The 72,089-nt window shown below is 37.1% G+C and overlaps 1 protein-coding gene across 1 annotated transcript; it reads left to right on the forward strand.

Annotated features, from left to right (window-relative positions):
• The first annotated feature begins 9,183 nt into the window (after positions 1–9,183).
• On the forward strand, positions 9,184–55,246 carry LOC126470251 (transmembrane emp24 domain-containing protein 1). The gene is made up of 6 exons (XM_050097965.1): positions 9,184–9,403; positions 15,838–15,941; positions 16,032–16,227; positions 38,318–38,485; positions 46,328–46,443; positions 54,502–55,246. The coding sequence occupies exons 1-5, from the start codon at positions 9,233–9,235 to the stop codon at positions 46,400–46,402; spliced, it is 714 nt and encodes a 237-aa protein (XP_049953922.1). The 5' UTR covers positions 9,184–9,232; the 3' UTR covers positions 46,403–46,443; positions 54,502–55,246.
• Positions 55,247–72,089: the final 16,843 nt, after the last annotated feature.

Raw genomic sequence — 72,089 nt, forward strand, 5'->3', positions numbered from 1 at the left:
CCTTGATGTTCTCGAAGACAGATATAAAGCAGCAGAAACAGTAGTTCATTGATACTTATGACTGGAATTGTTGTATACGAAACTGTCATAACGTTCATCAACTACACAAGCGACTCTCTTTTCTTCGCTCGAAATGATGAAGAGTGGTTTGTAAGCAGTTCTTGCACGAAACCTGACTGATTGGTACAGCATTTTAAGAGAAAACGAAAAGCTTCGTTTCAACTTCAGCTGCGAATTTCTCTGTCGTAGTAGGGGCCTATTACCTATTAATGACGTCTCCTCTATATGTTTACTTGTGATAAACTTACTAATTTTGCGACTTCCTTTTCGAATAATTTCCTGAATCTGTTTAACGATTTATAAGAAGCCGGGAAACCAATAATGTTCCTCTCACATGTAATTCAAAATTCTGTCAACCGTTAGACATACGTAATTATTAATACATGTCCACCTACATCAGTTATCATACTCGATATATGACGTAATATTTCTTCTTCTTCTTCTTGCTGCAGAAATTCCATCTCACTGGGAAACTATTCCATATCTCTGATATGCTTTTCACGTGTTGTTGAAAATTTCTTTCCTTTATGCTCCGAGTTTTAGCCATCTCTTAATTAATGGAATTATGTGAGGGTAACTAATTTCTTGGATAAGGATGTCTCCTGTAACTCTGTTGCAAATGTTTCGACAGTTATTATTAGTAGTTTATTATTATTGTTTTCAGATTTGATCTGTGGTCTGTTTTAGCGACTTCTTTCTACCCATAGCAGCTAAAAATGCCATTATTACACTACAGAGATCCACATCTGAGCTCACCACATAACTAACAAAAACTCTTGTTTAGATTCTGCACATTTTTCCAGGCAGACATTCATGGACTACCCCTGGAATGATGTTACAGAGACACAGCTGGCCTGACACCCAAGAATTGAGGTTAGCTTTCTTCATTACTTCTGTCTCATCCCACAGTGAGCTGAGAATAATCTGAGATCCTTTGTGACATGCATCTTTGGTGACCGCATGGGCCATGACCTGCGACTACCTACATCCTGTGTTCTTGATTGCCTCTGGGGTTGTCTCTTCCATCTGGCAGTTGATTCCTCTTCGAATAACATCGGATTCTTCTTCCTTTCACGAAGCAATTTTCCTAATAGAGCTCACCATGCCTCTTGGACTGCAGCTGCCTACAGATAGAAGCACTTCTATGCCCACCAAGACATCACTGAAAGAGAGACAGTGACTCCGGCTCCAGTTCAGTGTCAACAAAGCCAATGCTTCAAACCCATGTTGGTTTGTGAAGGTTTTTGTAGGGGGTACACTGGAAGATGCAACTGGCTAGCTGGAAAGGTCTAGAAACCAGTAACATAATAATGGCTATATTCTGTGTTCATGTAAGAAAAATCCATCCTCCTCTCCTCAAGAGCATAGAATGTGACACTGACGCTTTTATTGAAGTCTGTGGCAATGCTTGCATAGTCTTTCACTACAGAGAGCACTGTCAGTGCTGTTACCCACACCACACTTATAGTACCTCATTGAGCTGATATGGAGAAATATCACTGCATTTCAGCTGTTATCATATGTATAACAACAATCACTTTTAGAAGTTCCATAGCCCTGCTAAAAGGCATCTGCAAATTGTTTTCGAGGAGGAATTGCAGATGTGGGACACCACCTCTGAGAGTTCCAAACTCTTATCCTTGTATAGAGTGTCTAAAGTTCTGTTCTCAGCTTACTGAATTCAAAAGGGTCATTTATTATTCAAGGTCCATGCAGCAATGCTTGTGGGAATAATTGACTTGCAAGCATAACATATTTTTTAGACTTAAACACGTTCTCAGCTGCAGAACACCCTGTGATGTCACCACAAGCCATAATTTTGCCACATACTTCTTCTGCAGTAACACCAGTTTCTGGAATGTCATTTCTGCTTTTGTCTCTTCACAATATGCAGTAGCTCCTTGTACTTGGAAAGTATCGATGATGTTCCCCGAATTTTCTGCATGGCACTTTTGAAATGTCCTGCCCCATACCATACAATCAGTGAGCCAACTGCTCGTTTATGAAATAGACCAAACAATAAATCAACATTTGATGTGATAAGATGAAATAAAGACAGCAATAGTAATTTCAGAGTTCTCTTGCTTGAGTAATTATAGAAATCTGCTGAAACGTAACTTCAACTTTATCCAGCCATTCTACAGATTAATTCCATTTTCGTATGTAACTTGCACAGTTCATGGGTTAAAATTTATTTTCATCTTGTAAAATGTGAGGGATTTTTCTGTTCACTATATCCATTGACATAAGTGTTCGATGGGAAGAACTGCAAAAAATCTATTTGATATGGTAATTAGCATCACTGCTTACTAGGAAGTATCATAAAAAATATAGTAATCTTACTGAAGCCAGCAAAAAATATTCTGACGTCTGTATACTGGCTTATTCCTAGGGCCAAAATCAGATTAAACTTATGGATGTAACAATGAACAAAATAGACACATCTGAAATGATCTTTCAAAATATGAGAACCATTCACAACACCTTCATTACTGTGGCTCTGAAAAATAAATTTACTTGAATTATCCACAATATTCTGTACATTTTCTTAAAAATATTCTGATTTTGCAGCCTGTTTATGAGATGTCTCTGTAGGTATGTAGGTTAATTGTAAGAGAAACTAGAAGAGAGGAAAGGCTGTGAAGATCTGCGGGTTAATTGTAAGACAAACTATGTTTGATATCTATGATTGTGAGATTATTGAAATATCAGTTCAGCTTCTTCCACCGGAGGTACAAGTCCTCCCTCAGGCATGGGTGTGTGTCTCATTCTTAGCATATGTTAGTTTAAGTAGTACGTAAGTCTAAGGACCGATGACCTCAGCAGTTTGGTCCCTTAGGAATTCAAACACATCTGAACATTTTTGAAATATCAGTTGTCCCATCTTAAAAACTAATTTAAAGTAAGTAATTTTAATGTACTCAAAGTTGTCATTCCAGTTAGGCTGTACCAAAAATCTTTATTGCTTATATGTCACAGCTGCAATTTCGATATTTTGTTATTAGGTGGAGTCAAAGCAATCAGTCCCCCCCAAAATAGCACAAAGTATACAAATTAGACTATAAGGAAAAATAAGAATGTAGAATTACTTATATGGGGAAATGGTACCCACTTAATGACATAAAGTTCCCATGTATGGCAATGTGGTACCGCACATTGGTGGTACAAATCCATCCATTCTTCTGAACACCACACAAGAACACATGTTCCCACAGGTTGAAAAGTGACAAACACTTCACATAATGATAAAAACTACATGGACAATAAACACATAAGACAAGTCATAAGTGTGATGGGAGAAACACAAATGGCAGAAAAGTGACAAAGATTAAGCATAAACCTGAGAGCACAGAGATACTAGTCAATCAGAGTCAATATCATATATTTATGAACATTTACACAGAAAGGAACAGAAATGACGAAAATATTAAATAAAACAGACAACGCTGACACATGACAGACAACGCTGACACATGACTAAAATTAACTGAAACCTAAGCACCTAGGTATATATGTATCTACCATGACTGTTATGTCAAACAGTAATATTAAAGTTGTTTTTGCTAACTAAAAGAAACAACATTCAAAGATATAATGTAAAATAGTGTCAAAGTAAATCTATGCAAAGTGTGAAACATGGTGTAACATCAGAACACACACCAAATGTGAACATTCTCGTTAAAAGCAAGTGACAAGTACTATAAGTACAAGCCATCTGATAAGAGTGCGTAAACTGTAAGATAAAGATATTAAAGTCAGCACATAGTCACAACAAAATGGCACCCAAAAACATAGCCATAAACGAAGTAAAAATTCCATTAAAAATAAATAAAACCAGTTACTCATATACATATAAGGGCACAAAATAAAAGATTAAAATGTGATGAAATACCAGTAATGAACAAATATAAAATACTATAGAAAAAAGCAACACTGATTAGAAACAAGTGCAGCATGGCCCAGAATACTTACTAGAATCGACTCAGGTAGAGTAAACTTATCAAAGACCAATCGTAAGATGTTCCCAAAGCAGAAAAAAAAGAAAACTCTTAATTTTAAGGCCAGCCTGCTCATTTGAAATGCATTCCGGCTGTTCTCTAAACCTCCTAAAGATTTCAATCTCTCCTAAATAATTAAGTTTCCTAGCTTTGCCAACTCTATGTAGAATATCTAATGTGTTCTCAATGTCACCTAACTTTTGACTGGTTACTTGAAGATGGTTAGCAAAGGACGATTTACAGTTCTCCCTGGTGTTACAATGTTTCCTAAAACTAGTACTACAACTTTTATCGGTCTGACCTACATAAAAATTATTACACTCTCCACAGTTAATTCTATAAACACTATACTGTGTGTAAGGTTTATTATATTGATTGTTTCTACATATAGTCTGGCCTAATGTGTTGTCAGTACAAATGCCTATACTCATTTTAGTGTTTTGAAATTATTTGGTTACTCTTTCAGACACAAGTATGGTAGGCATTAACATTTAGTTTACACTCCTTCTTTCTACAACATGATCTCATCAACAACTTTATACCTATGTAATTTAGCAGGAAACATTCTGTCAACCATTTTCACTCTAAAGGCATTATTCAGTGCTACATGCCCAAGAATACTTAGTGCTTTGGCAATTTCGTTTTTCTCTGGGAAGAGACTTACTAGTCTATGAATCATAGTATGAAAAATGCCTTTTTATGGGCCTGTGGGTGACATGAATCATTGCGAGTAGTATGATCAATGCAAGTGTGCTTATAATACGTAACCAAACATGTATGATTTCAGGCAGTCGAGATCAACAACCACAGCAGTCTATTGATTCCTGCGTACTCTCCTAAAAGCTATAGATGAAAAGGAAATATCTACTGTTTTTTTTTGGATCCATCCAAGATAAGTTGGAAAGAACGGGAATTGGAGGTATTCCAAATGAATGGCTTAGATCTCATTTTACTAACTGACAACAGTAAGTTGTTCTTAAACATGACAAAATAGCTGGAGGTATTTTGAAAACAACATACTCATCAGAAAAAAGCTACAATGAAATATGGTGTGCCACAAGCGCCAATATTACGTTCAGTCCACTTTCTTTTGTATATATGTGACGTGGATGAATGAAAAAATTTCCACACCAAACAGAAAACTTTATTTGGTGATGACACCAGTATTTCTATTACAGGCTTAAACCAGAAAGATATCCAAGCATAAACAGCATAAGTTTAAAATTTGTTGATATGAAATTCCTAGAAATCTATCTACAGAGCGACCTAAAATGGAACACACATATTAAAATTCATACAGCTAAACTGTCATCGCCAGCCGGTGTGGCTGTGCGGTTCTAGGCGCTTCAGTCTGGAACCGCGTGACCGCTATGGTCACAGGTTGGAATCCTGACTAGGGCATGGATGTGTGTGATGTCCTTAGGTTAGTTAGGTTTAATTAGCTCTAAGTTCTAGGCGACTGATGACCTCAGAAGTTAAGTTGCATAGTGCTCAGAACCATTTAAACTGTCATCAATCTGTCATGTGTTGTAGATACTAAATACAAGCTGTAACAGAGAAACAATGATACAAGCATATCACACACATTTACAGTCACCAATAAGATATGGAATATTATTCTGGGAGAATGCACCTTGTAGTAGTTGATCCATATTGAAACTCATAAAACAACATATCAGAATCATATTCAACATAAAGAGACAATATTCATATCAACCTTTTTGCATTACATTAAATATACTGAACTTTGCATACCTATGTATATTTGAAACAACAGTCTTTACAAGGGAATATATAGGAATCTCCAATGCCTATCAGCAAAATAGCTCTGCACAGCCATAGAAGAAGAAACAGCAATAACGTCCATGTCTCCTATGCTTGGATATCAACCTATCAGAAAAGTGTTCTTCATAGAGACATGCAATTATATGATCATATCTCTAACAATGTGAAATTATTAAAGGAAGAAAGCTTGTTCAAAAAACAACCGAAGTCATTTCTATTGGACCACAGATTCTGCTCTGTATATGAATTCCTCATAGATTAAAATTAAATCTTATAATGTAAAACTAGAATTGTATGTGTGATAAATAACATTAATGGTATTGTATTAATGTGGTCATTTGCTTTTGCATCAGAATTGTCCAGAGGAGACAGTTGTGAAAAATTCTATTATTGTTATTGTATGTACGTAACACTCAAGCTTATACAAAGCAGTTACTTGTGATAAATTCTATTATTGTTATTATACATATGTAATCTTTATCTCCTCTGTATTTTTATTGACTTATCATACATCTGTACAAGATGCCACTGGACCAAAACTGAACAAATAAGTTGCCTGGTACTTGTAGATGATTTTGTAATACTTTCTGAAAATGTGGGACGAGTAGTCATTCAAATAAATCTTCCAGAAAGAATAGCCAATACAACTAGTCGCAGAATCTCAGCTGAAGAAACATTATACACTCCTGGAAATGGAAAAAAGAACACATTGACACCGGTGTGTCAGAACCACCATACTTGCTCCAGACACTGCGAGAGGGCTGTACAAGCAATGATCACACGCACAGCACAGCGGACACACCAGGAACCGCGGTGTTGGCCGTCGAATGGCGCTAGCTGCGCAGCATTTGTGCACCGCCGCCGTCAGTGTCAGCCAGTTTGCCGTGGCATATGGAGCTCCATCGCAGTCTTTAACACTGGTAGCATGCCGCGACAGCGTGGACGTGAACCGTATGTGCAGTTGACGGACTTTGAGCGAGGGCGTATAGTGGGCATGCGGGAGGCCGAGTGGACGTACCGCCGAATTGCTCAACACGTGGGGCGTGAGGTCTCCACAGTACATCGATGTTGTCGCCAGTGGTCGGCGGAAGGTGCACGTGCCCGTCGATCTGGGACCGGACCGCAGCGACGCACGGATGCACGCCAAGACCGTAGGATCCTACGCAGTGCCGTAGGGGACCGCACCGCCACTTCCCAGCAAATTAGGGACACTGTTGCTCCTGGGGTATCGGCGAGGACCATTCGCAATCGTCTCCATGAAGCTGGGCTACGGTCCCGCACACCGTTAGGCCGTCTTCCGCTCACGCCCCAACATCGTGCATCCCGCCTCCAGTGGTGTCGCGACAGGCGTGAATGGAGGGACGAATGGAGACGTGTCGTCTTCAGCAATGAGAGTCGCTTCTGCCTTGGTGCCAATGATGGTCGTATGCGTGTTTGACGCCGTGCAGGTGAGCGCCACAATCAGGACTGCATACGACCGAGGCACACAGGGCCAACACCCGGCATCATGGTGTGGGGAGCGATCTCCTACACTGGCCGTACACCACTGGTGATCGTCGAGGGGACACTGAATAGTGCACGGTACATCCAAATCGTCATCGAACCCATCGTTCTACCATTCCTAGACCGGCAAGGGAACTTGCTGTTCCAACAGGACAATGCACGTCCGCATGTATCCCGTGCCACCCAACGTGCTCTAGAAGGTGTAAGTCAACTACCCTGGCCAGCAAGATTTCCGGATCTGTCCCCCATTGAGCATGTTTGGGACTGGATGAAGCGTCGTCTCACGCAGTCTGCACGTCCAGCACGAACGCTGGTCCAACTGAGGCGCCAGGTGGAAATGGCATGGCAAGCCGTTCCACAGGACTACATCCAGCATCTCTACGATCGTCTCCATGGGAGAATAGCAGCCTGCATTGCTGCGAAAGGTGGATATACACTGTACTAGTGCCGACATTGTGCATGCTCTGTTGCCTGTGTCTATGTGCCTGTGGTTCTGTCAGTGTGATCATGTGATGTATCTGACCCCAGGAATGTGTCAATAAAGTTTCCCCTTCCTGGGACAATGAATTCACGGTGTTCTTATTTCAATTTCCAGGAGTGTACATGGAAAAATGCGCCAAAATACAAAGGAACACAGAACGTAAAATAGGATGAGTTAGTACATTTAAATGTATTGGAAAAACCATGCCTCGGAATAGACTAGAAAAATTTACGATATATGCAAGAGTTAATTAAAAGGAAAGAGCGTGTAGTTCGACTAAAAATTTTGCAGCACATACAAAACTAAAACACTACACTTCAGCCCAGAATGTTCATATGCTTCTGCATGCTTAATGATGAACTGTAAGCTATACAGATTAGAGATACCTGAAAGTCGAATTGTTAGAAAAATAGTTGGTTAAAGACAAACTACACATGGTTGAAACATTGGAAGTAATGAGAAATCTATGAAAATATACAGATAATGGCTGAAGCGGTGGAAAGGCTATGGTTAATCTTATTCGGAAATTCTATTGAATAAATGATAACAGACTATGGGAACAAATACTCATCTTGAGGTTCTTGTGTCCGTGTTTGCTTAGAGATAAACTTGTTTTTCGATGGAATCCAACTTTGGCAAACACAAATTTTTCTTACATTGATACGCTTCGCTGAAGCTGCAGCATCTTCAATGGGTTTTTTAATTTTTTTCGTTGTTACTACATGCTATGGTTCTCGTGGTTTTCTGTTTTGCATTACAGTTTTTTTTTCCTTCATAGACTACCGTTTTTTTCTGAGACGGAAAAGCAATTGTAACACAAAACATGGAAATACACAGCATGTGGTAACAAGAATGAAAATATAAAAATAAAAAACATTGACGAGGCTATAACTTCAGCGAAATACGTTTGGGTAAAAGAATAAAACATTGTGTTTGCTAAGACCGATCCCATTCAAAAACAAATCTAACGAAACAAATACTCCTGTATACTATTCTTTGTAAAAAAAAAAAAAAAAAAAAGGAAGACGTCACCAATAGTGTAGATTACAGAAGAGTGAAGGACCTAGAAGGAAACATCAAAGAATCGAAAATAAAAGAAAGAACTTTTTTATGAACAAAATACTATATTTAGAATGCGTTCAAGGCAGAAGAAATAATAAATCTAGAACATCAGGGACAAAAGAAAGAAAAGTATGTATGTTATGACACCAAAGAAGTCAGTATGCTAATGTATTAACTGGCGCCAAAATAATGTGTGCGTGGATACTCAGATCCACATCTCGTTAAGTCTCTTGGCGTATGAAGTGTATCCTTTGTCTTCAACTTTGATTTTTACATACGTCTTATCTCTGACATTTAGTTTACAAACGTGAGAACTAGAAACGGTCGCAAAATAGAGGCAACAATGTATGTTTTCAATTTTTTGGTTATTGTGTGTGTAATCTTGGTTACTAATTTACATACGTGCCTTGTAAAAGCTCTAGAAAAGGAAATGACAGTTAATATTGATGCTGGAAAGGAAGAATGCTTTTATGAGAATGTTAAAGACGGTCAACTGCTGGAGGTGGATTATCAGGTAAACAATCAGCAATATGCATTATAAGTATAGAATTAATTCGTTAATAGCTAACAGCCTTGTTTATTAATCAGAACATTTTTTGTGGTTCTAAGTGTCTTCCCACTTTTGTCACTGTGGTTAGCAACTAGATTCAAACTGGAAAACCGACTTCAAAGCGACTCCGTGAAATATTCAGTCACAGATCTGTTTTCTTTCGATTTTCATAACTCAGAATCTGTGTTCCTCACGTGGCACGAAGTTGAACTTACTTGTCGTGATTATAAATGTTCTACATTTGAATATTTGTCACACGCATGTTTTAGTGAAAGTTTCTACATACTGGAAAGTTTTTTTAATTATGTGTTAGTCAAGCTATGTGGTTACTTTTATCGACAAGTCCGTATTGTTTATAGTTACACTGAAAATCTGCATTGCAGTGACTGGTCATTGTTATGACCAAGGTACGTACTGTAATCAGCCTTATTGTGTAAATATATCATACATTATATGAATGAACTACCAGTGGTATATCACTCGTCATTGATATAACTGAACTACCTCGGTATGTCTGCTGAGAATGTTAAAAAAATGAAGTAACAGTGTAAGCTTTGCAGTGTCAATAGTGAAAACCAGAAAAATGTTTATTGGAAATATTTCATGGATCTTCCTTATGAAGGAGACAGATTGCAAGACATTTGTTAGACATATTATGTAGTGCTGCTTCTCTACCTGTATTGTTACGAAACCATTTTTTTAAAGAAGTTGAAAAATTTCAAAGAAGGGTTATCCAATTTGTGATGGGCTTATTTGCTCAGTAACTTCAGTGCAGTACTACAGTATTAGTCTAAAGCTCTGTGGTTTCCAGCTTTAAATTTGTTCAACTTACCAGGAAAGAAGAGATCATACAATCCTTAGGGATACTTCATGTAACAGATCAAACGTGAACATAAAATTTTTGAGGTGCTGCCGTCACATAAAATTCCATTATCATACAATTTTGTGTAATGTCTTAAATGTTATGACTTATTCATTTCCAAAAAAGAAACGGAATTCAGTAACCAGTCACAAATCCAATCCATATTTTATTTCAGATGCAGATTTCAGTTATTGGAGAGCTATCTGCAGTGCATGTAAACTGAGTCATTGATGATACTATGGCTATTGAGTATCTGAAATCTAAATTTGCAATAAAATACAGATTGTATTTGCAACTGATAGCCGTATTCCTTTCCATTTTTTTGAAATATGTACCTTCTGCAGTCGCTGTGAACAACTGTTCTAATGGAATCAAATTTGATATTCAGTTTCTATCCAATACTTTTACTCCATAGTAATCACCATTAAAGTGTTATGTCGAATCCTTAGTGTAGGCCATGCCACAGAGATTTAGCATTTAAGTGTGATAATCTTCAAATCTGTATAATGTAATTATGTTGTGATTTATGTAAGAAAGCCTGTTTCAAATGTTCGGGTATGTAGAATGAAATTTCGCTCTGCAGCGTAGCGTGTGTTGATTTGAAACTTTGTGGCAGATTAAAACTGCATGCCAAATGGGACTCGAACCTAGAATCTGTGCCAGGCACATGCTCTGTCAACTGAATTATCCAGGCACAACTCAGTACCTTTGTGTAAAACTTTACTTTCGCCAGTATCTCCATGTTTGAGTGCTGGTTTGGTGCCCATTTTTAATTTGCCAGGAATTTTCTCAGTTGGGTATATTTCACAGTATGTAAGAGCAATAACAGCATACTGCAGTATAGTTTGAATGACATTAAATAAATAAATGTAATGTTTGTCATCGTGACAGCTTCTAGTACACCGTTTCTTAATATTTCAGTGTCAGATTAACATACGGAAGATGGGTGCACTAATTGTTGATGCCTATGACATCCATATGGTGTAATGTGTACATACAGTGTGACAGATTCAGAACTGACTTCTGAGTTCATTTTGGAAACTGGATGTTAATTTTGAAAGTAAATTCCCAATATGCTTGAAACAAAGTCCAGCCAGAATATCTTTAACGTGCATATTACCAGTTATTTACATGGATAGTAAATGGCTAGTAAATCTTTTAAACAGACAACAGGGGCAGACCTCATGTGTCTTTCATGTTTTATTTATTTAGAAATGTGCTTCATCTGTAAACAGGAGAAATGTTCAGCTCCAATTAATATACTTCAAATGTGATGAATCTAGGTTTCATGTGATTGATGTTTGTCTGTTTGGATTGATCCAGCAGAAAACAAATGAAAAGATTGAAGTTTACATATTCTCAAAGGCACAGAATCAAAAACACAGCTACAGTCTTATTTTGTTCATATTTATATTTTATTAACTGCAAAGATTTTTGCTAATAACGGTGACTATTTCAAGATCTTTGTGTATTTTATGTTTCTGAATGTGTGTAGTTGTTCTTCGAATGAGTATGTTCATGATAAGTTGAAATTATTTCATGCAAAAAAATATAATAAAACATACCCATTACATCAGTAGCAATAAACATGGTGTACTTTAAAGTTTTTATCTTTCATATGTGACCCCTTGCCATTAGTGGAGTTACCATCTGAAAGTTTTAAGCGTTCATTATGAAACATGTTTCTGAAAGTTGCATTTGTTCTCATATTGTGAGGAAAATTTTTCCCTGTCAACAATTATTGATAACTTAGGATATCTGTCTGACTTGGGTATTATATATATCTGATTATTGTATAAGGATGCAAATTGATTATAACTTCACTTAAATTCCAGTGGATGCACAGTTTCATTGACAGTTAGTGTGATCTTTAAATCTGACAATATCTTGTTTACATAAAGAATTCTAAATGTCTCTGTGTTGAAGTGTGTGTCACACCAAATTCCTTTAAACTGTCTGGGCAAGATGTTGAAAGGAGACAAAAAATTAGCAATCTCCAGGAGCTTTGTGCTCTCTGAAGTATTGTGATGTGAAAACGAGTCATGAGTTTCAGGACAACTTTTGTTGGTTGGGTTAATTGAGTTATCTATGAGGGTCACTCCAAAAGAAATGCACACTATTTTTGTAAAAATACAGTTTTCATTCTGCATGTGTGAAAGTTTTACAGTGTGTGGATACATCCTTCCCGCTTGTTTTCAAACTTAGTTCAACCTATCCCCGTAAGTGGCGCCGTCACAGCATGTCTTCAAGATGGCTGCTACACTTGATGTTCGTCAGAAGCAACGTGCTGTCGTAGAATTCCTGTGCTGTGAAAATGAGACAGTGGGAAACATACAAAAGAGGTTGAAAAAGGTGTATGAAGATGCTGCTGTCGATTGCAGTACAGTTAGTCGGTGGGCAAGCAGGTTACGGGCGGGCATGGCAATATTGAGGATTGTCCTCGCAGTGGCAGGCCTCCTACTGCACACACTCCAGACAATGTGCAGAGAGTTAGCAAATTGGTGACTGTTGACAGACGCATCACAGTGAACGAATTGTCACACTACATTGGGATAGGGGACGCAAGTGTTTGCAGAATACTGAAGGTGTTGGTGTTAAAAAAGGTTTGTGCCATGTGGGTTCCCAGGATGTTGACAGTGGCTCACAAAGAAACAAGAAAAACAGTATGCAGCGAACTTTTTGACAATACGAGAATGGTGGAGATGAATTTCTTGGAAGAATTGTGACAGGTGATGAAACATGGCTCTATCATTTTTCACCAGAAACGAAGGGGCAATCAATGGAGTGGCATCATGCAAATTCACCCAGGGGGGGGGGGGGGGGGGGAATTCAAAACCACACCTTCTCTCTCTCTCTCTCTCTCTCTCTCTCTCTCTGTCTGTCTGTCTGTGTGTGTGTGTGTGTGTGTGTGTGTGTGTGTGAGAGAGAGAGAGAGAGAGAGAGAGAGAGAGAGAGAGAGGTAATGATCATCATTAGGTCTACATTTTACAATGAACCACAAGCAACCCAATCTCCTTAGTATCTGATTTGTTTCTTATTGCCTCAATGAATTTGGATTGCTTGATAAGGGATGTTCAGGTGAAAATGTATGAAATTTTGTAACAACCAAACCAGTCCAAATTTGTGTATATTTCTTCGAGATAATGTGAGACATCTAGGGACACAAATATGCTATCGCCACCACCTCTGAAGTTAAAAGTTGTGCCCTTAGAAGGCAAGGTGAACTGTCTTTCTTGATGTTTAGTGTCCAGTACTCATTGAATTCCTCGTGCATGGAAAAACCATTAACAGTGACATGTACTGTGAGACACTCTATAGCCTACATAAGTCCGTCAAGAGCAAATGGCCTGGGGTGCTCATGGAAGGGGTGATTCTGTTCCATGATAACGTGTGTCCACATGGTTCCAAGGTCACACAAAGTTCCAGTGGTAGCAGCTTCAGCTTCTGCTCTACAGTCCAGAAACTTCACCCAGGGACTTCATGTTTTTGGTTCACTAAAAAAAATATCTCAAAGGGAAGTGCTTCAACTTGGATGACGAACTGAAGGACACAGTGGAGGACTGGCACCTGTCACAGCTACAGGAATTCTGGGAACAATGACTCCTTCAGCTATTGAAACAGTGAGATAGGTGTGCTCAGGTTTGGTGATTACTTTTGAATAAAGACTTCAATTATACTCACAGTGTTGTGTTGTTGTGCAGCTTTTCTTTTGCATACCCCTCATATATACGTGTGCAGTATCTCCTTCCTAATGCGTTATCATAAATTCTGAAATGTGTGAATATCTCGTCTGCTATCAATGATGTGGCTGCCAGTCACCATGTCTTTTTACGTTGATCACTAACTCTTAAGCTTGTTTTGCCTTAACATAACAATGTAATGCCTTTTCATGGGCTGATTATTTCGTTTTCTCTCATAATGGTACACTCATGCTTCATCTCCTTCCATGAGACCAGAGAAAACTTCTTCACTAGCTTCAAAAATTTAAAGCAGACTTCCACCACAAACTAGAAGATGGTTGCTAATGCACTCATTCCATACTCTTTCTGGTACCCCAATATGTCCACTATCTTCTGTATGCTTTTGTGGACAAGATTAATAATTAATTAGTTATGATGTCTGTCTGTGTAAATCAACTTGTCCGTTCACAGACGATTCATCACTTTGGTCAAAGTTGGTCTCTCACTGAGCAGTTGTCTTTAATACTGACTTCTTCACTCTCCTCACCACATTGCTTGTGTCACTGGCACCGTATCCTTATACATTTTGTAGCCATTTGTGGATGCCAGGTGACTATTATTACCCCCTTCACCGATAACTCCATGACAGAATGTTGCTTCATTGTAGAGCAGATTTTACTCTTGTAAGAAAAGCAAAATACACTGATTAAGTGCATTTTTTTTAACACAATATCAATAATTTATTTCTCTAGGGAAAAGTGCTGTGTGTGTGTGTGTGTGTACTTAGTTCAGCTTCTTGATTATGTGACTATCTGTTGTTCAGTGTTTTCTCCATGCAGTGAATGATGTGCTATGTGCTGAGTAGAAGTGCACTTCAGGTGTAGGCAGCTTTTCTGGTGTGTGCAGTAGTTGATAATGGTTTGCGTGGTTAGTGGTGGGAAGTGAACATGATGAATCACTAGTGAGACAAGATGCCATCAGGATGTGGAGTATGTGAAATTAGGTGGCAGCATAATGGAATATATTATGCAGAATGTTGTCATATAAAACTGAATGTTCTGTAAATTTTAAACTTTTCTTAGGTTACTACCTAACCACCAATTTTTAAATGGAGACTTTCTTAGAATACTCCGCAAGTGTCTCAAAATGATCATCAGGCTATGCTACGTATCAGTTCATGACACAACCAGTGTTCTAACATTCACATTCATTACTTTTGCCAACTCACAGCTAAAGTGTGACATTTCAATCTCATTTCAACCTCAGGCTATGCTACAAATTAGTCTGTCACTACAGCCAATTTTCCAACAGTCACATATGATGGGGTTGCTAACTCACAACCAAATTGCGACATTGGAATATGAAACAATACCCAAGAACTACAATATTCTATAATACCCAGATCAATAATCGTCGATCTTGCGTTCTTCACGTTGAAAACAAAAGTAATTAGTTTGTATCATCCACCAAAACAGTTCATTAGAGGCAGTGATTCACAGTTACTACCGTATATTATCACCTGATTTGGCTACAATCAATGGAAACTAATAGTCAACAGCAGCACACAGTAGAACAACTGCTACACTGTAAGTGCACTTTAGCCGATGTGCTGTAGACACATCATTTATATTCTAACCCACAATTTCTAGTTATTGTATTATTTTATCATAACTTTTGACTCTGTGTGTATAACAATTTCCAAAATTGTACACCACGTTCCTGATCTATCCATCATGATTTAGGTTTATGTTGTAATTGTTAATGTAAGGTTCTTTTCTTAATTGTGGTAGACCTAATATAATTTTTTTGGCAAAATCACATTCTATGTTGGTATGAATTCCTTTCATATTTTCCAGGTTATAGACGGAGGTCAAGGAGATCTAGATATAAATTTTCGCTTATATGCCCCAACAGGACGTACTATAGTGGCTGATTATAAGAAGGCGGATAATACACATAGGTAAGTGAAATGAAGATACTGTATACGATTAAACTATGATTTGGAAATGAAGACACATTATTTTCACATGTTCAATATGACGGTTGACAGGATAGTCGCTGTAGAGGCTGGAGATTACAGAATGTGTTGGGATAACAAGTTCAGTACATTTAGTAGCAAAACAGTCTTCTTTGAAATTCTAGCTGATTATGAAGGCCAAGCTAGTGACCCTTGGAATGATGCATTAGAAAATTATGAAGGCTTGAGTCCGGAAGAAGTATATGATGTCGAAGCTCAATCTATAGAGGTAATATGTTCACTAATTTTATTAATTTGCTTTCATTCACATCCTTTTTCACAGAATGTGTTGGAGCAGTGACTCCCATTACTCCAGAAATTAGTTTCCTGACTTCTAATAGGTAGTTTTTCTAATGGAAGGTTTTGAATTATGGCACCTAATGTGATAATAAGTTGATAGTTGCCTCTCTCTTTCCTGTTGTTTAACCAATTGTACATAGTCCACTGTATTCATCATTGTCCTGTTGCCACAAACATCAGTTTACCTAAGGGAAACAAGTCTCATGTGTCTGTGAAATGTGTTAACTTTGTTGTGTTTGTTATATTTCAAATTTTTATGTATCATATTTTCTGTGATGAATTTGGGGACCATCCCAGCATTTGTCTAAGTCATCTTTTTCTTTTCCCTTTATCCTTTATCTATACAGGGTCAGCCTGGTAATTGTTATTTGTCATGTTAGTGCTCTAGAGATTGCCTAATGGCCTTCCTGTAACCACCATGTGTTAGCCATGTGTACGTGTGAGAATGTGTTTGATATGTTTGCAAATCATGTAATTAAGGCAGGACGTGAGTACCAGTTCAATATTCACCCAGTAGGACGTGGTGGACCATCTAAAAGCCACATCCGGGCTGGCAGGCATGCCGACACTCACTGTTAATGCTGTGGGCTGTGGGCAGTGTGCTAACCCATGCGGCTATTCAGACTGGTGAGCATGTGCCTAAGTGGTTGTGAAAAAATATCTGTCTGAAAGCATCACTTGAGCTGTTCAGTGTTCTAGACCAGTGATTGTTAATCTGCTCCAGAGATCCAGTTCAGATCTGGCTAATGTCCCTGTCTCTCAAGCTAGTGAGCAACTTGTTAAGCTATATGCACAAGTCAAGTTTGCACATACGTGGTCAAGTGCAGATTTAGAAATGGCTGCTAATAAAATTTTTGCTGACTTTAATAGATGTTTTAAACCTAATTCACTGTCATTAAACTTTGAAAAGACCCACTATATGCACTTTAGAATCTGTAAGAGATTTCCTTCCAGCATGTGTATAACATATGAAGACATGCAGATTGAAGAGATTAACAGTGTTAAATTTCTCGGATTACAACTCGACAATAAATTCAGTTTGGAAAGGCACACCGCAGAATTGCTGGAGTGCCTACATGAGTCTGTATTTGTAGTGGGAATGATGCCAAATGTATATATAAATATATAAAAAACTTGCATACTTTGCTTACTTCCGTTGAATTATGTTATATGAGATCATAATCTGGGGTAACTCATCAAACAGAGCAAATGTTTATAGCGTGCAATAAGACTCATATGTGGTGTAAATTCAAGAACATCATGCACAAACCTGTTCAAGGAACTCTGCATTCTAATCACTGCTTCTCATTATGTTCATTCCTTATTAAAATTTGTTGCAAGTAATATATCTCTATTTCCAACCAACAGCTCAATACATAGTTTCAATATTAGGAATAAGAAAAATCTACATAAAGACCTAAAATGCTAAAATTACTCACCTTTACCCAAAGCGGGGTCCAGTATTCAGGAACACACATTTTCAATAAATTGGAAGATGAATACCTTAACAGGGATTGTTAGATCAGCTTAAATAAAAATGTCTGTTATGTTTCAGTTTCAACAGCACTTGGCTACAACAGCCAAAATTAGGTATTTTTGTGCAATAAATTTATTAAACTGCATTACTATGTTTCATTCTGATAGTGTATTAATTCCGTAAATATTAGCAGTTCCATTTTACTGTAACGTATTCACCTGTTTTGACAATTTCCTGACAAATGATTATATTCAGATGTTTTATTTTTTTTATGTTACAATTTCTGACATGTTCCACACCCACAGGAATCATTCCATTTTTGGTCTTTGGAACGAAAACTGAATCTAATCTACAATGCTTTTTCCCCACAGTAGCAGAAATGAATTTTATTTTAAACAGAATTCCCTCTAATGCTAAATTTAAACAATCAGATAATTTATGGAATGGTTGATGAATGGCTTATGTTTCAAATTAATTTGTGTATTATTTTAATTTTTTTCTGGGACTCTCAGTTTGAATCCATCTGTGCTGTGTGCTCAGCCATTATGAGTGTCACAGAGACATTCATTCAACTCCAGTAATAGATGCTTAAAGAGACACTTTACAAACGTTCAGGAATGAAGAGTAGGATTTAAATTCATAGCAATAAGATCAGTTGAGAAAGTACAAACGCAGATTGGACAAGGATGGAGAAAGAAACTAGCAGTGTCATTTTCAGAGGAACCGCAACAGTATTCATTTTAAGCGATTCAGAGAAACCACAGAAATCTTAATGTGGATGGTCATGTGGGGTTTGAACCACACTCCTTTAGGAATGTAGTCCTTTGCCTTAACCATTGTGCCACATCTCACAGTGAGAGACATTGTGTATGGCAGAGAGGCTTATTGCTTAAGTTTTGGGAGTCCTTGTTTCAAAGAGAGTCAATTAACATATTTCCTTCCAGACACCTCATGGTCACCATAGCAATAAAACCAGGAAAATTCAATGAAGTACTGATGTTTCTAAAAAATTATTCTCCCAGTTTACCATTCACTAATAGTATAGGAGAATGGGAAAGTGATGATAGTACAAGTTGAATCCTCTTCACTGTGCTGAGTAAAAATGTAGATTTAGATGTTATAGGCACCAGATTACAAGACTCATCTGGTGTGTCTTGGGTGCTGCATTGCTGTGCTTCATTTTGTGTGCTGTTTGCTGAATTCTTCCGATGTGCTTGCAGTCTCTCTTATTATTATTATTATTATTTCCTGCAACTTTGGACAGGTGCTGGGAGAATTAAAAGTTTATTTGCATTGTGTACTGTAGTCTCTAACGTTAATACAGTAAATTGACAGAAATTACAGGCTGTACATTGATGGGTCATCTGTCAGGTTTACAGTGAATGTGTACTGTACATTGAAACACCATCTGTTGTGTTTACAGCAAGCTACACAGTTTGGTGTGACTGGTGACCTCACTTTTCAGTCTATTACCCCCTAACCAAACAACTAGCCACAAAGTTTGGTGCTGGTTTTCTGAAACTGTTGAAATTAAACTGACAACCACATGTGTACTGTGCTATCTGCTGGGTGTATAGAAAACAATAAAATATTATCATAGTTCACCAGAAATGGTGCAGTCAGATTTACTTTGTATTCCACCGCAGCTGCACAATAAACAACTGTATATTTTGAGACTTTTGCAGCAGTTAACCGCACTGTGGGCATGTCGGCAGTCGTTCTCTCTGTAATATAGTATAACAAACACAGTACTTTATGTATCTGGGGATCATTACAGAAATACATAACATAGGATTTATAAGCATAATACAATTAAAAAAAAACATATGTCATATGTAAAGAGATACATACAGGTATGTTTAATGGAGATAGTAGGTGGTTGGCATCAACCTTGTTGTAGGAACCCCCCTGACAGTATTTAGGAAATCCTAAATCATAACGGCAGGACAGAACGTGAACCTCTGTCCTTCTGAGTCTGAGTCTGGCATCTTGTGCTTTTAAAAATGCACTACTTCATTTGGTTGGCACCCAACGCACAGTACTCTTTGACTACTGTGCCAAAAGAAAAAGAAAAAAAAAAGAAGAGAGAGAGAGAGATTCTCTTCCAACAGCTGATTTTTAGTGACCAGTGACTGAATTGCGGTGGATAACATGTTTTGTTGCCCTGAAGCTAAACGCGTGTGCTAACCGATTGTTGATTTTATCAGTGATAGTTATTTACAATAAGATGCACTTGCATACTCAGAAATCTATCATGTTAACTGACTGGTAACAGAAAACTACACAATTATGTTTTGCGTCATCTTAATTAAATGATTTTTATTTGTCTTTTGAATTTTATTTTCCAAAAGTCATCAGTGTGGTATCAGCAGTCTCAGAGTTACAAGCAGAACTAAAATGGGAGTCTTGTAGAAAGGAAATTGCAGATTTCTCATCCTTACTGGCAATTTGAAATAATAATATGTTCAAGATAAAGACCCCAGAATTGCATAGTGTTATGTCTTTATCATTTGTAATTAATATTTCTTCATAATAAATAGTGTTGTGGGAATAGCGGGTTATTTACATCTGGTACATACTACAGCAGATTGCACTAGAAACACTTAATTGACAATTTAATCAAGCTAATTTTTGCCCTGTTGCATGTGGCTAAAATAAAAATTGATGTCTGAAAGAACAGATACCATCTTCATATAAAAATTGATAACTCTCTCAGAAGTAATGAAGATTTAATGGTTTCATTGGTGTGCCCAGGTGCTAAAGTGTGGAATGGCCAATAAATGAGAAATCGTATATATCTGTGGATATTTCACTTTTTATTGTTACAGTAACAGTTTAATTTTGTTTGATTACAGTTTCCATCCATTAATGCTTGTACAAAACTGGTATTTTGTAACATGTATCCCAGTTATCAAGCATAGAAACTAGAAGTATCTGTGTTTGATCAAAGCAGAGTTTTGGAATCAAAACTCACGTAACAGAATTCCTTGTTTACAAATAAATAAGTCAGAATGTTGTCATTATACATTATGGGTTAAAAATATTTTATTGATAATTGAGTCGGGGAAAATTTTATGCTCTAGCCCCCCTCTCTTATATCAACCATTTGATCTGCTACCACATCCATAAAGGGGTGCAAATTGTCTATGAAGTCTTGCTTATTGAGCATCTTTTGGCAAGCAGACTTCTGTTTGAACGATAACTGACGTAAGAGATAAAAGTCAAGCAACACCAAATACTTTTTGAAAAGACAGCAAAATGCTTTATTTATAGAATTATTAAGGAAATTGGTATGTTGGAGACATTATCTAGTATCACAGACATTTTACAATAAGATTATAAAGGAAAAAGTTCTGTTTGGTAGTATATTTATTATTTCTAAGGATGCCAAAGCACATGAATGTTGGTTTTCTCCAGGTCATGGCTGTGTGCCTCCTTACCTGTAACAAATGTGTAAATTAATTTTGATGCACTAGCTGTTAGTGTACTTGGTCACTGGGTGAAATACCACTCAGTGAGAGCTTAACCATATTTTCCAAATAAAATAAAGATTAAAAAAAAAAATCTTTGAGGTACATTCTTGATAGCAGAAACTTAAGAGCCAGTAATTATTCTTTTTTTTGTTTTGTTCTCAAAGTGTGTCTTTCTTTCTTTTTATCAAGTGAAGAATAAATCTTCATGTGAATGTCTGTTCGATTAGTGTACATGTAAGTTTGGATTGTCATGTGTAGAACTGTCATTTTCTGTACCATTATTTGTATTCCATCGACTGAAGAGTACAGGTAGCGTAAAGGCAGATCAGTTGGCTTTATTTACAGAGTGTATGCTGTTTTGTGGGTGGGAAGTACATAAAATAACTGATATTTTGTTAATTTTGGAACAGTTATTTCTTTTTCAAACACTAAAGAAAGAGGTGAAATGTGAAGGAATTGTGGTGGAAGGAATTATGGTGAAACATTGAGTGGAAGTGAGTGGAATTGGTTTGGATATTGGACCCATATTCAGGAGGAGCAGATTTCAAATCCATATCCATTATTCCAGATTTGGGTTTTTTGTAGCTTCTCTAATTCACTTGAAGTGAGTATCAGTGTTGTTCCTTTAGAAAGGACATAACCAGTTTCCTCACTTGTCCTTGTCCTATATGAGTTTGTGCTTATTCTCTAATGGCTGAATTATTGATAGGATGTTAAACCCTAATCTTTCCTCGTTTATTTGTGTTCTATACAAAATGCATTGTGTTCGATGTACTAAAATTACATGAGGCAAGCAGTAAGCCAAGGTATTCCCAAGGAACGTCACACTAACTGAAACCATTATTTCATTTTGACTTGTAGACTTACACAGTTGCTGTAAAAAATTGTGTTCTGGCATTTTTTCAGAGGGATTACTGCAGTGTTTGTGAAGCAGTTGTTTAATAAAAATTTTTACAGAGAAGTTCATACAATTTAATTCCACATCTTTCAGAAATATTCTCAAAAACTAATGTCAATCATGTTTATTTCAAATAGTACTGCTATCATTTAAAATGGGTCTTTCAGTAACCAGTAATGAATCTTAACTTTGAAACTACTATAAGGCAAGGACTTAACACATATTAAAAGTTTATTAAAAAGTTATAAGCATGTTACTTGATGTGTGCTTGCAGTCTTTGTCAGTCCAGTTTGCCTCTAATGTTGTGAAGATGTATATTCGCTTTGATGTCAAACTCATTTAAGTTGATTTTGACACAAGGCAATGCTGTATAGATGTATAAATTTACAAGTGTCGGTATCTAGGGCTTGATAAAGAGGGGTCGACAGTGTTACTTCGGTTTCACTTTGCTCTTTATTCTGATTGCTTTTCTTTTTAATTTTCAGACTTTCACTGACATAACAAGGATGCTTTGATATCTTTGTGCGGTACGAAATGTGTGACTGAAATAGGTCAAAATATACCATCTTCAGATACTCATTTGTAAAAGCATTTGTCAGTTTCCATGTGAGCTGGCACACACTTACTACTCTTATGCAAGATATACCTAATATGTTCCCCCTGGTGTATGAAAGTTAACAGTTTTACTGATTTGCTTTGTAAAACTTTAGTTTACCTCAGAATTAGTTCCTGTGTTTTATCAGGATTACAAATGAGTTCATTAGAAGAAAACCAATTCATTCTTAACTCATTTCAGCTATAGATGGGATGTTTATGTCATATAAGTCCGGTTTCATAAGTAGGGTGTTAAAGGACATGCAGTCAAAGGCTTCGCCATCACCATAAAGTACAACAGATTCCAGATCCTTAGTTTCAAATGCAGTTAACAGCTTTTTAACAACTTTACTGATAGCAATAGTAGTATTTTTAATGTGCTGAAATTCAAACTGTCTGTTGTAGAGAAGATTATGCTATCCGAAATAGTTATTTAGTTGGGTGTAATTTAGAGACTGACACATTGAAGAAAACTTGGACTTTTGAACTTGGTTGATAGTTGGGACAGATACGAGAGAGTTAGTTAGCTGGATGTATATTAGAGACCAGGAGTGCCTCGGGGTTTTCATACTGGGCAAAGCTGTAACATTTATTGATTGGAATTAACCTAGCCGTCAGGCTACGCTGCAGATCAATCTGTACCCACAACAAAGGTTTCAGACTCTAGCCAAATTTTTGCATAATACATCTACTTCCCATTGCATAATCAACTATTAAAAAACATCAAAAGCTAACTGCACAGTGAAGTCTATAGATAGTTCATTTATCCCACATCACATTTCCCAACAGTTCACCACAACAAATTGTACTGAAAGACACATTTTTGGAGAGAAGCTAAAGTAACAGAACATATTTTGCACCTTTTATCCTCTAATCATTGTGAAACTCACACTAGTTTCATGATACTTATGTTAATGTACTCTAGTGCACTCTGGCGAGACATTTGCAAATTTATTCAAATGGTGGATAGAATAGCCAATGACAGGAAGGAAAAAAAAGGTCTAAAACACCAAAAGCAATAATATTAAATGTAGATTAATGATGCAGTTAAGCATAATAGAGATATACAGACATGGATTCTGTAACAAAGTTTCAGCAACACTGCTTGTTCCCTTTTAATGGTAGTAGTGGAATGTGAAAATTGGGTGTAGGTTGGTAGGACATCCTTAGACTGAAAAACCAGAGCCTTAAGACACCCATAAGAGCTGTAATCCGTGGAAGCCACACCCCCAAAACTCTGCTAGGTAGGCATTTCGAGGTGCAGCCTTACGAATTGCTACTACTTGTTCAAAAAAGATCGCTTGATAACACATATCAACAGTTCCAAGAACATTGACCATCATTAATTAAATCCATGTGGGAAATGTGCAAAATATAATTTAAATTATGTAATACATTATTGAGAATTTTTTAAATACATATTTTGGGGTGACTCCACCTTAGAGCCTTTAATTATGAGCCACACCTCTTAGAGACATAAAAATGTTGGAGAAAACTGGGACCATAGATATTTTGTTGGTAATTGGAGCAGATGCTTAGAAATTGGTTGGTAATTGGAGTAGATGCTTATATCTCCCTTTTTAGAGATTGGTATCACTTTAGTGGTTTTAGAGTGCATCAAGGAAAACTCCAGATTTGTAATGTATTGCAAACAAAAGAAAGAAGTTCACGGATAAGGGTAATGTTGTTTCTTTTAATTGCAAACTTTGAGAAGCCATAACATTCCGTACTACTTCAGTTAGAGAATCTTGTCACAGCTTATCTAATATACCTGAGGATGACAACATTCCAGTGGGAGGAGTCCCTACAGTGTGGCTCAGCACAAGCAGGTCTAATGCACATGTACTATTTTTCTTGATTTTGTTTTTCAGCTCACATTCTGAGGTTAGGAAGTAATCATTTACTACTGCTTGATCCAGCAAAGTGTCTTTATGTGTAGGTTTTGGAATTTTTGTAATTATGTACCATATTGCTTTACATTTATCAGTAGCAAGTTCTGTGGAACGTTATCTAGCAAGCTTTCTGGCCAGGGTAGGTTGGTCTTTGTCATCCCGCTCAGTCCCTTGTTTTCAAGCATGCTTATATATTCTGCACATGTGAGTATCTCCTCTCTAATGAGGGCCAGCTCATCTGTGTACTGTTTTCACCTTTTATTCTTCTGTTTATGCGTAGGGGAACTTCTGATTAATGGTGAACGGGAGTAACACAGCTCAGTGAGCTTTTTCAAAAAATGGTTAAGAACTGTTTCAACCATGCCCTTCCCACATTCTGTGTTCAGAACAAAGTCCCAGTTAATCTGTCAATAAATAAAGTAATATATCTTTTTTATCCATGTAACACTAGAATTACTGTTGATTGATATGTCTGACTTAGACTATTGTTCACAGCTGAATGTTAAAATAAGTGGTTGATAATCTCTTAGAGCTCCACCAACAAGACATCATACACACATTTATCAGCTCAAAAGTATCCAGAAACCCCTACATCATGCTGAACTAAACCACTACATTTCATGAGAGGTGGACCTGCCATTATAAAAGGAGGTGGGGCATATGGTGGTGTTAGTAGAGAAGCAGGAACCAGCAGAATGGATCAGTCAGGAGAACTTAGTGACTTCAAATGTTGACCAGTCATTGGATATTACTTGAGTAACAGATCCGTAGGCAACATTTCAACCCTTCTAAAAACACCAACGTTGACTGTTGCTGCTGATGTCATTGTGAAGCAGAAACGTGAAGGAATAATGACAGCTAAACCAAGACCAGGCAGACCTCATGTACTGACGAACAGAGGCCATTGAGCATTAAAAAGAGTGGTTTGAAGAGAAAAAAAGAGGCATGGAATTGCTCAAGCTCCAAAGTGCTACCGGCAGTCCAGCTAGCACAATGACTGTGCGTATGGAGTAGAAAACAATGGGGTGTGATGTTCAAACAGATCCTGTAGCTAGTGCTAAGCGACAAGTGATATGAAGTCACTGGAAAGTAGATGACTGGAAATGAGTAATTTGGAATGGTATGTCACAGTATACCCTGTTGCAATCCAACAAAAGGATCTGAGTTAGGGTTTGGCAAATGCCTGGAGAACATTACCTGTCAATAGTGAAGTGTGGAGGTGGTAGCGTTACAGTATGGGAGTATTTTTCATGGTTAGAGTTTGCTCATATGAGGGTCATAGATCGAGCTGATCAAAATGTATCCCTATATAGATGCTCTATAAGAAGGAAAAAGTGGTATTTCCCCATCATTGCACATTTCGTAGACATTGCAGGGCAAAATGCCTGGTATCTGTACAAGCACAATGAAGAAACCATAGATCATCTGACATTTCGTTATCAAATTGTCACTGCAGTACTTGAAAGTAACAGCAGAGAGACTACAAACACAGGGTGTCCTAGTAAGAGGGCAAAACAAGACTCTCAATTCAATGGAAAGGAACATTATGTTGCTGAATTACCAATGGATGAGAAAAAAGAAAAGTAGTAGTAACTGAAACGTCGAAACTATCACAAAAAGACTATTACAATATGCTTAAAATATGGTGAATCCTTCATGTTTGTTGCTTTTTATCTTATTATACAATTTCATAAAATATTTTTTTAAGATTATTTTGTTTATTTAGTGTATTTATTAATTGTTTAACTTCAGAACTAAAATTTATTTACGTTTATTTGAAAATAATGATATCTAAACAAGTTAACTGTTCCAAATCATAAACTTCACAAAAAGTTCCCCTATTGTTCAGAAGTCTTTCTGGGAGGATGCCCATTTTTGTAAATACTAAAATCAATACGTACTTAAAATTGTTTTTTTCTTTCTTGCTCACAATCTTATTAAAGAATGGAGATAATTTATAACTCAGTTAAAAAAATATAAATATAAAAATATTCAGGGCTATCTGGGTTAATAATTTTGTTGACAAGATCACAAACTAACTTTTTCCCTTTATAGTTTAAGTGTATCCCAGGATTAGAGTGTAGCTCATGATGCTGCTTACTCATATCCACTACAGTGCAGTTTGTGTGTTCAGAATGTAGTTTCTTTATTTAATTTTTTTTAATGTCTTTATTTACACATGAACTGTAGATTAGGTCATGCCCATGAGACACTGCAGTAACTACTTAATTTGTTGATTTATTCTCTCCTTGAAAATTCTGCAGAGCTCTCACCCAAATGTCTGCTTCATTTTTTGCAGTGCCACTAAATCCCATTGTACCAGTTGTAGTCATTTTCTTGCATTATTTTTGTTTGACTGCAAAATGTACACATTTTGTTCCCAGTCCAAGGTTCACCACATTAGTCAGTGTTATGTCTTGATTTATCTCGCAGAACGTGCTAGATAGTTTCCTGCCTTAGTTGTCTATTAAAAAAAAAAAAAAAAAAAAAAAAAAAAAAAAAAAAAAAAAAAGAATAATCACCTTTGTTATTTTATTTACTTTTTTCCCAAAATGACCACTTTCAACTTATTGATTGCAGTTTCTCAGTCATTTGCACAGTCTTTATCACAGTCACTTGTTTGCAAAACACCATAGAGGGAAACCCCGCTTTTACACTTTTCAAGGGACTTCAAAAAATGGTGTAAAATGCGGGAAAATGTGGGAAATAATGTTTTAAGCTGTAAAAGTTACGTATAGGATACCCCCCTTGCACATTATGTATGTTATATGTACGTAACAGCCATCAAAAGACATGTCAGGGACTTGTTTATCATCTAATGAAGGTTTATTATCGAATAAAAACCGCTGATGTAACTGGAACTGGTAACTATCTGGGAAGTATGAACATTCGACTCAATTTCTGACTCAATTTCATACGTCATCATCAATGTTTTTGAAACCTTGCACCTGTCGTTCATTATTTAAATAATGAAATACTGCACTAGTTACGTATTTTTCATGTTTAGTACGACGCTTTTTGAGACTTTTTTCACATTGTCAAGTGCAAATATTAAAATAAATATTTTATATGGTGGTTGAATATGTGTTGTTCTTCATCTCTTGCACTGTAGTTGTCTTTTTCAGGTTATCAGGTACTGTGCCTCATCAGTTATGTAGAAAACAACACACACATGCAAACTATAACTCACATTGATTGTGTAACATCACAAAAAATACATACTTAAATACTGCACTTGACAAGAAGAATAAATTCTCGAAACACATTTTGCTCAGCATGAATAAAATTTGTATCCAGTGCTGTGTTCACACTAAAAGCATTTGAGCAACTCAAAGTGCATGACGGTGTCAACTAGTGCTCCAAGTGGCCATACGCCGAAACACGCCCTATATGGTTCGACAGAAGTGTCACGACGATCAGAACAGTCACAAAACTGCATTTGAACAGTAGAGATAGTTTACAAATGGTTGTGATTGGTCATGATATCTTCATTCGAATGAACCTAGTTACTCATATCAGCCACCACGCAATGTAGAGCTTGGCAGCGGCGGCCGATAAGGCACAAATTGTTCCAACTTTTACACATTTATCACTTCAAATCCGTTGAGTAGAGTGCCCTGGTGTCAAGAAACTTAACCCCGTAATATTTGTAAATGCTATTGGATGACCAACATCATGCCAGTGTCATTTTTTCTCCACAAACATTTTTTCATAATGCGTAAATCACAGGAAAATTGTAAATATTTTGACGCAAAATCAAGTGCAGATTAACATTTTGGGCATAGGAAATTAGACGGGACCAATAAAAAATGTCGTAAATGGCGGGAAAACGTTAATTCCGTCAATGTAAAGCCAGGGTTATACTGTATTTGTTTTTATCCATAAATGTACCTTGTTTTGTAAGTTTCTTGCCTGTTTTGCAGCTAAAGTCCTACCTATATGCGTCACTTCCTTCCATGTGCATGACTTATCACTTTCATACTGAGTAACTTTACTTCAGTTCTGCTTTGATTGCAGTTTCTCATTTTTATTCTTGAGTGTGTCACTGTCTGTTCTTAAGGCACTGGCTATGAATTATAAGCTTGAAAATCTTTCAGTTAATTTTGTTATTTCAACTTTACAATTATCTCAAACTCTCTAACTGCATAACTGTAACTTTTTCTCATATTAATACTCACCATATAGTGGAGACGCCGAGTTGCAGATAGGCACAACAAAAAGATTGTCAAACAAGTAAACTTTCGACCAAAAAGGCCTTCATTCAAACCAGAAAACACACACACACACACACACACACACACACACACACACACACACACACGCACACACACACACAGAGTCTCTGGCTGCTGAGACACCCAACCTGGATTTTCCATTGTTTGTTTGTTATTCCCCCCCCCCCCCCCCCCCCCCTCCCCGTATTAGAATTATGCACTTCTGCACTTGTGGCAACCTTGAATAATAGTTAATCTGTGGTCATTGCAGAAGCGTATGAAAATGAATGTTTAACAGGAAAAGTCATTCTTAATAGCTCATATTGGATCGTACTTAACCCCTATTTTGATGCAGTTCAGCAATTTTCTAGAATAGTCATTCATAGTTCACTAGTTGTTGCAGAATCGTACATAATTTGTCATTTAGTAAAATTGTTGTGTCAGTCAATACCAGTTTGATGGGACATACAAAGTGCTAAATTTAAACTATTATTAAGAGCAAGGACTTCATCTCCATTGACTTTACATGAAGAACTAGTACTTCTTTACTGCCATGCAAAGTGTGACACAGATTTGTTACCCATTATTTATGTAGTTCCACAAGTTTCAGTTGCTTTTGTGGATAGCAGGAAGGATTTCAACTGAAACTTTAAATAAGAAATAATCATCTCATATTTAACCTGTAACTGATTATGTAACATGGGTCGCAAATCAAGATAACTGTTTATGTATTGCTAGGATGCTGGATGTTTACAAGACTTCAAAATGTAGCAGTAAGCATAAATAATGCTTGTTATTTTTAATTTATGAGAAATACAGATACAAGCTTTGAACTATCTCTAAAATGCAAGAAAACTCCAACAGTAGTATTTCTTTTTGTATTTATATTAATCATGAGGCATGAGGCAAAATTGGCTGCACAACTCGTTTTGAACCCTCAAAATTGTTTGATGAAATATGGATCAGGAATTCGAACCTATTTTAACTCAGCTTCCTAAACTGATAGGTCACCGTGTAGACCCTTACAAGTGGTTCTCTTCTCAGTCTTGCTGCATCTGACATGGCTGATAACTTAGTCCATTGTCCAGCATCAAGCTGGCACTTAAAAACCCTCAAGTTGTATTTTCCATAACTGTCTGTCTCAGGTTCACAATGTCTGTCAGTACAAATGTACAATTTCTATGTCCTGAATGCTAGTGAGAGTCTAAATACACAAGATAATGCAGACAGTTTCATCTCAAATCATACAGGACCTGTCAATTCATGATGAATTTCTCTGGAAAAAATATATGGCAGACCTCTATATCACATGTGTTAAGAAATAAAGGTTGGCAGATGTGTTGCTTTAAAGCTCCTCTTTATATGTACAAATTTAGTTGTCTCTCTCTTACACACACACACACACACACACACACACACACACACACACACACTCCACCCCTCACCCATCCCCCCTCCCTCTTCCCCTCTTTCTCTTTTATGGGGTTTCTTGTAAGTTACAAATTTAAGAAAAAAATACAAAAGTTTAATTTTTCTACTGAAAAAAGTTTTTTTTTAAATGTCCTAGATGCGACTGATTTAATAGTAAACATCATCTTCTGTACTCCAGCTATCTATATTATGTAAATATTTATTACTAAAAATTTAAAAAATTACATTTTTTGAGTTTTTCCGGATTATTTACTCAAAGACCCCCATCACAAAACTTGTGAAAACTGCACAATAAATTGTTTGGTTAATGTGTTAGTAGTTACTGCAGTCAAAGTGGGCAGTATTTCTCTCTGTAAAGTGTTAGGAATTTTTCAATATTCTGTATATTTCACATCATTGAATTTCTAGTGTAAAATATGCATGTTGGCAACACTGTTTCCAGCTCTCTTCTGTTTATAACAAATGAGTGAGAACTTGCACATGACTCATTCTACATAGAGTTTTGTGTTTGATTTGAACTTTTTGTTAGATATAATGTCAGTGAGGAAATACAGTACTGAAAGGATGAGGTGTGTGGATTATCAAAAAAGACACACAGGGGTGGTATTTGAGAAAAGTGAAAAACTCTTCACAGTTGTTGGAAATCTGTCAGCCATATTGCAGAAATATCTTGGTCCTCAAGTAACTGTGTTACTATCACATCCATTGTGCAGGAAAAGCTGTACTTGTTACATAAAGATATTTAGTGATAATCAGCTTGAACGATCACTGTCACCGGAATGTGAAACTGAAGAAGACAGTGCAGATGTTTATATTCCTGGGTATGAAGTTGTTGATGCATTGAATGTTAGCATTTCTGTTGTAGCCCCTAATATATCCCCTCTTAAATTCCCAGGCAAGATAAGACAACAAGAAGAAAATAGTATGTACGAAGAAAAGTGGAAGAAGGTGAAACAAGTTTTACACAAGCAACATCCTGGAAACTTTGTAAAGTGTGTAACATAGATGCACCCACTGTGATACGTGGTTTCAAAACCTAAACACTTCTATCTTGGCAGGCACCTATACCAAAAGATACAATTACTGATACTGATACCAGATAGCTACTCCAAGAATCAGATACAGAAATACATTCCCACTTCCACACATTATTTAATTTTAAAAGGTAGTAAAATAAAGAATGAAAAATATATTTGGGCATGCCTAGATTCCTACTGCGGGCAGTCATTGCAAGATGATACACTTAATGGTGCTTTGGAAGGCTACCTAAGTGATGACAAAGATTGCAGCAGGCAAAGTCCTAATCAGCCTGATGTTATCTATTTCAGTGAAAATTGTGAAAAAGGTAAAAAGATATATGAAAAGATCAGTAAGAGAAGCATATCTCCTAATGAAAAGAAAAAGGAGAACCCAAATTTAAAAATTTCTCTCTCCCAGTTCTACTCCTTACAACCAAAATGGGTAAAATGCCAGCCAATGAAGGAAGTATGCACATTTATTTCCTGCACTAATTTGAAACTTACTTGTTTCACCATAAGTAGTGTCACAGGGAAGAAGCAGTCGGAGATGGACCTGATGCTTTTGTTATGTGTCAAGAGCCATAAGAAAAATGCTGGTTGCAGGAGTGTGCATTGTGTCCTTGTTGTTCTGAATGGGTGACCATTGAAGCATTACACCTTCAGGATGCTGACAGTGACATAACCTATGCATTGTGGGGGAGAGGAGAGTTGGTGAAGAAGATAGTGGACCTAGGGAACTTTTACAGAGGTTAGGCATTGGGTCATGAAAGGAGTAGCTCATCTTCACATCCACAGGATTTAGAGACAGGCCATAGCAGAAGTAAAATCAGCCACATCCCAGAGTACTGACACATTAGTTCTTGATTTTGACTTTGCTGAGAACTGGTTTGGTGCTTTTCAGAACGAAATTCAAAGTTATCACTGGCACAAATCACAAGTGTCAATATTCACATGTGTTGCACATTTCCTTGGAACATCACACTGTTTTGCTGTTGTCAGTGTTGATCTCATTCATGACAGTGCACGTGCATGCTATGATATACTGTCAGCATGATAATAGATGATATGGCATACATTTCCTAAACATGTGTATGTGACTGATGTTGCAGTACCCCATTTTAAAAATTGCTTTCAGATTTAGGAACTTGGAAAACACTGTACAGGAATTGAGTCATAAGATGGATATTTTCAGTAACAAGTCATGGAAAAAGTGCATGTGATGGGGTAGGAGGTGTGCAGAAACATCTTGCAACAAGATTTAATCTCCAATATGACACTGTTGATGCTATAAGAGATGCTGTTGGATTCTTACAGACCATATCAAAATTACTACAAAACATGACAGTCTTACAGAAGTGGAAGTACATTAAAGGAATTCCATTTAAAAAAAAGATAGAGTGCTCTGCTATTAAGCCAGTGATAGGAATTCAGTCAAGTCACTGCTGGGTTGCATTCCAGAGTGGCATATATATTGCAAGAACAGTTCTCCACAAAATTCACTGTTAGTGTGTGTGAAATGCAGAGACCTCGGTATAATTTAGAAGACTGAAAAATTTGCTGGGTGGGACAAATAATTAGCTTCTCTCATGAGCTGCAGAATGTAACCGTCTCCTTTATGACACCTCATCAACAGATCAGTGTACAGTTCCCATTTCCTGTGTACTGCTCTTGTTGGATCATCCTTGCCCATGTGCAAATTCATCTCGGCTATATTAAGTTCAGTGAGGAGCAGATAATAAAAAAAAACTCTTCAACGTGCAGTGTTGATTGTTACAGTGGAGGCAGTTTTTAATTAATGGAATGTCATAAAGAACTAAAATCATGATGGAAGACTTTAAAATTTGTAAATAATATCAGAAACAGAAAAGTGTGTATACAAAGCAATTTTCTATATCTAATGTTTTTATAAACAGTTGTTTTCCCGCACTCTTATAAGGCTGTAAAATAATTATTTTGATTAAGATATACCAGTTTCGCGTTACATTTACTGAACATCGGCAAGCAATTAAAATTTTGAAATGTCCAGGATTTTTTGACCTTGAAAGTAACTAGATTTAATGTACAAATTTCTCAAATTTTTGCACTGTAAAGTATTGCCCAATGTTGACTGTACCTTCCATAAGTACAATGACCAGCTGACGTACCATGCAATTTTTAGGATATTCCGGATGGGGATTTTAGAGAGAATAATTTATAACTACTCAAAAAATTTCAGATTCTCTCATCTTTATGTAGAAATATTTTGATAGTGTAAGAATTTGGGGCATTAAAGTCATAGCTGACAATTAACAGTCTTTCTCAAGACAGTTAACATCCTGTGACTATTCATATTTTCAAAACATAATTTTAAAGTTTGCTAAAAGTTACAAATTTTCGTAGTTTATTTTTCCAAATTAAAGATGAAAGAAGCTGAGAAGTGTGTATGTGTTAATCATGTCTGATGGTACAGTGGACAACGATTTTATTAAAAATAATTTCAGATCTCTATTGCTTGTAGTTTTTTATTACAATTATTTTTATTTTCTCTTTCATTACAATGTTTTCACAAATATTTTATTTTTCGAGAGGTGTCTTGTGGAACTTCAACTATATATATATTTTCAGAAAACTTTGAAATAATGATGTGACGCATTCACTCTTGATCTGTAAGATATGAGATGAAATTGCTCATGCATGCTGTCATGCTGATTAAATGAAGGGATAGCAGGAAGTTGAGTGGTAGATAGTTAATCTAAAATCAATAAAAAATATAGTTAGCATGAATGCATAATTTGACTAGCTTATAACAGTGCTAAAATTTAACACTGACTACCAAAGTGACGCGTCATTCTAATGAAAAATTACTTGCCCATTCTGCGAGTGCTGTCAGTTATTTGTCACTTTTTTAAATTTAAATTAAGGGCAATTAAAACCTTAATGGACTTAAAATAACCTAATAAATTATTTAAAACGTATATTTCACAAATAGTGTGTGGTGTGTATGATTGTATCCTAGCAGATGCTACATTGTTACTAGATGTAACTGTCTTCATTGATCAGAAATCAAACTTTTAATTAAATAAAAGCATATCTTATTAACACAATATTATGATGTCAGCAACAGTAGGTACCTCAAAAGATATGTTTCACAAGACTCTTTTGTATAACATTGATTGTTACTGTATCAACCTTAGTTAATCAACAATTTTCAAGGTTTTTGACATACAAATTTCTTCACCCTGATGAAACTCAATAAATTCGTATCATTCTGATACATATACGGCATCAAAATGTTCAGTACATCACATTCTTTGAAATGATTTTTCTTGCTTGTCTGTACGTTGTATAATTGCCATGACACAATGAGATACTTAACATGGTACAAATACTAGTGCCACATGTACTCAGATGACCAGTATGGCACAAGTTCCAGATGTACTAAAACTTTGCTGCCTCTTGCCTCTACATGGCCAGCACGTGATACTATGACTCTGCACTGACAGCTTCCATCAGCTGTACCATCCACCTCTATTGCCTGGCATGCTGTGCCCTTGGGAGTGCCTTTCAAGTCCCAAACTGCTGTGCTTAAAACTCAGGATTTGCATTCATTTGTGGGGTTGAAATCTTTATCTTGTCAGCCATCTTGATTTAGGTTTTCTGTGGGTTCCCTGAGTTGTTGGTGAGTGCCAAAATAATTCCTGTGAAAAGGATATGGCTTCCGTGCTTCCCCATTCTTGCTCTATCAGAGTTTGTGTTCTGTTTCTAACGACTGTGTCATTGATGGAATGTGAAGCACTCCCTTCCTCTGTTTCCTTCTTACCCTACATACACTATGTGATCAAAAGTATCCAGACACCCCCAAAAACAAATGTTTTTCATATTAGGTGCATTGTGCCACCACATACTGCCAGGTACTCCATATCAGCAACCTCATTAGTCATTAGCCATCGTGAGAGAGCAGGATGGGGCACTCCTCCGAACTCATGGACTTCGAACGTGGTTAGGTGATTGGGTGCCACTTGTTTCATGCATGTGTACGTGAGATTTTCACACTCCTAAACATCCCTAGGTCCACTGTTTCTGGTGTGATACTAAAGTGGAAACGTGAAGGAACATGTACAATACAAAAAAGCACAAGCCGACCTCGTCTGTTGACTGAGAGACAGCCGACAGTTGGATAGGATCGTAATGTGTTAAGCAGACATCTATCCAGACCATCACACAGGAATTGCAAACTGCGTCAGGATCCACTGCAAGTACTATGACAGTTCGGCGGTAGGAGAGAAAACTTGGATTTCATGGTCGAGCGGCTGCTCATAAGCCACAACTCACGCCGGTAAATGCCAAACGATGCCTCACTTGGTGTAAGGAGCGTAAACATTGGACGATTGGACAGCGGAGAAACGTTGTGTGGAGTGATGAATCACAGTACACAATGTGGTGATCCGATGGCAGGGTGTGGGTATGGCGAATGCCTGGTGAACGTCATGTGCCAGCGTGTGTAGTGCCAACAGTAAAATTCAGAGGTGGTCGTGATATGGTGTGATCATGTTTTAACATGATTGAGCACTGTTCATAATGCACGGTCTGTGGCAGAGTGGTTACACGACAATAACATCGCTGTAATGGACTGGCCTGCAGAGACTCCTGTCATGAATCCTACAGAGCACCTTTGGGATGTCTTGGAACTCCAACTTTGTACCAGGCCTTACCGACCGACATCAATACCTCTCCTCAGTGCAACAGTCCGTGAAGAATGGGCTGCCATTCCCCAAGAAACCTTCCAGCACCTGATTGAACGTATGCCTGTGAGAGTGGAAGATGTCATCAAGGCTAAGGGTGGGCCAACACCATATTGAATTCCAGCATTACCGATGGAGAGTGCCACGAACTTGTAAGTTATTTTCAGCTAGGTATCCAGATACTTTTGATCATATAGTGTATACAATGGGTGCAAAAGTCCACATATGCTTGTGAGGTATTATTTCTAACAGTTTCCACACGTTCGATGGGCTGTTTTTCCACATAAATGAAATAGGTACTCCACCCTACATTATCATTGTTTCACATCTGCATATTATCCATGCCAGTTGTATGTTAATGAAGCCTTGCCCTCCCATGTAATAGAACTCATCTGGACTATTGCTTAATAATGCAGCACTGCTATCTATCTTAATGGCCACTGCTTATGGTTCTTGAGTTTGTGAGAAATTGCTCATGTGATGCAGAGCCATGCTGTTTGTTCTTGTGTGATAGTGGCAAGTTTTGAAACATATTTGACACTATTTGAGACAAGAGACATCACTTAAAAAATTGTCATCATGCCAATAATTCTGCAATTCTGTATAGTAGGTGGCCTGAATTTGTGAGAGGTAAACCTGTTTTGTAAGTGTTAGACGAATATGTGACGATAGGAAGTGTCCCATGCAAAAATTTATTATTAAGGAAAAAGTAGAAAAGAATTTAAAAGAGATAGGAAAGGACAGATGCCTCCCAGGAGCTAGACAAAAATAATTTAGTTTGTTGTTTCTTCCATGGATCATGCACGTGACAATTCATTATAATATGAAACACATCAGTATATCAGCTCAAATTTTTATACAGCTACATTTTGCTTGTTTGCATACTTGACAGCTTCCTGTTGACTTTTGTCTCAAGTTCTTTCACCAACATTTGTTTAGCAAGTGTTAAACATCAGCTGAAGATCCCAATTGGCCACAAAAGCTTCAACAATTTTGTTTAAGTAGTTGTTCTTAAACTTGTACATTGTATGATTATTATAAATGGGCTGTATACTTACTCACTTCAAGACACATTGAGAACTAAGAAGAGGGTTCAGTAATGTGGAACTTAATTACAGAATAATTGAAAATTATTAAAGGTGGAGAAGAATTGAATGTAAAGTGCTGATTTTTTGTGGGGGAGGGGGGACTCAGTTACAAGAAATAATGCTAAAAAGTTGAAATAAAATTGACAGGTCACAGTAGTGCTGAAGTCTTCATTCCATAGTATACGTATTTCAGTAAATAACCATGACAGCTAAGTAATTGAAGAAAAACTATGTAATGGCTGCAGTAAAGTTTTTATCGAAGTAGAGAAAATACTTGACCAAGTGAGGGAAAGGCAGTGGCATTGTAGCTAAATAACCATCAGTGTTGTGACATTAATGAAATTGCTTTCACATTGGAGTTGAACATAAAATGTTACACACACACACACACACACACACACACACACACACACACACACACACACGACTGGAGTCTCAGGCAACTGAAACCACACTCAAAAATATACATCAATCAAAATCAGTAGTTTTATTAAGCACAACATGTAATAATGCAGAGTTTCAGATGCAGAAGAATGATGTAGTTGGAGAGGAACACAGTCTTATTATCAAGAGACAAAGATTACGGGGAGAAACATTATGGACATGTAAATTGAAAGCTGTATGTTGAAAGAGGACGTCAGAGTACTAAATGAACATCCGAGACCATCCATGAGCTGAATACCAGAGAGTGTTCTGTTTGTGCTAAACTTAATGATGGCACATGTTGCATCGGTCGCTAACTACCGATTAACTGAAAGTTAAACACCGAGATATGTCTTAACATTTCTTAATGCTTAGAACAGTTGTTAAAATGTTCAGACAAAGGTAATGCAGCCAGATGATGCCTTTGACAACAACCAAAATGATGATGTTGTGGTTAAGCTGTAACAAACAGTGGAACCTAACTGCAAGTGATGTGAAGAAAATTATTTTCAAAATTCTCATACTAATGATGTAGTTGTGGTAAAGATTGTTTACAGACCATTTCACTTTTCTGAGTCAGATTCTCTGGTGTTCAGGTAGGGGTTGGGAGGGGGGGGGGTGAGAGAGGGAGAAGGGCAGAGAGAGAGAGAGGGAGGGGGGGGGGGTAATTATGGAGAATTACATAGTACATTTATGTAAAACATAATTTTAAACATAGAGTAACAATGTTAAAGAAACAAAATTCCACTTCAGTTCTAAACCTTGACATATTATTTTGCGTGTTTATAGGAAATAATACTCAGAGTTCGCTCAAATCTAAAGAAGGTGCAGCATCTCCAAGAACAAACTCGTGCATTTGAAGCAAGGGATCGAAATGTAGCAGAGAGCAATTATGTTCGTGTAAATGTTTGGTCTGTTATACAGATTATTGTAATGCTTGTGGTTGGATTTATTCAGGTATGTATATGCAGTTATAAATGTTTCAGTAGTGTACATTTTCTATTGCACAAATAAATTTTCTGATCACCTTACAGTTGCATTTGTGTGTAAAGTGATAAAATACATTTAAAGCTGTATATCAATATGTTACTAATTATACAAATGTTCATTTAGAATTACTCTGGAATGGTTGTAATTATCACAACTGTATAGCCACTTTGATATATTTTCCATTGTTTTTATATGTTAGTACTGCCTTTGTCAATATTTCTATCTTAAGAGAGTTATTAATCACACAATTTTCACAAACAGAATTTTTAGAAATACACAAAAAAGAAAATTTAAACTTAGATGAGCAGGGGACAGTTTTGATTGGCCTAAATCAGTGTTTAGATGAATGAGAGATATGGTGACTGTTCATAATAAATGTGTTATGTATTGTTCACCTAATTGACAGTGCATAAAATTCAAATATCGAATCTAAGAGTGAAAAATAATGTTGATGATGTCTTATTTTATTTATTATTGGAGTACTCCCTCACTTAGTTGTATCAGAATGATTTGACTGTGGTCCAAATTTTCCTTCTAGGAGCAGTTCTGTGGAACTATCAGAAAAGAAGTACAAATCCCTCATATAACAATCAGTCTGTTAGTGATGAAGCTACACCACATGTTTTATTGTAATTGTAATGTATAGTTTGTGCCCTTTTCTATCTTGATGCTTTTTCTAAATAAAGGAAGGAAAACATTGTTTCCCATTCAGTGACAAGAAATTGATTTCAGTGAGAGTAAGCACAGAAAGGTCAACTTATGAGTTCCACTCTTTATAGATCCTGTGGCTTTTTTTTTTTCCCCTAGGAAAAAAACAAGCTGAGAATAGAAACACTTTAATACCCAATATTTGCTTCAAAGATATTCAACAAACAAAACAAGCTGATGTATTGATGCCAATCACATCTGATTTTGCTTATTATAAGAATATACTGGAATTGTTAGTGTACAAACCATGACAGTAGAAAAGGAAAGTTATAACAAACACATCAGTGGTTATATTCATTAAAAATTTAGTATGTTACAACTTTGAAGTATTATGCATAATGTTTACTGAATGTCCAGAGTTTTTATAACCACACAATTATTTTGGTGTAACACAAGAAGAGAATAAAGACAGTGAAATTTCTACAATGTTTCATAGTTAAAAGATGACTTTTAAGAACTATTCACAATGCGTTTGAATGATGACATACTTTGTGGCATTTCTCTTTCATAGAAATAGATATTCTGTTTGTGGACCTCCTTTCTTATGTCACATCTAAATGTGTTTTACCCAAAAACCTTAACTACAAACACCATTTCACCATGTTAAAATGGTTCTCTACTGGTTTTCAGACACAATTTTTTATATCGTAGGTATTACAGATACAGAAATATGTAGCAACCATATATTATTCGCATAGTCATGGAAATGAACCAAAACTTCATTGTGTGTTGGCTTCAGAGAGTACTCTACAGCATTGGTCCCTTGCTTAGCTTCCATTTATTTTGAATATGTAGCCCAGCAGAAAGTCCCAAGCAACTGAAAGAAAGTGTAGCTGAGTCCTGAGTGTAAGACGGGTAAAAGAATGTATCTGCAAAATTACAAGTCCATCTCCTTAATGTCAGTTTACTGCAGGAATTTGTGAACATGTTTTCAGTCTGAATATAATACATTTCCTTGAGACAGAAAAGCTTCTGTCTACAAATCAGCAGGGATCCTGTTGGAGGAACATCCACAACTGAGCATTATACCAGAGGTTGAACATACCGCTTCAGTTGTAAAAGTTCGTTTATTATCACACTGCTAGTGTCGGGCTCTTGTATGCCCATCTCTAGGTGTCGTACTGAAATAGCCAGAGACGAGATAATTTTTTACATGCAGCAATACACATAAAAACAAAAAAAAAAAAAAAAATCACAAAACTTTTTAAAAACATTTCAAAACTGCTGGTCGGGCTAGTTGCTTTGAGACCTATGTCAATCCGAAAGTGACACCAGGCAGTACTACGGACGACTGCCTGGGTAGAGAAATATACAAAGAATACCAGGACACTTACACTTGGTGCTGTGATCCATGAGCGCCTTGGTTGATGTGTACAAGGCGCGGTGCGCCACGTACGAGCACAGAGCATGGAGTAGTGGATGAGCGGATGCAAAAGAGGAAGTGAACCAGTAAACCAGAGTGGAAAAGTGATGCCATCTGTTGATGGGGAGAAGAACGCGGGACCCCTAGCCCAGCCGTTCACAGTTTTAATTAGTGGTTACATTTAAAATGAAGAAAACAAAAAAAAGTTATATATGAAATACACAGTTACAACGCACCACAGTCATCAGTTAAAAGAACATACACGCGTGTCACTCCTATTTACACGTATCTTGTTACTGACCAAAAGGGAGAGTAGTGAAGCCTTACAGTCCACACTGTCAGAAAGTAATATGCCAGTTAATAGCTAGCCGCAATAGCACTAAAAAGACACATTAAAAGTGGGGTCAGTTTAAAACCTGCTAACTAAAGTTGACAACTAATCGAGGCTTACATAAGAGAAGACCTGAGACACAGTTTATATCATGAAAGACAGGTAAGTTTTAAATTAGTGAGGACACAGCACAATAATGCGCCATAGTCATAGGATAGAAATGAAAAACATATAACTTCTATTAAGAGTGGACAATTTTACAGCTATGTAGAATGAATTGGATGGACCTTGCAGACCTCACCATAGGAAACAGGCATAAGCCATACATTCGTTAAGCCTAATTTAAAATTTGCCTGTCTTTCATGATGTAAAATGCGTCTCAGGTCTTATCTTATGTAAGCCTTGATTTGTTGTTGACTTTAGTTAGACACTGCGAAATGTCTCAAGGACTGTGCACATAACAACGAACTGCTTTCGACATGTATTTCTGGTGGGCTGTGTTTTGATGAGCATGAAATCACAACTATTTACATTTCTAAAGGGCTCCGCAGACAAGCAATGGATCCCAGCAATATGTCTCATGAGTGACCGATATCTTTGTAGCTTGCTGGTGTGTAGGCAGATTGCAGTAGTTGGTCGCTGATCACTGTTGATTTGTGCTTGCAGTATGACTGCCTGGCTGGTTAGCAGCAGTGTGTGGCAACATGGCTGTGACTCAATTTCTCTATTTATCAAGTGGGGTCGTGCTGTTTTATTTATGTTCGAATTTCTTGTTAACCATGGACCACAGACTACTCCGAGAAATGATGTGGAAGCGGAAGATTCCATTTGTATTAAGAAGTAAAACAAAATACGCCCTCCAATTTTGCAATGATGAGCATTTTGAAGCTTGCACTACAGAAGTAAAAGTGATGGGAAGTTCGTAGCAGTAGTCACGATACAGTGGGTACAATCTTATGATTTTTGTGTTATTTATGAAATAATTATACGCATTAGTAAAGTTCTTAACTTCTAAGCAGAATGACATACGTATCTACTGTAATGTTAAGAGGACATTTTAATTTTAAATGTTCAGCGCGAATCTATTATACAGTTATACTCAAGCCCTTGTCATTTCATATAATCTAATATTCTTCCATACAATGTATGATAAGAGGTGGTGTAATCAGTAGCGCTGCTATTCACAGCATCTCTATAGAAACATCAAGTAAATTGTGTAGGTCTAAAGATTGCAGTTAAACAATAAGACTAATGAATAAAAATAAAGATAATAAAAACAATAATAAATGTGAAACAAAATGTATTGATTTACACAACCCAACTGGCGGCAGAGGAAAATGTAATATATTCCGTAAAGTAACCTAAAGTTCCCAAGAAAAGCATTTCAAAACAAGTTTAATAACTTATAATTCTGGTCTATTTTAAATATGTTTTGCAAGTACTCTTAGAGATATGGAAATCAACTGGAACTGCCGCAAAACATAGCAGTTCATTTGCCATAACAGAACTCCCCGACACAGTGATGTTCGTAATACTGATTGCAGTGTTTGGCAAATTGCTCTTATGTGGTGTGTCGTGGCAGCAACCAGATGCAGAAATGTTTGGTGCACAGCAGTGAAATTTATAATTGTGCTCGTCAGAAATATTCAGCTGCGGCAATTTAAGCTGTGCTCTTAGGATCCTCCCTAACCACACCCTCATAAGAAACAGCAAAAACTTTTTGACAACCATTATTGTATGTGAAAGCTTAGCTTTTCTTGTAGCTGTACTGTATGCATGTTTATTTAAACCATTAACTTTTCTTACTTGAGTGTTTGTGGTACATGACAATGATGTTGTTGTTGGCTGACTACATCATACATCATGTGCTCTGAATATCTGCTGTCATTGGCTGGCAAGTCATGTGACATGAGCTTTAATTGGTTGACAAAAGCACATTGCCATCTTGATTTCAGTGCTTTGGGAGCTGTTGTGCTGTATTTGGTGAAATTTGTGTTTATACTTTGCTAATATGAAAATATGCTGTGTAAATATTGCCCACCCCGAAGATCAATAGACTTTCTGAGGAAAAGTATATTGTCACTTAACATGGAAAAAAATATACTTTCACCAGGGAAAAACTGTATTTTCACTCGAGAAAAAGTGTATTTCTAACCGGGAATCCGGGAGCTCTTTTTTGTCTGCATATACACGCTGAATTAACATGTGAGTGTTGTGGGGGGTGCTTCTTGAACTCCGATGATGGGAATCTCTGGAGGGAAGACGACATTATTTCTGCAAAACATCACTGAGAAAGTTTAGAGAACAGGAATTTGCAGCTCACTCCAGAATGATTCTATAGCTGCTAACATTAATTTTGAATAAGTAAAACTGTGAAGATAAGTTCTGGATCGTATGGAGACACACAGTCATTTTTGCACTGCTCCATTTGCGAGTGGAATAGATAAGGAACTGACTAGTGTCCTCCACCATACACCATACGGCTTGCAGAGTATGTATGTAGATAAATAAAGAAATGAATGTTTCACTGTGGAGCAGAATGTGTACTGTAATCAAAACCGTGTAGGCGTTACTTTTAATGTGCCGAAAGTTTCAAATAAATCAAATGTTAAAATTTTCTAAGTCCTTGACTTTTCTGAGTTCAACAAACAAAACAAATCAATCATTTTCTTTTTAATAGGGTATTGCATCTCCTAGAACAGTTATGTTGTTGCTGTACCCCCTCAGGGGCCTCACATCTCTTTTGTGAATAAATGCTTGTCAACCTCAGGGCACCAGCCCCTGGAGCACTACTTCCATTCTGTGCTGCAAGTCTATCTTTCTGCTATACTCCCCCTCCCCCCCCCCCACCCCCGCCCCCCCCCCACCCTCCTACCTTTGCATTGGATGGTCAGTTGGTACTAATTGTGCTTGGATTTGGTTAGTGATTTTGGACACTTGTTTTCTTCCCCTTCCAGCATTCCACAACTTTTTGTTTGTAGCTATGTGATCCCCTTTTTGGGTTTGACTTACTACTCCTTTTCCCAATTTGCAAAAGTGCGGAAGGTTACTCAGTGCGGAGTATGTTCCACCTGTTGTGCCTTTCTCTCTTTACATCTCACTATTCTTGCAAAGGCGCTATGCGCAAAACCTAGCATGGTAGCCATTCCTTTTGAAAGGGGGGGGGGGGGGGAGGGGTACGAGTGTCAAGTACCTCCACAGTGGTAGCCCCCTGACCATGTAGGGATCATACCATAGTGGAAGATTTGCACATGAAGCCAATTAAACTTTCATCCACTGGTGGCTGCTAGGCCCCATCTCTTCAGATGGAAAAGATAATTATAATACAGAGAGATATGATCCCATGTTGTTTCCTCCTTGCCTACGCCATGAGAAGAGGGAAGAGGGACAAACCAGACGCCTGGATGCGAAACACTTCACCCAATGAAAACTGCTATGTTTTGCAGCAGTTCCAGTTGATTTCCATATCTCTAAGAGTACTTGCAAAACATATTTAAAATAGACCAGAATTATAAGTTATTAAACTTGTTTTGAAATGCTTTTCTTGGGAACTTTAGGTTACTTTACGGAATATATTACATTTTCCTCTGCCGCCAGTTGGGTTGTGTAAATCAATACATTTTGTTTCACATTTATTATTGTTTTTATTATCTTTATTTTTATTCATTAGTCTTATTGTTTAACTGCAATCTTTAGACCTACACAATTTACTTGATGTTTCTATAGAGATGCTGTTGAATAGCAGCGCTACTGATTACACCACATCTTATCATACATTGTATGGAAGAATATTAGATTATATGAAATGACAAGGGCTTGAGTATAACTGTATAATAGATTCGCGCTGAACATTTAAAATTAAAATGTCCTCTTAACATTACAGTAGATACGTATGTCATTCTGCTTAGAAGTTAAGAACTTTACTAATGCGTATAATTATTTCATAAATAACACAAAAATCATAAGATTGTACCCACTGTATCGTGACTACTGCTACGAACTTCCCATCACTTTTACTTCTGTAGTGCAAGCTTCAAAATGCTCATCATTGCAAAATTGGAGGGCGTATTTTGTTTTACTTCTTAATACAAATGGAATCTTCCGCTTCCACATCATTTCTCGGAGTAGTCTGTGGTCCATGGTTAACAAGAAATTCGGACATAAATAAAACAGCACGACCCCACTTGATAAATAGAGAAATTGAGTCACAGCCATGTTGCCACACACTGCTGCTAACCAGCCAGGCAGTCGTACTGCAAGCACAAATCAACAGTGATCAGCGACCAACTACTGCAATCTGCCTACACACCAGCAAGCTACAAAGATATCGGTCACTCATGAGACATATTGCTGGGATCCATTGCTTGTCTGCGGAGCCCTTTAGAAATGTAAATAGTTGTGATTTCATGCTCATCAAAACACAGCCCACCAGAAATACATGTCGAAAGCAGTTCGTTGTTATGTGCATATTCCTTGAGACATTTCGCAGTGTCTAACTAAAGTCAACAACAAATCAAGGCTTACATAAGATAAGACCTGAGATGCATTTTACATCATGAAAGACAGGCAAATTTTAAATTAGGCTTAATGAATGTGTGGCATATACCTGTTTCCTATGGTGAGGTCTGCAAACATTCTAGCAGTACTCAAGGATAGGTCACACAAAGCATTCTGTATGTCCTTTATAGCAGTGACACTTTCCTAGAAATCTGTGACTAAATCCAGGTTGACCAAGTCATCCTGTATCCTCCTACAGTTATTCATCTAGGACGCTTTCCTGTACATAGCAGTGTCATTAGCAAACAGTCACGATTAAGAGGGTACTTAAGATCTCTACATGTTTCAAATATGAGAGTACATGCAGAAAAACAGGAGCTCAAGACTATTGATTAGCAACAATCGTGTGTGTTAGCTACTTAAAACTCATATTGGTGCTGTTTCTGTGCATTTCTTACCCATGTAATCTTTAAAAATATGGCAGATTTTGCTATAAACAACTTTCTATGGAGGCTGAGTGAATTGGCACAATAGTTAAGCTGCTGAAGTCAAATAGGTTAGGTTAGATTATTCAGAAGTAGAGCTAAAAGTTCTATTTCAGCTGCCGTGCTTTAAGCTTTTTTCTGTACTTCCTTAGCAACTTCTCTTAAATTTTGAGCCATGGCCACTATCCAGCTCTGACAATCCTGTTATTGAAATGGCATGAAGCTTTAGCCTTCTAGATGGCTAAACAGCTTTTTTGACTTTGTTATCCGTAAATTTGATCTGTTATTGCATCATACAACTGTAATTGAAGTGTACTGTGTAGGGTGAAATGGTTACTACTTTAATTGTTAGGTACAAATATTGTGTCTTCCAGTTTTGTAAAAATTTAATGTAATTGTGTTAAATTTTGTTATTATTTTTTCAGGTTGTTATGGTGAAGAGCCTCTTTGATGACAAATCCTGCCTACATCAAATATGGAAAAAGGTTTATTCTTCTTGAATTCCATGCTTTCCATGTGTGCTGCTCCAACATTTCTTTTGGTGAGTAATACTGCTTCTCTTGAAATAATTGTATGTTAGTAGATTACAGACACTCCTTCACTCCCACAGTAAAATTTTCTGGATTCACTCATGAGCAACTAAGCTAGCTCATGAGTAGTTTTACTACACCCCATTTTTGCCCTGTTTATAGTACCGATACACAGGGTGTACAACCCAGGACAACCTGGAGATCCGGGAAAAACCCGGTAATTTTTCCATGCGGGAGAAAACCAGGAAAAACCTGGGAATTTTTTTAGAATTCTGGGAATTTGCCATTGTTTTAGTTTTCAGTTACATTTTTGTAATTTTGACTGGTAAGAACCGATACTCTAACAAAGGATATTACTGTATCCCACTACTGCAGAAATCCTGTAAAACATAAACGAGAGAAAAAAATGAAAATAACTTAAATTGGAAAGGCAATGCGCCATATACAATGATGACACACAGTGCTCATACAAGCATCTGCCAACAGCATAATGTGTCAAAGGCTTAGGAAGACTACGCAATGCTTCATAACAACAAATTGCCTCTGATGAGCATGAAGTCACAACTGTTTACATTAGATTCGTTTTAGCAGTTACGAGTGGGCTCATGCGCATATGCAGTTGGATACAGAAATGTGGCTGTTGGCTGTACAAGCAATCGCAACAAGCAGCTAGATGCTACCGGGAAAAGGGGGCTCCAAATTCATATTCTTGAGGAGAAAAAAAGCTTGTTTCACAAAGCGCCTAGCATCCAGCGCATGTTGGTCTATCGATTGTTCATATGATTTTGAAATGCATCACTGTTGGTTTTTGAACATTTTTGAACACATTTTAATTTGATTTCTGAATGAATCATAAGTTAATTTTTGAATGCGTGCATAGTGTACGTGATGTCTCTGTCAGGAGAATCCTCGTCGTCTCTAGAAACAAACTTTCTGCAGACAAAAGGGGATGGGGCTATACAAGCTGAGCAGAGTAAATCTGAACGGATGAATGCCAATCGCTGTCTGATTATGTGGTTGATTGGGTTTGTGAATGATCAACGTTATAATTACTAGCAAAATCCATAGATTCAGACTACCAGAATGGAAATAAACAACTAACAGGGATAACAAGTAAGAAAGATTACTTATTATCTTCTCAGTGTATCTAAGAAAATGAAATTTTGACAGAAAATTTTTGGCCAGATCACTACACTAGTAAGGACCAGTTCTACTGTCCCAGGCTAGCAGCCACTTAAGTTCTATTCAACATAGGAAATGTGTTGTAAGAACTTGTAACAACGCCTAACCGGAGAATGATTGTGGGATAACTAAACCTGGCGCGATTAGTGAAGTTAATCGGCAAACAAATTTTGACAATGGCAGGAATTGGTGATGAAAAGATTGTTTGTTAGAACGAGGAAGGAAAAGAAATGGGGACATCACACAAATTATGGAAGAATAAGACAATTCCAAATTTATATAAAAATTTCATAATACTACTTTTCGATCTCATGCTTGACAAATTGGTGCGTATGAGTGAAATGTGAAACTATTTCCTAACATAAAGCTTTTCGCTTGCTGTAGGCCTAATAGGTATTTGATCGTACTTCGTGAATTATATTCTGTCGAGTCATAAAAATGACCATTTGTGCAGTCTCGTTTATTTGGTGTGTGTTACAAAATTGCTGCAATATTAGAAAGGCCTATTTTGTTTTATCTAGCAGACAGTGACAAAATAGATGTAATCAGATCGAGAAACCACTCCAGTCTTGGGTATCATGTGTATTAACTGCTTTTTCAGTATTAGATAACAACATTTCAGTTTTTCATGTAGCAAAACATTTGATGAACTTTGATGAGGTAATAGATTCTTTCGCAGAAAGGAAAGCGTGCCATGTTAAGCTGTAGCAAGATTAGAGAGGAAAAAATGCTAGGAGCTAAGGATTGAAGAAATGTGTACTCTCTTGTTTGTCTCTTGTCTTTATTTATCTTAGGTATCCTACATTTAATTTTATGTCTCACAAAACAGCAAGTTATTAACTAATAGGCCATAAATAATGCAAATTTTCTGAAGAGTTCTTGTTCTCCCAGTTACAAATAATCCTATCCGCTATTAATTGTGAAATTTTTTTTAAAAGAGGGGCAGGCTCTCAAACGGGCCGACTGGGAGCAGGAGAGGCACCACAGGACTTTTCAATTTCCACTGTGCTGAATATAGTTTGATGGCATCAATTATAAAATAATCGCGTTTCAATTCCACAGAGCGAAATACAGTGATGTGCGATAGAAGAATGCTGTATGAAGAGGCGTGGCACTGGACTTTGGCACACTTAAGACCAAATAACATATCCTACATTTCCTCGAACACATATGTTTTATGTTTCTGACTTTTCAGAAAGATGTGCGCTACAAGATGAACATATTTTTGAAAATTCTAGTTTTTTAGTATTGACCTGGTTCGCAAATATCGTATATCCGGGGCTGATGTGCAGAGCAGTCTTCCCCTTCGTTTACTCTCACATCAAATGAAAACAAAACAAATATCTGTGGCCGGGAGCTACCAAGTGAATTAAAATACATTCACATAATTATGGAAGGCAAAATATGCTATTAATTTTAGATTTTATTTTATTTCCACCTTTCTGACAGTCAATCATTAATCACCTTGCAGAACAATGAAGTTGTTTTTGTCTGTTTGCTAAAGAAATTTGACTTTTGTTAACCTTTTCTGCAGAGGCAGTAAATGTATATGAAACAAAATATTTAATTCCACAGTACTGCCTAGTTTCAACTGTTCGTTGCATTCCAAGTGCACATTTTCATTTTCTAGCACGTATGGCATTATGCCATAATAAAGTACCAAATATGAGGTAATACAGTACTGGTGCTCCAAGACAATTTACATCCTGAAAACCACACTGAAAAGCTTAATATCAGGTTGAGGTCTATGTTATTGGGAATCTGGGCATACACATGTGCACTTTAAGTATGCACTTTAAATGTGCACATTTTAGTATGGTTCACGAAATTCTGATGCTCTTTGAGTATCCTCTGATGTCTTGTTTCTTTCATGACATAATGTATGATCTTTTCATGTTTTACACATATGTACATACGGGCTTCCTGCATCATGGTAGCTGCGCAAACGCGGTGTCGCCTGTTATATGCGTTCTCTGGCAACTGCTAAAACGAACCTATTTCTAACAGGTTGCAGGAAAATATTGTGAATGGTGATTTGAAAAACGTTACTTTCAAAGTAAATATCCTTTTACGTAAGTTGAACTATGTGCGAGAATGTACCATGTATTTCGTAACTCACAGAACGTTTGACTCTCATTTAAAAATAAATTCTTTGATGATGAGCCATTTAGAAGAATTTCGAACCCTGAAGATCAGACATTTATGTCATTATTTTTAAAAACTTTACTCTCACATTTGTGTGATATATCTTAAAATGTAACATGCGCAAAAAAGATCAATGTTATATGTGAAAGCTTAGCTTCTCTTGCAGCTTATTAACCTTAGTGACCAATATTATATGTGAAAGCTTTGTTTTTCTTGTAGCAACACAATGTATATTAATTTAAACTATTAACTTTCCCTGTTTGTGTGTCCTTGTCCACATATACACCCTGGATACGTCATATCATGCACTCCATGAGATACTGGAAAGTGCCAGGGAGCAATCTTGATCTGTGACTGCTGCCGTTCTCAGTTCTTGGAGATTGTTGAAAGTTAAGTACACTCACTGAATGGTAACTCATGTGTGCCCAGTTGGATTGAGGTGTGGTGACTTTGGGAGGGGGAGGCTCATTTGTGCCCCTTGAGTTTTCATCTAACTGAGTTGGGGAGTGAAGGGTTGGAGCATTTAATTCACGGAGATGCAGGTGACCTGGAGGTACCTCTAGGCAGTGTCACTGATGCACGACATTTGACAGTAAATGTGTATTTGTTTATCTGTGAGAGGGAATGGCAGACATTTCAGGAACCTCATTCATGGTTACACAAACATCTCCTTGAAGAGACTACATCACCTATCAGCCTGAATGGTGCCCTGCTGGCTAGTGTGATGCGTGACCTCATGTGGTTTTCAACATATAACCTACCATCAGCATTTACCACTCACCTGTCTAGGCTACTTGGATATGTTGTTTGATGATTCTTTAAATTTTACGATAACTTTCAGTCGATGAAGTCTGTTTTGGTATGTGCATATCCATGCAGATAAATGCATGTGGATTGACTTCAATGTATAAATATTTAAAGCTTCTAGCAGAATGCCGAGCGGTTCTGGGTGCTTCAGTCTGGAATCATGCGACCGCTAAGGTCGCAGGTTCGAATCCTGCCTTGGGCATTGATGTGTGTGAGGTCATTAGGTTAGTTAGGTTTAAGTAGTTCTAAGTTCTAAGGGACTGATGACCTCAGATGTTAAGTCCCATAGTACTCAGAGCCATTTGAATTTTTTCTAGCAGAGTGCTGTTATTAACAAGATAGTTGAGTAATATACCACTAAACTAAAAATATTAATCTTGAGTCAGGTTATTCTGTGTGCCCTATCCTACCCAGGGATGCTAGTCTGGTTTGCTGAGCAGTAATGCCAGCTTGAAATTTGAGAAATAAGCAGTTCTGTAAATCTGCTGGAATGTTGTGTGAAATCTTGAGATTTCATACATTAGTTCAGAGGGTTGCAAACTTAGTGCCTTGTGATGTGGATTGTGTGTGTAGCACCACAAATACACTCCTGTCAGTAAGTTAAGGGATCTTCAAAATTTGTTAAACAACATGAGGCAAGTTGATAATGTGTATGCTAAAAGGTGCCAAGGCAACAGTGTGACACAGTGACATGGTTATATAGTATGAGTTTACTGCAGGTAAACGTGTGTAGAGTGTATCCGGCACAGGCATACAGAGATATTATGCCATCATTTGGCAATACTCATCAGCTTACTCACATTTTTGTTACATAAACCCATCATGAAGGAGAGCCCCAGGGATATGCAGTGAGTGAAGCTATTGACAAATGTGTAGAAACATGGTACTTCTATAAGGTATACTAACAGTCAGCTAGGGCTAGTGATAATCTGCTCACATTCATATGTATTGGAGTTACATACATAAACATAAATGCAGCTACTTTGAAAAGACCACACTATTCACCTCTGTTTTTATAACGATGATCTTTCAGCTTAAGTTGTTACTATTTACATTTGTGTCTTCAAAGACAGGTTGGGTGTAATAGTTTTGATTCCTGGTGTGGCAATGGCATTAGTGGAAGCTGTGGTACATATACATTAGTACATGCACACTACAGTTGGGCATCCTGAAACATCATGCTCAACATACTGGACAAAAAATTTAAGTATGTGTTGCTTTTCAGTGTAGATTACTATGAGAACACAATGATGGTTCAGTATGTTGGCTTGTAACTTACCTGACTAGTGTCTTTCTGTATTTTGGGCCACATAATGTGAATCTATAAAGGTTATGATCTTTTATGAGGAATTGCTCTCTTTGTATGTGTGATATTATTATCTTTTCATATAATTGTTTACTAAGCATCCAGCATTAAATGAGGAGCAAACACTTATGAATACTGCTCACAGCAAATTTGAATGCCAGCTGGTGGCATTGTGGACATGACACCATCAGGAATCGCAGTTCGCGTCAGAGAGCTTGTCTCCGGGCTTGGGGTTTTCCCTCTTCCACCTCTTTTCCGGGCCCCTCTGCGTACACCCCCGTGGTGTGTGCCCTACCCATGCCTTCGGCTCGATTGGCACAGGGCCCGAAGGACACGGTCCCTCCTTAGGCCTTCCGCCGCCGCTTTCTTTCCATCCTTGCCACGTATCAGGGCTCTGGTGTTGTCTACACTGACGGTTTGGTGGTTGCTGGTCATGTCGGCTATGCTCTCACTCTAGGGGACCATTGTGAACAACACTCATTGCCGGCTGGCTGCAGCGTTTTCACTGCTGAGCTGGTCGCCATCTCTCGTGCCCTAGAGTATATTAGCTCCTACTCAGGTGAGTCCTTCGTTTTCTGTAGCAACTCCCTGAGCGGTTTACGAGCTATCGACCAGTGTTTCCCTTGCTCTCGTTTGGTGATGGCTATCCAGGACTCCCTCCGTACTCTTGCCCGTTGCGGCCGCTCTGTGGTCTTTGTGTGGACCCCTGGTAATGTCTGCATCCCGGGCAATGAACGTGTTGACATGCTGGCCAAACAGGCTGTCGGTGCACCAGCCTCATCGATTGGGCTTTCAGAGAGTGACCTCAGGGCAGTTTTGCGGCAGAAGGTACTTCGCACCTGGGGTGAAGAATGGCGCACCCTGCCTTCGCCAAACAAACTTCAGGCCATCAAGGAGGCTACTGGTGCGTGGCGCTCCTCCTTGTGGGTCTCTCGCAAGGAGTCTGTTGTGCTGTGCCGGCTGTGCATTGGGCACACCCGGATGACGCACAGCCACTTATTGCCCTGTGAGGACCCATCTCTATGTCGCTGCGGATCCACTTTGACAGTGGTTCACATTTTGTTGGCCTGTCCCCTTTTAGCTGTGCACAGGCAGATGTTTGCACTGCCTGATGCGTTCCCTGCCCTTTTAACAGATGTCACTGCCATGGCAGGCTTAGTTTTGTGTTTTATTTGGGCAGGGAGCTTTTATCACTTAATATGAGTGATTGTCATTTTTTTGTTTTGAGTCTGGCCTTTGGCCTACGATTTTAGACTGGGTTATTTTTTTAGCGTGTTTCTAGGTGGTTGGCTTTTCCTTTTTTGTCTCTATGGTCGGCCAACCACTGTCACACTCTGTGTGCTTTTAATTCCTTTTGTCTGGTCTCTGTCTGCGTCTTTCTTGTCCTGTGTCATCTGTTGTCATCTCAATTGTTCATTTTTATTCTGTGTGGGTGTTTGAAGTTTTGGAAAAAAAGGACTGATGACCGTAGCAGTCTGGTCCCTTCAATCCCACAAACCAACCAACCAACCAACCATCAGGAAACTATAGTAGTGGAGCAGACATAACTGGAGGAATCATTGTAGCATAGCTATGGACTGAAAATGGGAAAACCCACTGCCATGCAGAATCGCTGCTGTATTACATTCTGAAGGTGGAACAACAGACTTTGAGGCAGGCGCTCATAATATTTTCGCTCATCAGTGTATGTGCTAATATTTGACTGAATGTGACACACTTTACAGAGTTGCTTTTACTCTATCAAAAATGTACTGCAAGTGCAAAAGGATTCACCACCACCCAAGCTGTGCCTAAATAAGTACCTTGAACTTTATGGAGTATATACAGTCAGCTTTATCATAAAGAATCTAATGCAGATTTCCTCCTCCATTGTTTCAAATGGAACTGCCACTATATGAAAATTGATACAAAATTCATCTACATACAGTTAATATGTTTCATATATTAGTTACTCAATGATCTATGTACTAGCAACTAACAAAATTTGGTAGAGTGCTGTATAAACAGTAATCAGTCATGTTAAGTGTGAAAAACCATATGCAGCTGAGAGAATTTTAAATTGCTTTTGGTAATTTGTTTGTGACCTAATTTGGACAGATGTGTGGTCTGTTGTTGAATCCCTCCCCCTCCCCCCCTCCCCCCTCCCCCGCTGCCTCCCCCTCCCCCTCCCACACAATTGAATTAAGGCAACATTATGCTATTCCCTTCCAACTGTATTTTGAAAAATTAAATTTACTTTCTGTTTTAAAGTGTTCGGGATCTTTACATTGTGCTGGGTCACTTGTTGTGTGTTATAAATCATTAACAGTGAAACAATATGACAGTCTCATTTTCAGATTTTCGGATTTGAACAAGTAAGTAATCTCAAATATTTATGCACATGCATTTGGGGGGGGGGGGGGGGGGGTGGGTGGAATCAGCACACATACAGGCAGGTCAAAACTCTTTGAGCCAGTTGTGAAGTATCTTTAGATGGTTCAGTTGGTAAGCAATGGCCATTGTCCAAATCCCTGTTCAGCGCACTGCTTTTAAAAAGCAGTGTAGTTTTCAAAATTGTGTCACAATTAATGTTAAGTTAGTTTCACCATTTTTCATTTATTACAAAAAAATCACCCTTCTTTTATTGCAGGTTTTTAGTATATGGAACATGCAGTCTGTGTAGCAGTTTGATGTGGACTTCAGGATCTTAATGTGAAGACTGCAGATCATCTATAGCACCTCCAATTATATTTGAGTTATCAGTAGAACTGAATTTGGTTGAAAGAAAGAGTTGGAGTACTATTAAGAGACATAGTGAAGGCCCTTAATTCCCAGTGTATCAATGCCACAAGTAGGTGGGACAAATGTCCACCTTCAAAGATCAAAGATACAACCAGTTGTTCAGTGTTATTAATAAGAAATGCATTCATAAAATACAACATTTTAGATTGGTTGTTTGTCATTTTTTTGTCTTCAAGTATCAGCAGATTTAATGTGTATGTAAGACTAAATGCATTGTAAAATTCGTATCTGAACTTTAATTAATTGTGTTTGTAATACTCCAGTATGTTATTTGGAAACCACTGCTATTTCCACTATATGTTTGTAAAGATAGTGTTTTCATTTGAAGCAGCTAAGAAGTACTGGTAGATTGGAGATAGGTCATGTACCTAGGTACCTCATTGCCTCTGAAAGCTGAGACTCTGTGTTCAACTTACAATCTGACACACAGTATGAATCTGCCAGGAAGTCTCGTAAGTGAATAGATTGAACTGCAGCATGTTTTGTCACTGTGTAGTGTTGTAGTGTAGTGTCACTTTGTGTAAGTTGTTTTAACAGCTTTCTCTTAACAGGACGCCATATCAAAAAATCTGATGAACAAACAATAGGTTTACTGTCTGATTAAAAGTAGTTACGTATTGATGCACTCATTTTATTTCACATTTTTCTTTATTTTCACTCAGAGTTCACAGGGTGTTACTTTTAAACTGTATCAGAAGCTTCATAGAGAAGGTGATTTCAGGATACATGAATACTCATCTCTGGGAAGATTTTCCTGAACTCTAATCTGAAGTTAACTGAAGTGGATATTATGTAATGAGATGTTGGCATCAAAATGTCTTCTGTATTGATTAACCTTTTATTGTTTTTGTTTGTTTGTGTGCGTGTGTGCAGACTGTCATCTAGATGCACAAATACAACTTCAGTGCAGGATAGTGGATGATGAGTGTTGCGTTCTGCAGATATGACTGAGTATTATTGGCTGCCAATGATTACCCAGAGTGCAGTATATTATGTATGTCTTCCATATTCAGTGTCACCTTGTTATAGCAAATAGTGCCAAGATGATAGTATTTGTTTTGTGGCAGAATGCGCAGCATATTGACAATGTCTATAATAGTTACGGATTCCCTCTGTAAATCTGTTAAACAAGCTCATTTGTGGCATTGAAGGATTAACAAAGACATAGAGTTAAGTTATCTACACAACATATTGCACTAACCATGACTAGAAATCCTAGAATGCTGAGTGATGTATATATAGGTCTTCCAGAGGGCAAGATCTGTATCTATATAGAAAATATAGTTGTTCTTGTATTTTAGTGGTTCTAGTTTTAGAATTCCAGAGTGTGATGCTCAGTATTTAAGCAACAAAGATGCATACAATTTTTCCACTTATTTAGGTGGTAGATTGTAATGTTTGTTCTCATTGGGGTGAGTTCTAGTTAATATCACCCTCCAGTTTCTGTTATAACTGCAGTGATGTGCAGAATGGTGCTTGTTTTTATAAACATCTGCTTCTTTGCAGTTTTGTGTTGCCTCAACATGGTTATTTTTGGTGCTGTTTTGGTAATGGCCTCATTTACTTGCTGGTTACAGTACACTGCTGGGTGTAAGTGGTTCTTAAAATTTGTTTTGGAAGAACTTCTGTGAATGATTTCCTCCCAAAAAATTATTTCCAGCTGATATGCCACATGGTACAGATAATCTTACTGAGGCTGTGGCTTCTCCAAGAAAAAAATATGTTGCTAATGATATTCTTGAAAATTTTATATTTGGTTGACTGCCTGGATGATAATCTTCCTGAAAATGCATATTTTAGCTCTTGCAGCATTATTTTCTTGAGGATCTTGCACTTCTCCAAAATATTGCTCTTTGTGTCATTTTTCATTGTAGGGGAAATGTATGTGTTTAAGTCATCTGTCTTTTGACTAGTTCGTTACGGCCTGCCACAAATTCCTCTCCTTGCCAACCTCCTAATCTCAGAGTAGCTCTTGTATCCAATGTCCTCAATAATTCATTGGATTTATTCCAGTTCCTGTCTTCCCCTACAGTTTTTACCATCTACAGCTCCCACTAGTACAATGGAAGTTAATCCCTGATGTCTTTAACACAAGTCCTATCATCCTGTTTTGTCTTCTTTTCAGTATTTTCCATATATTCCTTTCTTTGTCATTTCTATGGAGAACATTCTTATTCCTTATCTATAAGGCCACCTAATTTTCAACATTCTTCTGTAGCTCCATACCCAATATGCTTCAATTCATTTGTGTTCCAGTTTTTCACAGTCCATGATTCATTACCTGCTCCAAACGTACATTCTCAGAAATTTCTTCCTCAAATAAATGTGTATGTTGATGCTAACAGATATTTTTTATCCATCAACCTCCTCTTTGCATGTGTTAGTTTGTTTTCTATGTCTACTTTGCTTTGCCCATCATGGATTATTTCGCTTCCAATATAGCTTTGTCTACTTGGCGATACCAGTTTTGATGTTAAGCTTCTCACTGTTTTTATTTCTCTGCTACATCTCGTTACTTTCTTCAATTTACTCATAATCCTTATTGTGTACAATTCTGTAAATCTTCTTCACCTTCACTGAGGATAGCAATGATGTCAGTAAATTTTATCACTGATATCAGTCAGTGAATCTTATCATCCATATCCTTTAACCCTGAATTTTAATCTTACTGTTGAAACTTTCTTTTTATTTCTAGCACTGCGTTTTCTGTACATAGACTAAACAGTAGGGATGAAAGACTGCATACCTTTAATCTGAGCACTTTGTTCTTAGTTTTGTAATCTTATTGTCTTATCTTGGTTCCTGTACAGAGTGTATATTACCCAGGGTTCCCTATACCTTAACCGTATTTTTTCAGAATTTTGAACGTCTTGCACCATTTTACATTGTGAAACACTTTTCCATTTCAACAGATCCTATGATCCTGTCTTGATTTTTCTTCTGTCTTGCTTTCGTTATCAATTGCAATGGCAGGACTGCTTCTCTTGTGTCTTTACCTTTCCTAAAGCCAAACTGATCATTGTCTAACAGATCCTCGATTTTCTCTTATCCATTCTTCTGCATATTATTCTTGTCAGCAACTTGGGATTCATGAGCTGACAGCGATAATTCGCACTCACACCTGCTCTTGCTATCAATGGAATTGTGTGGATGAAATTGTCTGATGGTATATCATCTGTCTCATAAACTCTTCACACTAACTTGAATAGTTGTTTGGTTGCTGCTTCCCCAGTGATTTTGGAAATTGCAATGTAATATTGGCTATCTCTTCTGCTGTATTTGATCTTAAGTCTTCCACAGCTCTTTTAAATTCGGGCTCTAATACTGAATCCCCTATTCCTTCCATATATTCTATGATACCATCAGACAATGCCACTGCCATATAGGCCTTTAGTGTATTCTTTCAATCTATTGACTCTCCTCTGCACTTAACAGTGGTGCTCCCATTGTACTCTTAATATTGCCACCCTTGCTTTTTATTTCACCAAAGGCTGTTTTGACTTCTCTATATGCTGCATCAGTTCTTCCAATGACCATTTCTTTTTCGATTTCTTCACACTTTTGCTGCAGCCGTTTCACCTTGGCTTCTGTGCACTTTCTATTTATTTAATTCCTAATTGATTTGTATTTTTGTGTTCCTATCTTTCCCCGAATATTTTTATATTTCCCTCTTTCATTGATCAGTTGAAGTATTTCTCCTGTTACTCAAGATTTCTTCACAGTTACCTTCTGGGTATCTATGTTTGTCCAACCTTTGTGATCACTCGGAGTTGTCCACTCCTCTTCAACTGAACTGCCTACTGTGGTTTTCGGTATTGCATTATCCATGAGTTTAGTGAACTTCAGACTCATTTCATTATTCCTCTGTAAGTTAGTATCCCAATTTCTTCCACTCTGATTCTTCCAGATGATTCTCTTAAACTTCAATTTACTCTTCATCTTTACTAAATTGTGTTGTGAATTTATATCTGCTCTTGGATATGCCTTACAATCCAATATCTGATTTCGGAATCTTTCTTTGACCATGATGTAATCCATCTGGAATCTTCCAATGTCTCCAGGCCTCTTCCAAGTAAACCTCTTCCTCTTGTGATTGTTGAACAGGGTATTCACTATTACTAACTGAAATTTATTGCAGACCTCAACTGATCTTTCTGCCCTCTCCTTGCTACTACCAAGTCCATGTTCTCCTGTAACTCTTTTCTTCTAGTACTTCTCCTGCAATCACATTCCAATCCCACATGGCTATTAGATTATTATCTCACTTTACATGCTGAATTTGACAAGGCCATTGGCAGAATGGGGGTGACTTCTTATGTTGAAAGTCTTTGGTCACTTACAGCTGATTTTTATTCAAAACTGAAGCATTGGCTAAGTTCAAGGCTTGGGGATGTTTTGATTATTAGTGAAGGATGCTCCCTCTTGACTTAGTGGTAACTTAGATGTATTTGTTCACTTTGTTGGTTTATTACCATTGTTGGTTTATTACCAGGGCTCAGAAGTTCAAGAGATCTGTTCCTTTTGATTTTAGCTTTCCCACCTATTGTTCAAAAGACTGTGCTAGGCACAATTTCTCATCTCCTGTGGATAATTTAGTGTCTTGTTGAGTAAATTTATGAACTAACAGTCCTGCAGGCATCACAAATCATTTCACTTCATAGTTAGGTCCAGTTTTCTGACACTTAACTGTCTCAGCTTAAAATGTATTCTGATCTGTTTTGGAAATATTATGTGCAACATTAACTTTGGAAATAAGGAATCCACAGATTGGAAGAGAAATAGTGGACGAGAAACGCAAATGTATGTTTACATAATCATTCCATGCCCCTGAATTCATCACCTCCCCTTGAACTCATTACATCCACCTGAATTTATCACATCCGTTTTATCAGCAAGTTTTTGACAAAAGCGTAGTCTCACATCATGACAGGAAATGAAATCTCACATCATGACAGGAAATGAAATCTCACATCATGACAGGAAATGAAAGCTGGTTCTTCCTGCCAACTTACAGACATGTGGCACATAAATTTTGTGTTGAAGTTCCACTTAAACAGTACCATTTGCAGTGTTCTAGATATAGATGTGTGTAGTAGTTGTGAACAGTCCACATTCTGTTGTGATGTTGGGTAATAACAAACCAGTTGGACTCATGTACTCATATTTTGCCTAAATTACTGCAGTTGAACCCTAGAGTGCTTTTTCATGAACTACATGACTGATTTCCTTCATTATCCTTGTGCAGTCGAGCTAGTAGTCAGTTTCTGATGATGTCAGTGTTGATAGAATGTTAAACTGTAACCTACCTACATTCTTCCATTCATAGAGCTGTTGTGGGTAACCCTTCTTGAATTGCAGTATTTCTCTGTGTTCCAGAATATTGTCCCGGAAAATGTGCAGCCTTTGCACATCATGCATGACAGTTTTTATAGTTAAATTATTTTGTCCATATTATCTCCATTGAGCTAAATGTAAAAGTACATTTACATTAATATTCAATGATTTTTTTGTTTTGTTTTATAGGTGATTTTCTAATAAATTTTATTGAGGTCTCATAGTTCTGGTTTTGCATCACCATGATGGTTATGTTTGAAGTTACTCCTTAAACTGTATTTCCATTTCTCACCGTTTTCATTGACAGTTTAATTTCTTTCATTTCAGTTCTTTCATTTGTTGTTACTTCATATCTGTTGTACTTGCAGCAGAGAAAACTTGAAGCATTGGCTCTAAAAGTAAGTCTACATTTTGGTGGACAGATAATCTTTTCAGAAATAAAAAGTCTTCATGAATAGTGAAGTAATCGTGTGGTAGTAGTTGTCATTATTACCCAGTTCTTTGTGGAGTCAGTCATGCATGACGCACACAAACCTGTGTAAACGATAGTTGTACATGTATCCATCTGAAAAGTTAGAGTATGCTGTATAAATGTGCATAATAATATTGATTAGTCAGGCACCTCAAATGTGTAGGATTAATTTATGCTAATTATTTTTGTAAAGTCTGCTTTGTTATTACTTTGCCTCGGTAAATTTTATGGTCTTCATTGAAATTTTTTGTTTCACTTCCTGTGTTTTCATGACAGTTCAGTAATTGTATTTATATCTTTTTATAACAACTCAAAAATAGAGACATTGTGAGTGAATATCAGTAAATTATAAATGTTAATGTTGTAATCGTAAGATAGTCCCTGTACTGTTTATATCCATTACTCATATTGTTAAAATAAGAATTTATTTATGGAGGACTCAGTTCTGCACCCACTGTATGCTGGACCAATGTCAAAATTTGCACCTACCTTGAAAGAAATGTTTCTTATGTAAAGGAATGTCCATTCTTACAGCAATGGCCTACTAAATGACTTCTGTTAGACATTATCTAGTTTCACCAGCGAAAATGATGATCTCAGTCAGTAAATTTTTAAGTGATTAAGTATAGGAGGAAGTCACATGCAACAGTAGAATCACCAGGTCTTTAAATCTGTTTATTGATGTTGTTATCTGTTGACATAGTTTTGGAATTTATAATTTTGTATATGAAATGATGTCATAGCTTGTTGCAAATTTTTTTGTGCTAGTTAACATCTAGCTCACTTGCAAGAGTGCTATCAGTGCCATTGAAACTTGTTTCTTTTTTAAAATATCACAAGACAGCCATTCTCATTGTGCAAATTATCCTTGCCTTTATCATTGGCAGTAGTAGGTTTGATCCATACCAACTACCGAAGCAAGGCCAGATTATTTAATACATACACATTTAAGAATACTTTTGAAGCTTTCTCAGTGTGATTGGTTGATGGTTTGAAATATTTAGGGAATCATCAGATTATTAGAATTCTGGAAATGAACCATTCAGATGCAAGGTTGTTTGTTGATAGGTGCAATGATCTGAAATCAGTAACTTCATTAGGCTTGGGAATTTTGAAGAAGAGGTATTAACAAGCATGTTAATTATTTCCTGTGTCTTGCCACACATATTTGTGGGATGGTCTTTTGAATGGTTAACACCTGACTCAAATGATAATATTGTGATTGCCACAACAAAACGTTTGTTTTGTATGGATTGGTTCATAACTTGACTTTTAAGTGGAATTGTGGAATTATAATAACTGCCATTGCAACGTTGTTGCCCATACTGCATATTATAGCATATGGCAGTAAGAATAAATGTACTTTGTATATAAGTTTGTCCGATGTAAAATCAGTGAACTGAATGTAGTGAGAAGCAGAAAACGTGTAGTGACTTTCAGGGAGCATTTATAAGTAGCTGTTTTGTACTTTATAAGCAGAACACGTCAGTGGGTATTGCTGTGATATATTTTGTGATGTATGAGGCACAAGCTGACCTGTATTTTACAGGTTGTCGGATTTATGAAAATTAACCACCAAATGAGAAGCTCATTAGTTTGGGGACAGTGTGTTCATTCACTGTAATTTGTTTTCCTTCCTCTTGCCAATATTAAATGTCATTTAAAATGACAGAGATACTACAATTAAGACTGAAAGAATAGGTAATAACTGCAGATCTTTTATTTCAAAGAGATAACAGATTGATAGTATGATTTGTATACTACTGCCTATCATAAAAGTAGCTATTTAATTTATTTGCTAGTCATGTAATTTTGTTTACTGATAACTGTGTTTTTATTTTCCTGTATTTACATATGGCCAGTGTAATATATGACTGTAACAGAATGGTATTGTCTTATTATTTATATTCTGAGAACACCAGGACTCAGGAATACCACATATAAATAGCTTTGTATCTTGCAAATTTGAAAGTCTCTCTCTCTCTCTCTCTCTCTCTCTCTCTCTCTCTCTCTCTCTCTCTCTCTGGTGATGATAATTTTAGTGTACGTGTAGTGTTCAACATTTTGAGTTAATGTCAGATCATATATAAATGATAAATGTAGCATTGCAGTATAAGCTTTATAGTCTTTACCACATTTGCTCAGAAATGTATGTGGCTGTGCCCTCACCATAAAATACACTATGAGGTACTAAGGACTTTGTAATTCAGTTTATTAATTTTTACTTCCTTACCCATGGTTGATTTATTAACTCTCTCGACAATGTAACTTTGAGTTGAACTAGCTGCATCTTTTTATTGAGGTTGCAGTATGGGTAGTGGCTTCTAAATGGCAACAACATTTTAAAAAAAATTTTGTTGGATGTTGTCTTTTTACCTTGTTTTTAATAACTACAGCAGAAAAGATAGCTCTTTTTACAAAGGAGATGTATCCTATAACATGAAAATATTATCTGTTGGAATGTTAGTGTTTTGTTTATCTTGTTTGTTGTAGCAGAGAGGAGGTTGTCTAAATGACAGTAATATGGATGCAGATTGCAAGCAGGGCTTGGCTGATATGACTGACTTTAAAGCTTGCAGTTGTTTTAGATTGAATTAAAAATAAAAGTTAATGCATACAGTCATGTACTTATCCATGATTTATTTTGGTACCCATTTCATCATCTCAAAATAGACCACAGTGTTCCTTTAAGATGATTGGTGAGGAGCAAATGGGGATTTTGAAGTACTCTCTCATACATTTTAGAATGTCAAATCAGGTAGTAAAACAGGCATAAAAATAAACAAATTTTACAGCTTCATAAGTATTTTTCAGCAAGCTACTGTATTGTTTGTGGTTGTGTGCAAATAGTGCACCCTTCCTGTACCATTTGTTTAGGCATTTCCCTGTTTATCCTGTTTTGATCATTGTGTGATATGTATGTTGAAGGAAGTATGTTTCCCATTTGCAATTGGAGTTTTGAAAGTAAGGCTTCCTGCAATGTGCAATGAAATTATAGTGCCTCACACTGGATTTTGGGTAAAAATTCCTGTGATGCTCTTGGCTTATGAAATGAGCCCTCAATAAACTTGCACTGTTCCTCTTTGAATCCTCTCTGTCTCATCCATCAGTTCAACTTAGTAAGTGTCCAAAACCAATAAACAGTACTCAAGAATTGTTCAAACAAAGATGTTGTAAGCAACTTTTTTAGCAACTGTGACTTGTTTACTTGAGGTTGATTTATGATAGCAGAGGCAATTTCTTAATGTCCCTTTGAATGCACTGTATGATTCATTCTAGAAAACAAACTAATGTCTTGTTGCCAATAATGCAAACAAAAAATTCTAATGTAACTATAGATGAGAGGCTTAGTCCTCAAAACATGGTTGTTTGATATCGATTTGTAAATGTGTACAGATAGTTGTATTTCTCAGGTATTCCCTTGTTGACAAGGAATTGAGAAAAGAGTCAGGAAAAATCAAATTATAAACAAGATATTATGTGAAGTAGGGGTTGACAAAATGGATATTGGATATAATGTTTTTTAGCTTAAAATCTTTATCAACTTTGGTAATTAGAATACATCTACATCTACATCTACATTGATACTCCGCAAGCCACCCAACGGTGTGTGACGGAGGGCACTTTACGTGCCACTGTCATTACCTCCCTTTCCTGTTCCAGACGCGTATGGTTCGCGGGAAGAACGACTGTCTGAAAGCCTCCGTGCGCGCTCTAATCTCTCTAATTTTACATTCGTGATCTCCTCGGGAAGTATAAGTAGGGGGAAGCAGTATATTCGATACCTCATCCAGAAACGCACCCTCTCGAAACCTGGCGAGCAAGCTACACCGCGATGCAGAGCGCCTCTCTTGCAGAGTCTGCCACTTGAGTTTATTAAACATCTCCGTAACGCTATCACGGTTACCAAATAACCCGGTGACGAAACGCGCCACTCTTCTTTGGATCTTCTCTATCTCCTCCGTCAACCCGACCTGTTGAGCTATTGGTTAATTAAATTTTTACCATCACAAAGGTCAGTTCCTTGTCTTCTGTTGTGGGAATTGTGTAAGAGAAGTAAGTTCATTGGTTAGCTGTATGTTTTTGAAACTTTTCCACATCATTCTTTTCAAATAGTGTCAATTAAAATGATGAAAGGGGAAAGAAGTAAGACGCAGAATTCCATACAAGTTATTCTGACCATGAGTTTTGTGTGAATCAATACAATTTGATCTAGATATTGCTACTATTGAGCTAACAGAAACAGAGGAAAACTGCAACATTTACTTTGGCTGATGTTGCAGGTGGTACAAATATATTTTAATTACTGGAGAAATAATTTGCCTCCTTCCTTTAGCTTCCAGCCCTGATTTAATTTTTGTCGTTGACAGTAGCTCTTGTGAACAGCCTCATATTAGTGCATCAGAGCAAATGCTAGGAGAGGTCTATTGCATTACGAAAATCAAATCATAGTCAGAAGCCATTACTTGAATACAGAATAGCAGTGATACTGAAATAAAAAAATAAAATTAAAAAATACAACTTGGGCAGCAGCAGCAGCCATGTGTCATGCACTGTTGGATAAAGGCTTCCTCTAGACTTCTCCATACATTTTGGCCTACAACCATATTATTCTCACTTGGTTTATAGTAATGTCTAGTCACCTTCTAATAGGTTGTTAACACTGTCTTTTATATTTTGTGGCATCTTACAAATTATTTCCTTGAATCAGATGGATGTGTGCCATGCCCACTCCAATTTTATTTTGAGTGAAGTCATGTTATCCCACCCAGTTTCTTTTTCCCTGCTCCATGTTTCATGTCTCTTCTAGCATTTCTCATCTTGCATTTGTGTTACTCAATGGGGAACAGTAAGTTTTTAATGGTTTTTGCATTGAAAGCCATGTCTTATTGCATTAAGTCAAAATTACTGCTGTACAACTATTGTAGATTTTCCATTCCAGGGAGATATCTGTCTAGTTTAGCACCCTTATGCCAGGTATGGTCTTCCATTTGATTTATTTCTATTTCCATCTGTTCAACTGACCAAAGCACAAAAATTCAGTGGCTTGTTCTTTGATGTCATTGTTTCTTTGTTTTCTTTTCTTTTTTATGTGTTGATGAAACATTACTTGAACCTTATTGTAATTGAATTTTGAGCGTACTTTCAAACTTGTTCTATTAAGGTTTTTGTTTGAAGTTTATCTGTACTAGAGACATACAGTAGGGTATAATCAGCAGAAGAAAAGTACTACAGGCATGTTCAATCCTTATGCCAGTTTAGGGATCTGAAAACCTCAGGGAGGGCCAGTGGTACTCTGTGTGTGTGTGTGTGAGAGAGAGAGAGAGAGAGAAAGAGAGAAAGAGAGAGAGAGAGAGAGAGAGAGAGGGGGGGGAGGGAGGGGGGGAGGACGTGGATGCATGTGTGTGAGCTTACCTCTTAATCATGTCTTTGAGAGGAGGAGTATGAAAGGACAAGGAATAATGCATCCTGGGAATGAGTGAGTACATACAATGTTGAATAAAAGATTTTTCTATGTAGTAATCTTTGTGTATTTTCATGCAGTGCTTTTGTGCTAGGCTGTGGAAAGCAGTGAATTGAATAGAAGCAGTTGTCAATATTTATACATACAAAATGATCACATTGTGTTGTTATTATGATTGGCTTAATAATCTGCATTTGAGATTTTGTGGTTGTATTCAGTTTTTTGTTCTGCAGCAATCAGTTTTAGGTTTCTTGTGTAGTATTTAAAAGGAAACTATTATTAGGTTGTCAGTTGACATCAAACAAATCGTTAACTAACAGAAAGACTTACTGTTATAATTTTGAAGCTGAATATATTCATTGAAAAGGTGCATTATGAAGGGTATCAGATCATTTATTGTAGTTTAAAAATAAATTCAAAGGGAGTGCTAGTTTGGAACAAAAATGGTACTACTTTCAATAAGATATAAAAATGTAAGTTTGCAAACTGAATGAAAGCAAAAAAAACAATACCAGTTCTTTAGCCAGTGAAATTAAGTGAACTGTCTTTTAAGTTGGCAGTCTAGAGAAAATGTGTGGATGACAAAGATGATAGTGACTTGTTAAGAAAAATGGTGTAAAATATATCAGGAGTTTTCAAAATTTATATAATTTCATCAACTTTTATAACTAGTTATAAAAGGTGAAAGTCACAGTTCAGTGGTGACTCAGACTAATTATTTCATTATATACTTTGTTTCTAAAATGTATATTTCATTTTTTGACAATGTGTTTTCAGCAGGTAACATTGGAACTGTTCTGTTTTCCAAATCCCTTCATCTTTAATAAGAAGCTATGACAGTGGAACAACCTTGCAAATGTTGATATCTCTGGTTTTAGTCTTTCATTTAGTCATTCAGTTTGCTGCCATAACTTTATAATGTTTACAGTTATTCAGTGACTTGCAAATATATAAGTTTTGGTACAATAATTCTGTATTATCCTAGACATGTTTATCACCTTTTTCACTTATAAATGGGACTGTGTGAATCTGGTAATGCTAAGTTCTCTCGTTTAACTTCATTGGTAAGACTGATGGCAAATGAAATTTATTGTGTGGAGTAACCCACGTCTTCAGGTATGAAAGTATAGTGTGGCTTTCACTAACCATATTATTCAGTGGAGCATTGGTGCAGAGTCAGTAGTTTATTTTATGAGGTATGCTTGTGTATGTGTGAGGGGGGGCACTCACTTGTGAGGGGGGTTACATGTGCACATGCACATCTGAAATTCTGTATGCACTTCCACTTGCAAAATGTATGATAGCAAGTGTTTTCTGTTACAAACCTCAGATAATGCACCTGTCAGTTGTTAGTACAGAGAGAGAGCAATAAGTAATGTAGAAACTTCTCCAAAGTTTGTACTATGACAAGCTACTATAATTTTTAATGCTAATATCCGATGGACAGAGATAAGTATACTGCCAAATTAACTAAAAATAATATACATCACTCAAACTGTAGAACTGTGTTTTATGTGATGATTGATGAAATGTTCATTGGCTGTTAATAGTACACAAGTGTCATTTAAATATTTTATGGCTATACATGAGTGTATATTATACTCTGGAAACATGGAAAAATAATTCAAACAGCAAACAGAACTAATTGGATATTGTTTTGGTTGTGCTCATTACCATTGTGAAGTAGTGTAAATCTTAGACATTACCTGTTGCTGGTCTTGTGTGTTGAAGCTATTGACAAAACTGAACTACTACTACTACTACTACTACTACTGCTTCTGATACTATTTTCATCATGAAATTTAAAATTTATTTTTAAAACAGTTGCTGTTTGTAATTGTCATTGAAGGCTATCCTTTCTTTCCTTACGAAGGTAGTGGTTAATATTTATCACTTTGTTATAATTTATGCTATTTGGATGTTGATGTGTGAGAGGAATCTATCATGTAAATGGATATGGTTATGTAAGTGTGAATATATCATGAAGTGTTACACTCATTCAGTGTACCATCATGCACTTTTGAAAACATAAGTGCATGAAAATATGAGGTGGATGTGTGTTGTGAATTATTAGTATGCTGTTATTTCCTGTATATTGACACAAAAGTGTGTTGTTGAATCAAAGTGAGATCTTTTATGCACAAAAAAGGTTAACAAAGTAAAACAGAAATGATCTTGTGTGATTTTTGTAAATATCTAGTCAGAATAAATGAATAAGCACAATATCAGGGTTGCTGGTACACACACACAAATAATTTTTGTTCACAGTCATCTGAAATTGTATTTGTAGCATTTTTATTGGATGTGAGTGTGTGTCCATGCCTGTTTTCACCTGTTATTTCCTGTTTTACAACTGTCATGAATACCTGACTAGGGCACTCTGTGATTTTTTTGTAATACTGCCATATTTTTCCTATATTGTACAGTGTTGTACCGCAAAAGGCTTTAAAATAAAATAGTCTCTCATTTATTATTCATTATAGTGTTTTAATTGATCATTTTACATCCCAGCATTTTATACATATGCAATTTCTAAATGGAGCTATCTATAAAATACTGGAAAGGCATAAGATCACGTAGAACGGATTGATGTGTGGGCATAGAAGCACATAACAAGACACACTATTCATACTAGCTGTCAAGCTCTTGCTCTTCTTTACTGATATAGACATTCACTTCCAACCATGCAGACACGGCCACAGCAAGAACTGATACTCAGTTATTGAAAACGGTTTCCTGAGCCGATGGATGAGGGGAGTGGGATAGCGGAAAAGAGTCGTCTTTGGACAGATGATTTCGCGGCTGTACAATAAGGCAAAAAAAGTACAGAGGGTACAAGAGACATAGGAAGAGGGAGCACATCGTGCGTTCTTGCAGAACCCCTGGCCTAAACCTCTGTTATGTACAGGTATAGTTACAGAAGTGTTGTAAGTTAGTGACGTCTGTGGTGCTGCCTGTCCTCTGCTCCGACTTTCGACATTTGAATTCAATCATGTTTGAATCTTGTCACTCCAGCAAGTGTGACACCTATGAGTCTTCTCTGCAAAGCTCTGGAGTACACATCGACTCGTCTGAAATGCTAATCATTCGATTTAAAAAAGACTATTTCGTGAAAAAAATTGATACTTCCGCATCTTAGGGCTTGATATCTAGCTCATGAAGGACTGAATTTATTTTTGTTATTCCTTATACTTATTGTGCTGCACGAAACTAAGTAAATGACTGCATGAAATATTTAAGAGTTTGCAGAGGTAAAATCACACTGCACAGCCTTTGTGCAGAGTTCATTTGAGGCCATACATTATTCCATATGAACTTAAGCCAACATATCAAAATTGTATTTATAGTTGAGAGCAGAATATCATCTCTCTTCATTCTTGAGATATTGGTTGTTGTATCCATGGACGGTTTGCTTGTGGCTCACCTGAATCATTTCCTGTGCATCGGGAATCAATGGGTCGTAAAAATCGCCGTGTTTCATAAACCGTTCAAGATATAAAAAAGAGGTTTTTTGGCAATGACAGGATGCAAAAAGGAAGTATTTTGTCATACGATTAACACTTGAAATGTTTTATTCAAATGTTTTGCGTGGAGTGAAACCAAGACTCCATATAAATTACGCAATGAGTTTCTGTCCGAATTTTCATAGCCAAAGAGTGAGAAGTGGGCAAATGTGATACCAAAGTGACCGGTGTGAGGCCTAGAATTGCAAGAAAATGTTTGATTGCTTGATAATTACCAGGGTACTGAAGGAAAACTTAATTACTGATTTGAGGAACAATTGAAATATTTCAGAAATAGTTGTTGCTAGCTATGTAAATGAAATGTCAGTAAAAGTTCATATCTTCAAAGCCTTGCTATCTTGCCCTTAAAAAGATACATTGGTGTGCTATTTAACTGTCAATAAGGCTTCCTTCAAATTGAGTACCAAATTTAGGTATTTCGAGAACCCAAGATGCTAGAGAGGCAAATTAGGTGTCGGTATAATCATGCTTTCTGCATAAAACTTGAAAATAAAATAAATCTGTCAAATACTTTGTGAAATGATTTGTCTGAAAGAAATAAAATCAAAAAGAGAAACATTTTGTGATCTGAAGCTGTAGCGTGCTGTTGGTCACTTATGCACGAGCGCCACTATGCTATGGACATGACCTGCCGGAAGCAACTCGTTCTTCCTTACTTACATCAGTTAGTTACTCTTCTGCACTTATCACATGTTCAGTTTTCTTGTTAATGTAAGAATCATTCATCTTTACTTATTGATGAGATAATTGAACATCTCTCTACTCATCTACATATATTTGAAGAATTTGTCGGGTGATCTATGTAGTTGATATAAATTATGAAAGTCTCCATGAAGATTCCTCCCTTCATAAGTTTCATGCACAGCACTCCTTTATCACCTTATTTTCCTAAGTAAAGCTAATTTTGTTGCCTTACTCTTGAGCTACAAAATTCTCAAATTTAGGATGGCTGTTTCTATAAAACAGCTGGTCAGTTCTTGTAGCCATCTTGTAGTAGGAGATTGTTGCTCACACACTGTACACCCTAGTGTATTTCCCAATGCTGCTGCCTGTTGCTGAAGTGTCTCGTATCCATATGTTGCTTGCTGTTGGTCACTTCTGAAGCTTCCTTTGGACATGGCCTTAACCTGTTCCCACTGCTTCACCTTGCCTTTCCCTTCTCTCTTGTTCTTCCCCCTTCCCATGTGATGTCGGCATTCCCCCCCCCCCCCGCTCTCCCTCTCTCTGTACCTCCCTTCCCCCATTTCTCTCTCCCCCCTCTCTCCCTCCCCCTCTCTCTATCTCCCCACTCCCTCCCTCCCCCTCTCTCCCTCCCTCCCCCTCTCTCCCTCCCTCCACCTCTCTCCTTCCCTCCCCCATTTTCAACCCCCACTCTCCTACCCCTTTCACCCTCACCATCCTAATTTTTCTCTACTTATACATCGTCCTCTCCTTATACCCCCTCCCCTTTTTTCCCCGCAGTTCTTCCCCTTTGTCTCTTGTTGTATCCTCTGTACTTTCTTCATCTTGTTGTGTACCCATGAAATCATGTGTTGGAAGACCTGCCTCTTTACTGCTACTACCTCCTTGCGTCCTTCTGTATACCCTCTGCACCTCCATCGGCTCAGGCAACTGCATCAATAATTGAGTATGAATAATTAGTCTTTCTGTGGCCATAGGAGTGTGTGTATGTGTGTCTGTGTGGTTGTGTGTGCTATTGCTGGAAAAAGCTAGTACTCAATTACTAGTGTGAATGCTGTTTTCTGTTATGTGTTATTGTGCTCCATGCACTGATCTGCTATAGGCAAGTGGCTGCCTTTCCTTTATTTTACACGTACATGTTATTATATCTTTATTTTTTTTGAAGGGATATAGTTTTCCATTTGGAACTTGTTTAGTGATACTATTGAGTGTTGCACACTGAAACATCTTGAAAGGATATTTTAAGTTTTAATGAAAAGTACATAACTCATCATGCGATCAATAAAAGACGAATTTTAAGAAATATTTATGGAACATATAACTTTCTGAATTACTTAATGCAACTTCTGAATATTTCTCCATATGAGAAACACATTTTGACACATGTAGTTGCTTGTAAAATTTTTCACCATGTGTAAGATACGCAAGTACAACCGTTCTGGCTGTCCTGTGGTTCTTGACAATAAGTTCTGTTCTGAATCCATTTCTGTCTTGGTTGACCAGTATCTACAATCCATTGTCCATAAATATATGTTCTCTTCATGTTGCTAATCACATCATAGATCATGTTACATCAGTACTGGCCACCCCAGTTCACTGAATACCACTGAGTGAGATGGCACTGGTTAAAAACTGGTCTCTCATTCAGGATGACATTTGTTTAAATCCTCATCCAACCACACAGATTACATTTTCGTAAACTGCTGAAGGAGACAGCTGCTTTCTTTCCTGTTCTTACCCAATTTGCTCCATCTCTAATGACTGCACTGCTCATTTCCCACTGACAATCATCTGATGTATATTGATACACTATTACTTTACATTTATATTTTATGTGTAAATGTTCTTTTTTTAAAAGTATGTCTGCAATTGAAAGGAATTCCATGTGTGTTGTTTTTATTTTCACGCCCCACAATTCTCATCACATTTGCACCATCAACAAATAGCAAATTTTTTACTTT

The sequence above is a fragment of the Schistocerca serialis genome, chromosome 3 (assembly GCF_023864345.2).
Source record: "Schistocerca serialis cubense isolate TAMUIC-IGC-003099 chromosome 3, iqSchSeri2.2, whole genome shotgun sequence".
In the NCBI taxonomy this organism is placed as follows: domain Eukaryota; kingdom Metazoa; phylum Arthropoda; class Insecta; order Orthoptera; family Acrididae; genus Schistocerca; species Schistocerca serialis.

Bases quoted from the DNA above. Each gene is read 5' to 3' on its own strand.
- LOC126470251 (XM_050097965.1), top strand. From the start codon at position 9,233: ATGTATGTTTTCAATTTTTTGGTTATTGTGTGTGTAATCTTGGTTACT. The intron at 9,404-15,837 runs GTAAACAATCAG...CATATTTTCCAG, and splicing joins TGCTGGAGGTGGATTATCAG to GTTATAGACGGAGGTCAAGG. The intron at 16,228-38,317 runs GTAATATGTTCA...GCGTGTTTATAG, and splicing joins TCGAAGCTCAATCTATAGAG to GAAATAATACTCAGAGTTCG.